The sequence below is a fragment of the Salmo trutta genome, chromosome 20, assembly GCF_901001165.1.
Source record: "Salmo trutta chromosome 20, fSalTru1.1, whole genome shotgun sequence".
Taxonomy (NCBI): Eukaryota; Metazoa; Chordata; class Actinopteri; order Salmoniformes; family Salmonidae; genus Salmo; species Salmo trutta.
The window spans coordinates 22,461,006-22,533,094 of record NC_042976.1 but is presented as its reverse complement, the minus strand read 5'-3'; the positions used below and the strand labels follow the sequence as shown (position 1 = coordinate 22,533,094).

Here is a 72,089-nt window from a genome sequence, read left to right as displayed (position 1 = left end):
TGTGTGTGTGTGTGTGTGTGTGTGTGTGTGTGTGTGTATATGTGTGAGCCTTATAAATAAGACAAATGATCTGTCTTCCAAGGCGGAAAAGCGGTATCATCCCGCCGCACACACACACACACACTGTGCGACCTGAAATTACCATACAAACCTGAAATTACCATCTGAAATGTAAGCTGTGATTGTTAGTATTTCTAGGAGAGGATCCGGCTTCTGCTGGGACATAAATACATTAAGATGAATCAGCGAATGAAACGATCAGTTACTGAATGAATCATTCTAGATGTGACTTCCTGCTGTGTTGCTGTTCCTCCACACTCATATGCTTTCTTCTTTTGTTATTCTCCTCTTCCGTTTTATTCTGCCCTTGTGGAACATATTTGTTGTTGTCTAATTGGAACATTTGGAGGAGGCAGCTCAAATAGGAGAGAGATGACTCATAGCAGGAGGGAACAGGATTGTGTGTATGTGTGTGTGTGTGCGTGCTCATGTCACTGATGTCCTCTACGACTTTCAGCTTCTTCCTTCCTCTGGTGCCGACACACACACCAGCAGTCTAGTGATTCTGAATTAGGCATTTGGTATTGTTGATGGCAGAGGGGAGATGGTCGTTAATTACAGAGGGGAAAGGTAATGACTGTGTGTCTGAGGGCAGGGTAATGGCGGCTGCCAATACTCTGGTATGAGAGCCACACAGGACTCAGGAGACAAACTATGATGAATAGCTAACTAACATCTCTCAATATGCTAACGTCAGTGAGAGATCTCACTGTGCGAGTGTGTGTATACAGTGCCTTCGGAAAGTATTCAGAGCCCTTGACTTTTTACATATCTTGGTACTTTACAGCCTTATTCTAAAATGGATTAAATAAAAAGAAATCCTCATAAATCTACACACAATACCCCATAATGACAAAGTGAAACAGGTTTGTATTAATGTTTGCAAATCTATTAAAAATAAAAAACAAAAATACCTTATTTATTCAGACTCTTTGCTATGAGACTCGAAATTGAGCTCAGGTGCATCCTGTTTACATTGATCATCCTTGAGATGTTTCTACAACTTGATTGGAGTCCACCTGTGGTAAATTCAATTGATTGGACATGACTTGGAAAGGCACACACTTGTCTACGTAAGGTCCCACAGTTGACAGTGCATGTCAGAGCAAAAACCAAGACATGAGGTCGAAGGAATTGTCTGTAGAGCTCCGAGACAGGATTGTGTCGAGGCACAGATCTGGGGCAGGGTACCAAGAACAAGAACACAGTCGCCTCCATCATTCTTTGGAACAACTAAGACTCTTCCTAGAGCTGGCCGAAGGAGCAATCAAGGGAGAAGGGTCTTGGTCAGGGAGGTGACCAAGAACCAGATGATTACTCTGACAGAGCAGCACTCCACCAATCAGGCCTTCATGGTAGAGTGGCCAGACCGAAGCCACTCCTCAGTAAAAGGCACATGACAGACCACTTTGAGTTTGCCAAAAGGCACCTAATAACTCTCAGACCATGAGAAACAAGATTCTCTGGTCTGATGAAACCAAGATTGAACTATTTTGGCCTGAATGCCAAGTGTCACATCTGGAGGAAACCTGGCACCATCCCCACGGTGAAGCATAGTGGTGGCAGCATCATGCTGTGGGGATGTTTTTCAGTGGCAGGGACTGGGAGACTAGTCAGGATCGAGGCAAAGATGAATGGAGAAAAGTACAGAGAGATCCTTGATGAGAACCTGCTCCAGACTGCTCAGGACCTCAGACTGGGGCAAAGGTTCACCTTCCAACAGGACAACAACCATAAGCACACAGTCAAGACAACACAGGAGAGGCTTCAGGACAAGTCTCTGAATGTCCTTGAGTGGCCCAGCCAGAGCCCGGACTTGAACCCGATCTAACATCTGTTGAGAGACCTGAAAAAAGCTGTGCAGCCACGCTCCCCATCCACCCTGACAGAGCTTGAGAGGATCTGCAGAGAAGAATGGGAGAAACTCCCCAAATATCGGTGTGCCTAGCTTGTAGCGTCATACTCAAGAAGACGCGATGCTGTAATCGCTACAAAATGTGTTTCAACAAAGTAGTAAGTAAAGGGTCTGAATACTTATGTAAATGTGATATTTCAGTTTTTTATTTATCAATTATTTATCAAATCTGTTTTTGCTTTGTCATTATGGGATATTGTGTGTAGATTGATGAGGGGAAAAAAACATTGAATCAATTTTAGAATAAGGCTGTAAAACTCTCAGTAGGGTCCTAGGAGGGTGTGTGTGGTGCAGCTGAAGGTGCCAGAGTTGCTGAAACGTTACAGAAATGTAAAGATAATTTCCAATTGAGCCGACATACAAATGTAGGATCTTAATTTGATCACTCTTTAGTTGCTGAGAATTTTCCTGCACATCAGGAAATGCAAACGTGTTGTTTATTCAAGGTTTAAAAAGGCTTCCAAAATGTCAGAATTGATTTGCCCTAATGAAAAATGTATCAACCCCTACAGAAAATGGCCATTAATTATAATCCACATAATCATTCACATTTCCTGGTGCTGCAGGATTCTTTTCCTGCTGTTGCAAACTGTCTCACATTAAGATCCTACATCTGTATACAGCATTTACCATGAATGCAGTCTCCGCTAACGCGGGAACATTGACTTTAAATTTCAATCACGCTGTAACGTTGAACTTCCTCAATACGGATTGAATAGATGTCTCTCATGGTGAACATCAGACATTCTTACACACACACACACACACACACACACACACACACACCAGTAAAGAGCAGGCTCAACAGTGGAGTGGCACAATGAAATGTTTATTGAGGTTTTGGGTGGTAGAAAAGGAGGAGAACATCACAACCACATAACAATACTCTTCATATTGACAAACACTGACCTCCATATTCACACTAACCATAATCTCCATATGACACAGTCTTCATAGTGAACAGAAGTCTTTCTCCTGCAGGTATAAAGGCTAGATGTCTTCATATTGCTCAAACAGCAGACCACCCCCGTTTATCGAAGGTTTTTACATAAATATGACAATAACAAGACAAGACAGTTCAGTTTTACTACAGCTACATTACATGGAAATTCAGTCGAATTCTACATTTGAGGGAGTTCAGGCACAGCAAAGCAAGAGATACATTTTCAACCAAAATATATTTTGCACATTTTAAATCAATATGATCTATATCTTGTCTATTCTCCTGTAGCCCCCTCTGTATGTCGACAGTCTGGAATTCAATCAAACACGTCATGGTGATGTTCATACAAACTACTGCAAACACACACTTCTTATTTTGAAATCTGGAATCATCTACATGAACCTGTGATGGGAGTCTCACAGCTGGGAATAAAGTTATGTTTTCAGAAACCAAAACCATTCTGTGATTAATTTGACCATGGACTGTAGAGCTACTGTGTAGGCTAGATACTGCAATGTGTGTTTGATTGAGTGGAGCCCAGTGTGTTTTCCCATCTGACTGGGACAGAACCATTTAATACAAACACTAAGGGTGTATTATATGGGCTGTGTACAAAATGGCACCCTATTGCAAAGTACTGTTGGCCCAATGAGGTATGTGGACCCTATACAGCAGATAACCTTAGTTTAGTCCAAACTAACCTGACCCTACCCAGAATAATCAACCCAATCCACATGCAGTCTGACAGCTACACACTCACACAGCTCTCTGGAAGACATGAACCTTGTGTTCAGTAGGGGGATTCCGACCGAGCTAAGCGCACGTAAATGGAATCTTATTCTCTTGTTATGCACTTTTCTCTTCACGATTATTCTGACCTTGAATTTAAGCATGAAAATATCATGCTGTTCACCCGCTATTCCTTTGGGGTGGAGATCAAAGAAATAAAAGTGGGGCGGAGGTGAGTCTACAGATACGCCGTATTCTTGACTTAATTCCCTCATAATTCCACCACCTTTACGAGTGATGAAACGACGATTAAGGTCAAGAAACTACTTTATTTTTTCCAATCGAAATAGCGCCATTCTACATGCACTGTATTTCAAAAATGTTAGGTAAATATAAATGACAATTGTTTTAGATCTATTTTACCTTATGATTGCTGAAAACAAATGTGAAACCAGTACTACAGTATGGCAGCAAACTGAAGCATATCAACATATCACTTTTTCCACAGTGCAGTTTATGAAATGCTGGCCATATAACTTACAAGGATGACATTTGGAGACCCAAACTATAGGCTTCTGTAGCCATGTGCAAATGAACGTATAGCGCCAAACCTACTGTCATAGGGGTCGTTGAATGGAGACCAAGGCGCAGCCTGTATAGTGCTCATTCTTTGTCTTTAATGAAAACACTTCAACAACAAAACAACAAAAATGACCAACAACAGTCCCGTCAGGTACTCTAGACTAAAAGGAAACAACTACCCACAAAACCCCAAAGGAAAAAAGGCTGACTAAGTATGGCTTCCAATCAGAGACAACGAAAGACACCTGCCTCTGATTGGAAACCATACCCGGCCAAAACATGGAAAACAACACATAGAAATAGACATCTAGAACAATCCCACCTAGAAACAGAAAACCCCAAAACCACCTGCCACGCCCTGACCACTCTACTATGGCAAATTACCTCTTACACTGGTCAGGACGTGACACCTACCAAGTTGATTTATGATGTCTAGAGTTTGAATTATATGGTCAGACTTTTCACTGTGTTTTTTTACGATTTGTTTCATGTTAAATATTAGCCACTATCGGTAGCCACTGTCAGTTATACCCACATACATGTATAACTTTCACTTGTGTTCGTTTCCTTACATTTTGCATCATTCCATGACATCGTTAGTTTACCTTTCTTTACTCTGTCACGTTTGTGTGGTTGTTCCTGACCAATATTTCATGAATTGAACAATTAAATATATGGCAACGTTCAGGATAAATCAAAAAATAGATTTAATGAGTAAAGGCTCTCCAAATGTTATTTTATTATTCATAAATACTTTCCTAACCCTAAATAATAGACAAGAGTATTTCTTTTATTTACCAATTGGTGCTGAAAAGGAGACGAATGCATTTAGGCCTAGATGGCTTTCTTCTATTGATCCCTAATATACTGAACCAATCTCTCCAAATATTCTAGTGAGTACAGTGGGGGGGATTTGATCCCCTGCTGATTTTGTACGTTTGCCCATTTACAAAGAAATGATCAGTCTATAATTTTAATGGTAGGTTTATTTGAACAGTGAGAGACAGAATAACAACAAAAATATCCCGAAAAACGCATGTCAAAAATGTTATAAAATGATTTGCATTTCAATGAGGGAAATAAGTATTTGACCCCTCTGCAAAACATGACTTAGTACTTGGTGTCAAATCCCTTGTTGGCAATCACAGAGGTCAGACGTTTCTTGTAGTTGGCCACCAGGTTTGCACACATCTCAGGAGGGATTTTGTCCCACTCCTCTTTGCAGATCTTCTCCAAGTCATTATGGTTTCGAGGCTGACGTTTGGCAACTCGAACCTTCAGCTCCCTCCACAGATTTTCTATGGGATTAAGGTCTGGAGACTGGCTAGGCCACTCCAGGACCTTCATGTGCTTCTTCTTGAGCCACTCCTTTGTTGCCTTGGCCGTGTGTTTTGGGTCATTGTCATGCTGGAATGCCCATCCATGACCCATTTTTAATGCCCTGGCTGAGGGAAGGAGGTTCTCACCCAAGATTTGACGGTACATGGCCCCGTCCATCGTCTCTTTGATGCGGTGAAGTTGTCCTGTCCCTTTAGCAGAAAAACACCCCCAAAGCATAATATTTCCACCTCCATGTTTGACGGTGGAGATGGTGTTCTTGGGGTCATAGGCAGCATTCCTCCTCCTCCAAACACGGCGAGTTGAGTTGATGCCAAAGAGCTCCATTTTGGTCTTATCTGACCACAACACTTTCACCAGTTGTCCTCTGAGTCATTCAGATGTTCATTGGCAAACTTCAGACGGGCATGTATATGTGCTTTCTTGAGCAGGGGGAACTTGCGGGGCTACAGGATTTCAGTCCTTCACGGCGTAGTGTGTTACCAATTGTTTTCTTGGTGACTATGGTCCCAACTGCCTTGAGATCATTGACAAGATCCTCCCGTGTAGTTCTGGGCTGATTCCTCACCGTTCTCATGATCATTGCAACTCCACGGGGTGAGATCTTGCATGGAGCCCCAGGCCGAGGGAGATTGACAGTTCTTTTGTGTTTCTTCCATCTGCGAATAATCGCACCAAATGTTGTGACCTTCTCACCAAGCTGCTTGGCGATGGTCTTGTAGCCCATTCCAGCCTTGTGTAGGTCTACAATCTTGTCCCTGACATCCTTGGATAGCTCTTTGGTCTTGGCCATGGTGGAGAGTTTGGAATCTGATTGATTGATTGCTTCTGTGGACAGGTGTCTTTTTTACAGGTAACAAGCTGCGGTTAGGAGCACTCCCTTTAAGAGTGTGCTCCTAATCTCAGCTCGTTACCTGTATAAAAGACACCTAGGAGCCAGAAATCTTTCTGATTGAGAGGGGGTCAAATACTTATTTCCCTCATTAAAATGCAAATCAATTTATAACATTTTTGACATGCGTTTTTCTGGATTTTTTTGTTGTTATTCTGTCTCTCACTGTTCAAATAAACCTACCATTAAAATTATAAACCGATCATTTCTTTGTCAGTGGGCAAACGTACAAAATCAGCAGGGGATCAAATACTTTTTTCCCCCACTGTATATTGAGAAAAAAACACATTTAAAATAATGTCTTTTGATAAATGTACTGAAAACCCTATGAAAACACCACGAGAAATTCTGTGGGCCAGCAATTGTTTTTCAACAGTTTAATTATATTTATTCATCGTGTGCAAGGGAACCACGCCTGCAAAGCCCGTTACACACCTTCATAAGGTAAGTCTGAAAGGCGTGCGTAAGAAAGGCGTACACTTCCTATGTTGGAATCAGCCCCTAGGAGACTGGGAGGGTAAACTAAAGGGAGGTTATACACAGAGTCTGTAGTCTTCCCCCTGTCCTGATATACTAGTCTCTGTGGGAATGTGTGTGTCATATAAAGGAAGCTAGTTTGATATAAGCCTGTAAATCAGAGCACTGTTGGTAGATAAATCACAGTGGGTATGGTTTGGCCATGAACAGGGGCATACTGGCTGGTCTGTTTTTAGCACATTGGGCTAACTTGGAATTTTTTGGGCAAAAAGATCATTATCTGGCTAATAATGGGGTCCTCAATTAATAAAATGGGCCATTGTGTTTGAAATGCCAGGGCCGATTTCTGGTCCCAGTCCGCCCCTGGCCATGAGAGTGTGAGTTGATTGTTTCGATAAGTCTGTGCTTGGATGCACAGGTGGTTATGTTTGTGTGTGTGCGTCTGTTTGTCTGTCTTCATTTTGCTTAATTTCCACTGGGAAATCTACCATCTACATGCACTGGGAGCAAGGGAAAACGAGGTAGCAGCAGCGAGAGAAGATGAAACACCACAGAGGAAGAATCTCTCACTCTCTGTCTCTCTCTCCCTCTCTCACCTCCACATTCATCAGTATTGGTTTCAGTTGTACAGCCTTTTTATTGATGCATACCAGTGGCTGATTCAGGTATAGGCGACGTGGGTAGCCGCCCGGGGCGGCATCTTGCCGAGGGATGGCACGGGGCACCCTTTTTCAGAATGGTGACATTTGAGCTATCGGTTTTCTATCGCTCATTTGCATGTCACGTCAATGATATCATGTCACCGTGTGGGACTGTGGGTCAATTAACCTTGTCGGAGTGGCCGCCCTGATTCTAGTTTGTGAGCCAGGCAGGCTACTGCCTGGTAAGGTCTCCCATTCAGAAGTACGAGATGGAGAGGGGGGTGGGGGTAGGTTGACCTCAGGTCTCCCCACTGGAAGCCTGACGTAGGGGTAGCGGGGAATCTATCAAATAGAGCACCTCTAACTCTGTACAGTACTAATGCAATCAGTAAAATCAGTCACACTACGAAATGATACCAAATAAACCACCATAAATAACCATAGTTTCACAGACATATGGTTGCATTTTTTGTGTAAAATCGTTAAGAATAATACAGTTTAGTCTTGACTCTTGGTTAAAACCTCTTTGGGACAGGGGTCAGTATTTTCACGTTCGGATGAAAAGCGTGCCCAGAGTAGACTGCCTGCTACTTGGGCCCAGAGTCAAATATTTGCATATTATTAGTAGATTTGGATAGAAAACACTCTGAAGTTTCTGAAACTGTTTGAATGATGTCTGTGAGTATAACAGAACTCATATGGCAGGCATATGGCAGACCTGAGAAAAATCCAACCAGGAAGTGGGAAATCTGAGGCTTGTAGTTTTTCAAGTGATTGCCTATCCAAACTACAATGTCTGTGGGGTCATTCTGCACTTCCTAAGGCTTCCACTAGATGTCAACAGTCTTTAGAACCTTGTTTCATGCTTCTACTGTGACTGGGGAGAGAATAAGAGCTGACTCAACAAGTGGACTGCCTGAGGCCAATGAGTTGTTTACTGCACAGTCACGCAGGTGTGCCGTTCCTTCTTTTTCCTTTGTAATGAATACGCTATTGTCCAGTTGGAATATTATCGAAGATTTATGATAAAAAGACCCTAAGGATTGATTGTAAACATCGTTTGACATGTTTCTACGAACAGTAATGGAACTTTTTGACTTTCGTCTAGGGTTTTGCGCTCGCGCATTGTGCCTTTGGAATAGTGATCTGAATGCGTGAACAAAACGGTATTTGGACATAAATATGGAGTTTATTGAACAAAACAAACATTTCTTGTGGGAGTCCTGGGAGTGCATTCCGACGAAGATCAGCAAAGGTAAGTGAAGATTTATAATACTATTTCTGAGTTTTGTTGAATCCAGAACTTGGCGGGTAACTGTATAGCTTGCTTTGATGGCTGAGCTCTGTACTCAGAATATTGAACAATGTGCTTTCGCCGTAAAGCTGTTTTGAAATCTGTCACAGCGGTTGCATTAAGGAGAAGTGTATCTATAATTCTTTCAATAACTGTTGTAAATTTTATCAACGTTTATGATGAGTATTTTTGTAAATTGATGTGCTCATTCACCGGTGGTTTTGGAGGCAAAACATTTTCTGAACATCACGTGCCAATGTAAAATGGGGTTTTTGGGTATAAATATGAACTTTATCAAACAAAACGTGTAACATTGAGTCCTGGGAGTGTCATCTGATGAAGATCGTCAAAGGTTAGTGATTAATTTTAGCTGTATTTCTGGTTTTTGTGACGCCTCTCCTTGCTTGGAAAATGGCTGTGTGGTTTTTCTTGTCAAGGTGATGTCCTAACATAATCTAATGCTATGCTTTCGCCGTAAAGCCTTTTTGAAATTGGACAATGTGGTTGGATTAATGAGAAGTTTATCTTTAAAATGGTGTAAAATAGTTGATTGTTTGAGAAATTTGAATTATAAGATTTTTGTTGTTTTGTATTTCGCGCCCTGCTATTCCATTGGCTGTTGGCGAGGTGTCCCGCTAGCGGAACGGGGTTCCGCTTGCGGAACGTCTGTCCTCAACAGGTTGTGTTGGGGGATGGGTAATGTATTGATGCTCGAGTGCCAAATCAACACAAATTTGTTTCTATTTGTCTTTGTTACTTCTTTTTGATATTTATGAGTCTTATTTTTGTATATATTTTTATATTTATATAGTTTTAAATGTTATGATTATTTATTTGTGTTGTTCCAAATGTCTGAATAAAAATTACAGTTAGTGCAGAATTGTGCTTTTTTGAGGGAGGGGGGCTGAAGGGGGGGTTCGCCCAGAGAGCCATACAAGCTAGAACCGCCACTGATGCATACAAACCAATGACTGTAAGAAACACACAAACAGCGCACACTGAAAGACACACACACACACACACACACACACACATACTGTGCCCAGAAACACACACAGCAACATGATGTATTGAGAGAGGTGATATGTATGTAGTGATAAAACATCACTCACCTCTAACAGTAACAAAGACGGACAAACACCATGAAACAGTGTGTGACTCACAGCACAGCAGGTGGGACACAATCTAAAAGCATTAATTCTCTCAGATGGTGTCTGCTCCCTGGGGAAGTAACCCACAGCGTTGGGGAGAATTCCACACAATAACTTTTGCTTGCTTTCACAAGAACTGAAAATATCAGTTTCAGGCTGTGATTTACTGATGTTATTGCCATGCTGGCTTGTTCCTTGGTCCTGGACCATCCAGTCAGGCAGGGATCAGGATATGTTTCACAGACACAGGATGCTCCTGGATGCTACTGACAAAATCACTCACACACAATGATTACTGATATGGACACATACACACACTGATGACACTTGTTTATGATTAAATCAAGTTTTCCCATGGAGGGAAGGTTCTGATCTGATCTGTGTACCAACTGGCATAAGGTTGCGGTGCTACAGACACTCATAGCAGCACTATAAACACTCATAACACAGTGTGTGTGGGTTCACAGTGCCAGAGGGAGAAGGTTGCTTCCTTTTCATCAGCCCATTCATCTGAAGAGTATGCAACAGGGCTTACCGCTTCACTAACCAATCACAGTCCAGCCTTGGTCATCAATCTTTATCCAATCACAGTCTGGCGGTGAGGAGATTGTGAAAACAAAGATAACGGCAGGATGACAGATTAAGTGTTGGGTCTCAGCCATACAGTGTTGGGGTCAGGGTCATGGAGTAAGAGCTCAGGGGTTAGAAGTCAGGGGTCATGGTTGGTGCTGCTCCTGCAAGCTCACTAGTCTGCAGCTGGAGTCCTAGAGGCTGAGCTGGAGCCTGGGGTTGTAGGTGTTTGGTGATGACATCTCTGTGCGTCCGTTGCTCCTGTAGCCCCCTCTCTCCCCTTCCAGAGATGGAGACAGAGCAGTGTAGATGACCATAGATGCTCCCTGGGATGGGCTCTGTGGACACAACAAACACTGTCAGAATGTTACACACACACACACACTCACACACACACACACACACACACACACACACACACACACACACACACACACACACACACACACACACACACACACACACACACACAGAGGCTGTTATACAAACACACACAACCAGCAGCACTTCACTGGCATAAAGACAGAGCTAGATATGCAAACTCACACAAAAAGCCTGCAGTTTTCCTACATCAACATTACTTTTTATCCTAGTTCTACAGTGTGTGTGTGTGTGTGTTAATGTGATAGTGCTGAGAAGCCTGTGATTAATGTCACATTTGTAGTTGCAGGGCAGAGGCTTCCCAAAGGTCATTTACTGAGGCAACTGCCTATAGTGATTACACTCTCTCTCACACACACACACACACACACACACACACACACACACACACACACACACACACACACACACACACACACACACACACACGGCTGCCTCCTTCCATCCCATCCTCCAGACATTAAGTGTCTGCAAGCCAAGTAATAATGTAAAATATGCAACACATTCTAAAATAAACCCACTAAAATAAACAACCACAGCTTAGTAAGCAAACCATCAAATGTTTTACAACTACATTTTCAGATGAAACACGTGTGTGTGTGTGTGTGTGTGTGTGTGTGTGTGTGTGTGTGTGTTTGAGAGTCATGGGACAATGATTTATGCATTCAGAATTGTCTCTCTTAAGCTTCACAAGTTCTCTCTCTCCGTCTAGCTTTGCCTATATACTGACTTAGTGAAATGCCACAGGACACATTTTAAGACACTTATTCTGTAATTAGCTTCTTGAATAAATCATTCAGATTTCTTCTGAAAACTTTGACAGTAGTGTCAGTGATGCTCAAGTTAGTTTGGGGAATCATCACTTGTCTTCCCTTTATTTAGATACTGGATTAGTAGTGTGTGTACCCTAAAGAGCAGACGTGTGATGGCTGTCTGTGCAAGACGAGTGGGGGGAAGAGGTGGCGGTAGAGCGACCGGTCGACCATCCCAGGGTCCACTGCACATGAGCTCACTGGGAACCCTCTTCTATTCAGCCTCTGTTGCAGGTGGGACAAAAATAAGAGCAGCGCCAGCTTGGGACGAATAATAATGTCTAAAGAGAGAAAGATGTTGAGAAAAGTGGGAGTGGGGAGAAATACGGAGAGGTGGAGTGTGTTTATGTGTGTGTGCGCGTGCGTGTGTGCGCATATGAGTGTCATGTGCAGCAGTAGGCCCCACCTCTTGAAGGTCTGGATGAATTGCCTGACTGACAGCAAAGACGCCAAATCCAACTGCTCAAACTCCACTGAGTACACAAAACACACACACAGCAGTCACTTAAATACACTACACAGTACATACACATATTTATTTATTTATTAGAAATGTTGCAGGATGAAATCTCTTGAGATGCACCATCTAATTTTCAACAGTATATTCAAAACGAATAGATTGTCCTTTGGGCAGATCATCTGAGCGCACACATAAACATGCGTGCACACTCACACACCCTTACAAAAAAAAACATGTCAAATAGTGGTTTTCACATGTCGAGCTTAAATTTCACGTGAAACCATATTTTTCACATGTATTACATTTTGAGTTCACACATTAACACCACCATTTCACATATAAGGAGAATAACATGTTTTCACCTCACATGTAAACTGAACTTGCAATTCCACATGTGAAAGTGAGATTACCACATGTAAAAGTTTCACATATGATACTGCAAATTAGATTTTTACATGTGAACTTGCAATTCCACAAGTGAAAGTGAAAATCACATTTGCAGTATCATATGTAAGAAAACTCCACATTTACTCCAATGTTTGTAAACAAAGTAATGTACAACAACAAAAAACTTTATAGCCTAAAAACATGATAAAACTATAATTTTGATATCATGGATTGTCAGTCCTTGCATCCATAGCGTAGTCTATGGATTTGAGAGTGGTTGCATTTCTACAGCCTCATCCCTCAGCTGTTTACAGAACTGTAAACAGGATTGCTGCTTTAAACACCTTTAATAGAGTCATAGTGTTATTATATGGTGCAATCCTCTAGCGTGAGTTCCTTTAATAGAGTCATAGTGTTATTATATGGTGCAATCCTCTAGCGTGAGTTCCTTTAATAGAGTCATAGTGTTATTATATGGTGCAATCCTCTAGCGTGAGTTCCTTTAATAGAGTCATAGTGTTATTATATGGTGCAATCCTCTAGCGTGAGTTCCTTTAATAGAGTCATAGTGATATTATATGGTGCAATCCTCTAGCGTGAGTTCCTTTAATAGAGTCATAGTGATATTATATGGTACAATCCTCTAGCGTGAGTTCCTTTAATAGAGTCATAGTGATATTATATGGTGCAATCCTCTAGCGTGAGTTCCTTTAATAGAATCATAGTGATATTATATGGTACAATCCTCTAGCGTGAGTTCCTTTAATAGAGTCATAGTGTTATTATATGGTACAATCCTCTAGCGTGAGTTCCTTTAATAGAGTCATAGTGATATTATATGGTACAATCCTCTAGCGTGAGTTCCTTTAATAGAGTCATAGTGATATTATATGGTACAATCCTCTAGCGTGAGTTCCTTTAATAGAGTCATAGTGTTATTATATGGTGCAATCCTCTAGCGTGAGTTCCTTTAACAGAGTCATAGTGATATTATATGGTGCAATCCTCTAGCGTGAGTTCCTTTAATAGAGTCATAGTGTTATTATATGGTGCAATCCTCTAGCGTGAGTTCCTTTAATAGAGTCATAGTGTTATTATATGGTGCAATCCTCTAGCGTGAGTTCCTTTAATAGAGTCATAGTGATATTATATGGTGCAATCCTCTAGCGTGAGTTCCTTTAATAGAGTCATAGTGATATTATATGGTGCAATCCTCTAGTGTGAGTTCCTTTAATAGAGTCATAGTGATATTATATGGTGCAATCCTCTAGCGTGAGTTCCTTTAATAGAGTCATGGTGTTATTATATGGTACAATCCTCTAGCGTGAGTTCCTTTAATAGAGTCATGGTGTTATTATATGGTACAATCCTCTAGCGTGAGTTCCTTTAATAGAGTCATAGTGATATTATATGGTACAATCCTCTAGCGTGAGTTCCTTTAATAGAGTCATAGTGATATTATATGGTACAATCCTCTAGCGTGAGTTCCTTTAATAGAGTCATAGTGTTATTATATGGTACAATCCTCTAGCGTGAGTTCCTTTAATAGAGTCATAGTGATATTATATGGTACAATCCTCTAGCGTGAGTTCCTTTAATAGAGTCATAGTGATATTATATGGTACAATCCTCTAGCGTGAGTTCCTTTAATAGAGTCATAGTGTTATTATATGGTACAATCCTCTAGCGTGAGTTACTTTAAGCGAGTCATAGTGATATTATATGGTGCAATCCTCTAGCGTGAGTTACTTTTGTGCCATTAATATCAAGCAAAACAACTGAAGTCAGGAACAACATTCTTAGTATTGCAAACAAAAATAATGATATTAAAAGCAAAACATAAACCCAAAAGTAATGATAAGAAAACATTACAAGGAAATCATTTTTAAATGCGAGAGCCAATTACAGTGGCAAGAAAAAGTATGTAAACCCTTTGGAAATACCTGGATTTCTGCATAAATTGGTCATAAAATTTGATCTGATCTTCGTCTAGGTCACAACAATAGAGAAAACAGTCTGCTTCATCTAATAACACAAACAATTATACGTTTTCATGTCTTTATTGAACACAACGTGTAAACATTCACAGTGCACGGTGGGAAAAATATGTGAACCCTTGGATTTAATAACTGGTTGACCCTCCTTTGGTAGCAATAACCTCAACCAAATGTTTTCTGAAGTTGCGGATCAGACCTACACAACGGTCAGGAGGAATTTTGGACCATCCCTCTTTACAAAACTGTTTCAGTTCAGCAATATTCTTTGGATGTCTGGTGTGATCTGCTCTCTTGAGGTCATGCCACATCATCTCAATCGGGTTGAGGTCAGGACTCTGACTGGGCCACTCCAGAAGGTGTATTTTCTTCTGTTCAAGCCATTCTGTTGTTGATTTACCTCTGTTTTGGGTCGTTGTCCTGTTGCATCACCCAGCTTCTGATGAGCTTCAATTGCCGGACAAATAGCCTAACATTCTCCTTCAAAATGTCTTGATAAACTTGGGAATTCAGTTTTCCGTCGATGATAGCAAGCTGTCCAGGCCCTGAGGCAGCAAAGCAGCCCCAAACCACGATGTTCACTCCACCATACTTTACAGTTGGGATGAGGTTTTGATGTTGGTGTGCTGTGCCTTTTTTTCTCCACACATAGTGTTGTGTGATCCTTCCAAACAACTCAACTGTAGTTTCATCTGTCCACAGAATATTTTGCCAATAGTGCTGTGGAACATCCAGGTGCACTTTTGCAAACTTCAGACGTGCAGCAATGTTTTTTAGAACAGCAGTGGCTTCTTCTGTGGTGTCCTCCCATGAACACCATTCTTGTTTAGTGTTTTATGTATTGTAGACTCGTCAACAGAGATGTTAGCATCTTCCAGAGATTTCTGTAAGTCTTTAGCTGACAGTTTAGGATTCTTCTTAACCTCATTGAGCATTCTGCACTGTGCTCTTGCAGTCATCTTTGCAGGACGGCCACTCCTAGAGAGAGTAGCAACAGTGCTGAACTTTCTCCATTTACAGACAATTTGTCTTACCGTGGACTGATGAACATCAAGGCTTTTAGAGATACTTTTGTAAACCTTTCCAGCTTTATGCAAGTCAACAATTCTTAATCTTAGGTCTTCTGAGATCTCTTTTGTTCGAGGCATGGTTCACATCAGGCAATGCTTCTTGTGAATAGCAAACTCAAATTTTGTGAGTGGTTTTTATAGGGCAAGGCAGCTCTAACCAACATCTCCAATCTCGTCTTATTGATTGGACTCAAAGTTAGCTGACTCCTAACTCCAATTAGCTTTTGGAGAAATCATTAGCCTAGGGGTTCACATACTTTTCCCAACCTACACTGTGAATGTTTAAATGATGTATTCAATATAGACAAGAAAAATACAATCCTTTGTGTGTTATTAGTTTAAGCACACTATGTTTGTCTATTGTTGTGACTTATAGATAAAGATCAGATCAAATTTGATGACCAATTTATGCAGAAATCCAGGTAATTCCAAAGGGTTCACATACTTTTTCTTGCCACTGTAATTGTAAATGGATGCAAAAAAATATTTTTATAATTCAATTATATAAAACACCTCTCTTTTTCCTGCAATTTCCCCCATCTATGGTTATGTTGCCCTGGCCTTTCATTTCTCTGCCTTTTTACCAGTTGCAAGTTTTGCCACATAAATTCCATCAACATAACACCCTGCATCCCACTAATGGTTTTCATCTGAAGCTAGGCAAGGTTGTGAGGGAAAAACACATGAAAAATGTACATGTGAAACTTCACTAGTGAATATTTTGCTTTTTCACTACATGATTTTTTCATGTTTTTTTGTAAGGGAGGGTGCACACACACACACACACACACACTCACCAGGAGCGAGAGGACGTTTGGTGAGAAGCTCTTGCCTCACATGATAATAAACCTTCTGTCAGATTGTCATTCAGAAACACGCACGCGCATGCAAGTGCATACACTCCTCCCTACCCCCACCTCATCGCCCCATCGGCACATTGCCATTCGGAGGACAGAGCTAAATGCTGCTCACCTCCCCCCACTTCCTCCCCCTCCCAACTCACCCCATCAATCAGAGCACTGTCACGCTGCCCCCCTCCCCCCCATTCCCTAACACCCCTCAACGCCTGCCTCTTAGTCTTAACGAAGAGAAATCGATCCTGCAACAGTCCCAGTCTGGAAATATACTTCAATGAAGCCCTCTCTACCTCTAACTGACGTGACGCACTAGAGCAGAGGGTCATTCTGTCTTATAACTAGGGAATGATTTCTACCTTTGTAAAGGTGTGTTCACTCTCCAGCCAATCAGTAATATCCAGAGCCAAGAAGACACAAAACCAAACAGGGTTGTGTGGACTGTGACCTTTGGCCTCTCTGTTCTCCTCAAACGAATCCTCTTCACAGCAGACACACCCTCCCGCTCATGCTGTCCAGCTAGAGAGAGAGAAGAGGGAAGGGGAAGAGAGAATACTGATGTATTTAAACTCCTAATTAAACACACCCAGTAAACACTCAGAGAGAGAGAGAGAGAGACACACACACACACAAACATGCACCTGAACTACGTTAGGAATAATACATTCACACTGGTAGGCCTATAGAGTACAGTATGTTGTGTTACTGTAGGCTTACCTATGATAACGTGTGCCCCCAGGCTGGCCATGTGTCTTGCGGTCTCAAAGCAGATTCCGCTGATGCCTCCCGTCACTATACCAACTCTGCCATGTTGTCTGGGCAGCTCTAGAGAAAGGAAATAAACAAAAGTACAAATGGAATGGAACAATAAACATGGTGCAAATCTTAGTGTGTTTTTACATGTAGTCCACTTTAAAATAACTGATCTCAGTCCTCTCTAAAGAGAACTCTGGGGTAAAAAAAGCTAAATAATTCAGTTATCTTTGTATTCACACTGCCCTTGCCTTTGAATGAGGACTCAACTCTTTTGCCAGATCATTTCCCCTTTTTTGTGGTCCGAGTCCTCTTTGCATTCACATTGCAAAGATCCAAGATCTTTTTCCAACATTCACAAAATTTACTCTGGGTTTTTACAATATGCAGGACAAGCCATTCCATCAGATCGTGTTATCGGACAGCTAGATAACTACTTACAGTTGAAGTCGGAGGTTTACATACACTTAGGTTGGAGTCATTAAAACTTGTTTTTCAACCACTCCATAAATTTCTTGTTAACAAACTATAGTTTTGGCAAGTCAGTTACTTTGTGCATGACTGTAACGATCGTCTGGAAGAGGGGACCAAGATGCAGCGTGGTAAGTGGTCATAATGATTTTTAATGAGATACTTCAAAAACAAACAGGGAAAACGAAAGCCAACAGTTCTGCCAGGTGAACACACACAAGACAGAAAACAAAGAAATACAAAAACATAGAAAAATGAACATAGAACGCCCACCCAATGTAACACCCTAGCCTAACCAAAATAAAGAACAAAAACCCCTCTCTATGGCCAGGGCGTTACAATGACACAAGTCATTTTTCCAACAATTGTTTACAGACAGATTATTTCACTTATAATTCACTGTATCACAATTCCAGTGGGTCAGAAGTTTACATACGCTAAATTGACTGTGCCTTTGAACAGCTTGGAAAATTCCAGAAAAAGATGTCATGGCTTTAGAAGCTTCTGATAGGCTAATTGACATCATTTGAATCAATTGGAGGTGTAACTGTGGATGTATTTCAAGGCCTACCTTCAAACTCAGTGCCTCTTTGCTTGACAACATGGGAAAATCAAAAGAAATCAGCCAAGACCTCAGAAAATAATTGGAGACCTCCACAAGTCTGGTTCGTCCTTGGGAGCAATTTCCAAATGCCTGAAGGTACCACGTTCATCTGTACAAACAATAGTACGCAATTATAAACACCATGGGACCACGCAGCCGTCATACCTCTCAGGAAGGAGATGCATTCTGTGTCCTAGAGATTAACGTACTTTGGTGCGAAAAGTGCAAATCAATCCCAGAACAACAGCAAAGGACCTTGTGAAGATACTGGAGAAAACAGGTACAAAAGTATCTATATCCAGAGTAAAATGAGTCCTATATCGACACAACCTGGAAGGCCAATCAGTAAGGATGTTAAAGCTTGGTCGCAAATGGGTCTTCCAAATGGACAGTGACCCCAAGCATACTTCCAAAGTTGTGGCAAAATGGCTTAAGGATAACAAAGTCAAAGTATTGGAGTGGCCATCACAAAGCCCTGACCTCAATCCCATAGATAATTTGTGGGCAGAACTGAAAAAACATGTGCGGGAAAGAAGCCACTGCTCCAAAACAACTATATAAAAGCCAGACTACGGTTTGCATCTGCACATGAGGACAAAGATCGTACTGTTTGTCCATAATGACCATCGTTATTTTAGGAGGAAAAAGGAGGATGCTTGCAAGCCGAAGAATACCATCCCAACATGGGTGGCAGCATCATGTTGTGGGGGTGCTTTGCTGCAGGAGGGACTGGTGCACTTCACAAAATAGATGGCATCATGAGGAAGGAAAATGATGTGGATGGAAAATGATGTGGATATATTGAAGCAACATCTCCAGATATCAGTCAGGAAGTTAAAGCTTGGTCGCAAATGGGTCTTCCAAATGGACAATGACCCCAAGCATACTTCCAAAGTTGTGGCAAAATGGCTTAAGGATAACAAAGTCAAGGTATTGGAGTGGCCATCACAAAGCCCTGACCTCAATCCCATAGAAAATGTGTGGGCAGAACTGAAAAAACATGTGCGAGCAAGGAGGCCTACAAACCTGACTCAGTTACACCAGCTCTGTCAGGAGGAATGGGCCAAAATTCACCCAACTTATTGTGGGAAGCTTGTGGAAGGCTACCCGAAGCATTTGACCCAGGTTAAACAAGTATGTAAACTTCTGACCGACTGGGAATGTGATGAAAGAAATAAAAGCTGAAATAAATAATTCTCTACTATTATTCTGACATTTCACATTCTTAAAATAAAGTGGTGATCCTAACTGACCTAAGACAGGGAATTTTTACTAGGATTAAATGTCAGGAATTGTGAAAAACTGAGTTTAAATGTATTTGGCTAAGGTGTATGTAAACTTCCGACTTCAACTGTACATTTTGGAAGTTAATAGATTACAATTACTGTCTTTTAACTAAATGCAATCAGAAGATACTATTAACATGTCAATATTATTGGTAACAGAATAAATAGCAGAAGAATAACTGCAGATTAAATAATGCTGTAATTGAAAATTGTACACCCAATCTAGGCTACTGCCCCTAGAATATAATTGAGTTAGATTAGATTTTGTACCCTATGTTGTGATTCTCACCAAATATGTTGTCTTCTCACACTATTCAAACCCCACCATCAATAAACAGCTTATGAAGCTCTATTAGCCAATAGATCACATATTGAAAACAAATAATCTGAACTGAAAACTCCACACATATTTTGGAATTTCTGTCCATCCTTGACAATTGCTAATCAATATCCAAAAACAGCACACGTTTTTTTCCACGAACCTGCACATGATCTTCTTCTCTCATTTGTGGCACCAATGTGAGGGGTTATGGCAGGGGAAATGGTGTTGCAGTAGTCTAGTGTGTGGTGAGGGAATAAACAGGGGAGCTTTGTGTTCACATTACCCTAAAAAAGGGAACCGGACCGCGGAATTCAAGAGAACCGAACTCAGACCACCTCTCGAGATGGTGTGTTTGTGTGTGTGTGTGTGTGTGTGTGTGTGTGTGTGTGTGTGTGTGTGTGTGTGTGTGTGTGTGTGTGTGTGTGTGTGTGTGTGTGTGTGTGTGTGTGTGTGTGCATGCTCAGTAGTAGAATTGGGACAAAATAATTAGAGTGAACCGTGAATTATTCTACAGAATATAATTCTATGGTTGGGACAGTAGTTTACAACATGATTGACATGATAGTTTAGTATGTGTGTGACAGGCCTTAACTCACAGGCTTAACAATTCCCTTTACACAGGGTGCACAATGTTCAGGCTTTAGTTTCAACCCATCTCTAGCAAAATCTTGTCCACATGAATAGGGGCTGTGCAAGTAGTGCGCAGTTTGAACCCATTTCAATATGCTTTGCGTTGTAGTCACGACAGACATATATATACAGTACTAATCAAAAGTTTGGACACACCTACTCATTCCAAGGTTTTTCTTTATTTTTACTATTTTCTACATTGTAAAATAATAGTGAAGACATCAAAACTATGAAATAGCACATATGGAATCATATAGTAACCATAAAAGTGTTAAACAAATCAAAATATATTTTATATCTGAGATTCTTCAAAGTAGCCACCATGACATATTTGCACACTCCTGGAATTCTCTCAACCAGCTTCTTGAGGTAGTCACTTGGAATGCATTTCAATTAACAAGTGTGCCTTGTTAAAAGTTAATCTGTGTAATTTCTTTCCTTCTTAGTTCATTTGAGCCAATCAGTTGTGTTGTGACAAGGTAGGGTTGGTATCCAGAAGATAGCCCTATTTGGTAAAAGACCGAGTCCATATTATGGCAAGAACAGCTCAAATAAGCAAAGAGAAACGACAGTCCATCATTACTTTAAGACAAGAAGGTCAGTCAATCCGGATGATTTCAAGAACAGTCGCAAAAACCGTCAAGCGCTATGATGAAACTGGCTCTCATGAGGACCGCCACATGAAAGGAAGAGTTACCTCTGCTGCAGAAGATAGGTTCATTTGAGTTACCAGCCACAGAAATTGCAGCCCAAATAAATGCTTCACAGAGTTCAAGTAACAGACACATCTCAACATCAACTGTTCAGAGGAGACTGCGTGAATCAGGCCTTCATGGTCAAATTGCTGCAAAGAAACCACTACTAAAGGACACCAATAAGAAGAAGAGACTTGCTTGGGTCAAGAAACATGAGCAATGGACATTAGACCGGTGGAAATCTGTCTTTTGTCAGATGAGTCCAAATGTGAGATTTTTGGTTCCAACTGCCGTGTCTTTGTGAGACGCAGAGTAGGTGAACGGATGCTCTCCGCATTTGTGGTTCCCACCGTGAAGCATGGAGGAGGAGGTGTGATGGTGTGGGGGTGCTTTGCTGGTGACACTGATTTATTTAGAATTCAAGGCACACTTAACCAGCATGGCTACCACAGCATTCTGCAGCGTTACACCATCTCATCTTGTTGGCTGTCATCAAGGCAAAGGGTGGCTACCTTGAAGAATATAAAATCAAAAATATATTTTGATTTATTTAACACTTTTTTGGTTACTACATGATTCCATATGTGTTATTTCATAGTTTTGATGTCTTCACTATTATTCTCCAATTTAGAAAAAATAAAGAAAACCCCTTGAATGAGTAGGTGTGTCCAAATGTTTTACTGGTACTGTATAGTTAAGCAAACTTTTCTATGCATGTTGTTAACCAGCACCTCAAGTACAAGATCCTAAGTAACAGTTGGTTGCAGTTCCCTGTGCAACATTAATATGAATAACATCACTTCCTGATATGGCAACTGCTCAGCATCTGACCGTAAGGCGCTACAGAAGGTACGGCCCAGTACATCAATGGGGCCAAGCTTCCTGCCATCCAGTCCTACATACTAGGTGGTGTCAGAGGAAGGCCCAAAAAATTGTTAAAGACTCCAGTCACCCAAGTCATAGACTGTTGAACAATTCATCAAATTGCCACCCGGACTATTTGCATTGACACCCCTCCCATTTGTTTTTACAGTGCCGCTACTCACTGTTTATTATCTAACCATAGTCACTTTACCCCTACCTACTGTACATGTAAAATTACCTCAACTAACCTGTACCCCCACACAATGATTTGGTACTGGTACCCCCTGTATATAGCCTCATTATTGTTATTTGATTACATTTTTTTTATGTTTTAGTTTAGTTTCTTTTGCAAATATTTTCTTAACTCTATTTTATTAAAACTGCATTGTTGGTTAAGGGCTCGTATGTAAGCATTTCACAGTAAGGTCTACCTGTTGTATTTGGCGCATGTGACAAATAACATGTTATTTGATCAATATTGCTACATGTTCTCATTTTTTATTTTTTATTTTTACAAGAAAGGCAGACTCTACCTAACTTTGGCTTTTAGTCCATGTCTGCAATAAACTGGAATTTGAACTGAACGGTTGTTTAATGTCTCTGACTGTCCATTACATTATTTAAAAACATTTTTTACCTTCACACAAAGTCTTTCAGGTGTATAGGTCTTCGGGTGGCCCAATCAGGCCTTGTGTGAGGAGTGTTGATTACATCAGGAGGTGTTTGACCTGTGACGTTTGGATCTTATTGTTGAGGTGCAGCGTTCACCTCTAGGTTGTGTTCCGCACCCTGCTGGGCATCAGCTGGTGCTCTGTTTACTGGCTCTGTGCCAGGCTCCTCAACAGTGAGGAATTCCTCTATTTCTCTGCTCTTCCTCAGGTGTTTCCTGTTCCTCCTGAAGACTTGTCCCTGTCCTGTCTTCACCTCGTAGGACCTTTGCTCAACAGGTCTGACTACTGTGGCCCTCTGCCACCACTGTTTCTGTCCTGTGAGTGGCTGAACTCTCACCCTGTCATCTTGTTGCAGCACTGTTAGATCCTTAGCAGAAGTGTTGTAGTACTTTGCCTGTCTCTGCTGTCTTTCTTTGAACTTCTCCTGCTGACAGTTTGTCATCACCGGTCTCAGTAGATTTTCACTCATTACCAGAAGTGTCTTTGTATCTCCCCATGAGCGCCATTACAGGGCTGCTGTATGTTCCTTGTGATGGGTATTTCTGTGATCCAACATGGCCAGGTATGGGTCAGTACCTGCTCTCTTTCCTTTTGCCAATAGTCTTTTGGATGTTTTCACAGCCAATTCCACTTTCTCATTACTTTGCAGGTGTTCTGGAGATTATGTTTTGTGTTTAAAGTCGCAAGCCTTGCTGAAAGAGTACCGGGGGCCATTGTCTGAGTAAAGGATGTCAGGTATCCCATAGCGTGCAAAGTGTGTTTTCGCTTTTGGAATGACCTTTTTCGACTGTGCGTTCTCCAAATGGTCCACTTCCCAGAAGTTTGAGAGGTATTCAACTGTGACCATGTAGTCTCTGTCGTTGAAGTGGAAAAGGGACGCTTTGGTGCTTCTTGTGGCCTCAGCATCTCTTTCTGCTGCTTCACACCCCATGCAGTGCAGGTGCTACATTGTTCCATTCATGCCTGGCCAGTAGACACACTTGCAAGCTCTTCTCAGACATCCCTCAATTCCTGTGTGAGGAATGGATTCTCTGCATTATCTCTCACCTGAGGGCAGCAGGCACAACGACTCGCTCACCTCTGAAGATAACATTTTGCACACTCGGCTCATCTCTGTTGTGAAAATACGTGGCTACTTCAAAGGGTATATGTTCTTTCACTTCAGGCCACCACTGCAGGATCAACATTTTCAGTGTCTGGAGCTCCTGGTCCAGATCAGTGTCTCTCTGAATGGCCTTTAGTCTCTCGGAGACACAGGCAGGTCGGGCAGCACCACTTGTCTTCCAGGAACGTATCGGAGACTGACCTTGTAGTTTTGGAGTCTCATGATCATGTGTTGTAGTCTTTTTAGTGTGTTGAGGAGAGGCTTTGTCATGATGCTCTCTGGAGGCTTGTGATCTGACTGCACTTCCACAGCTCGTCCATATGTGAATTGGTGGAACCTCTTCATGCCAAACACCACTGCAAACAGCTCCTTCTCTATCTGTGCATACCTCTTTTCAGTCTCTGTCAGGGCTCTGCTGGCATATGCTATTGGTTGTCCTCCCTGCATCAAGGCTGCTCCTAACCCACTTTCTGAAGCATCACATTGTAGTACAAGCTGTTCTGTTGGGTTGTAGCATTTCAGCACAGGGGTCTGTGCAATGGCATCCCTGATTTTCTTGAAAGCCAGCTCATGTCTCTCTGACCACTCCCACAGTGAGTCCTTGTGTGTTAGCTGTCGCAGTGGCTCGCAGAGCTCCGTGGCGTGGCTGCAGAACTTAGCTAGGTAGTTTACCATGCCCAGGAAGCACTGCACCCCCTGCACATCTGTAGGCCTAGGAATCTGTCTGATGGCTGTCACTTTTCCTGGGTCCACTTTCAACCCCTCTGATGTTAGCAGGTGGCCAATATAGGGCACTTCCTTCAGCCGGAGCTGCAGCTTCTCCGGATTCAGCTTGATATTGAGCTCAAAAAAATAAAGGGAACACTTAAACAACACAATGTAACTCCAAGTCAATCACACTTCTGTGAAATCAAATTGTCCACTTAGGAAGCAACACTGATTGACAATACATTTCACATGCTGTTGTGCAAATGGAATAGACAACAGGTGGAAATTATAGGCAATTAGCAAGACACCCAGAATAAAGGAGTGGTTCTGCAGGTGGGGACCACAGACCACTTCTCAGTTCCTATGCTTTCTGGCTGATGTTTTGGTCACTTTTGAATGCTGGCGGTGCTTTCACTCTAGTGGCAGCATGAGACGGAGTCTACAACCCACACAAGTGGCTCAGGTAGTGCAGCTCATCCAGGATGGCACATCAATGCAAGCTGTGGCAAGAAGGTTTGCTGTGTCTGTCAGCGTAGTGTCCAGAGCATGGAGGCGCTACCAGGAGACAGGCCAGTACATCAGGAGATGTGGAGGAGGCCGTAGGAGGGCAACAACCCAGCAGCAGGACTGCTACCTCCGCCTTTATGCAAGGAGGAGCAGGAGAAGCACTGCCAGAGCCCTGCAAAATGACCTCCAGCAGGCCACAAATGTGCATGTGTCTGCTCAAATGGTCAGAAACAGACTCCATGAGGGTGGTATGAGGGCCCGACGTCCACAGGTGGGGGTTGTGCTTACAGCCCAACACCGTGCAGGACGTTTGGCATTTGCCAGAGAACACCAAGATTGGCAAATTCGCCACTGGCGCTCTGTGCTCTTCACAGATGAAAGCAGGTTCACACTGAGCATGTGACAGACGTGACAGAGTCTGGAGACGCCGTGGAGAACGTTCTGCTGCCTGCAACATCCTCCAGCATGACCGGTTCGGCGGTGGGTCAGTCATGGTGTGGGGTGGCATTTCTTTGGGGGGCCGCACAGCCCTCCATGTGCTCGCCAGAGGTAGCCTGACTGCCATTAGGTAGCGAGATGAGATCCTCAGACCCCTTGTGAGACCATATGCTGGTGCAGTTGGCCCTGGGTTCCTCCTAATGCAAGACAATGCTAGACCTCATGTGGCTGGAGTGTGTCAGCAGTTCCTGCAAGAGGAAGGCATTGATGCTATGGACTGGCCCGCCCGTTCCCCAGACCTGAATCCAATTGAGCACATCTGGGACATCATGTCTCGCTCCATCCACCAACGCCACGTTGCACCACAGACTGTCCAGGAGTTGGCAGATGCTTTAGTCCAGGTCTGGGAGGAGATCCCTCCAGGAGACCATCCGCCACCTCATCAGGAGCATGCCCAGGCGTTGTAGGGAGGTCATACAGGCACGTGGAGGCCACACACACTACTGAGCCTCATTTTGACTTGTTTTAAGGACATTACATCAAAGTTGGATCAGCCTGTTGTGTGGTTTTCCACTTTAATTTTGAATGTGACTCCAAATCCAGACCTCCATGGGTTGATAAATTGGATTTACATTGATTATTTTTGTGTGATTTTGTTGTCAGCACATTCAACTACGTAAAGAAAAAAGTATTTAATAAGATTATTTCTTTTATTCAGATCTAGGATGTGTTGTTTAAACCTCTACGGGCCACGGTGGCAGTATTGAGAATTTTGAAAAAAATGCGTGCCCATTTTTAACTGCCTCCTACACCAACTCAGAAGCTAGGATATGCATATTATTAACACATTCGGATAGAAAACACTCTGAATTTTCTAAAACAGTTTGAATGGTGTCTGTAAGTATAACAAAACTCATATTGCAGGCAAAAACCTGAGAAAAATAGATTTAAAAAAATGAGAATTTTGTGGCTGTACTATTTAGTGTCATTGTTTATTAGATACCATAGTGAGAAAGGATTCAGTTCGCAACTCCTACGGATTCCACTAGATGTCAGCGATCTTTATAAAGTTGTTTGAAGCTTCCATGATTAACAGGGAGCAAATAAGAATGCATTGAAGTTGACGTCCGTGGGATGTCGTCACTTCCATTATGGCCTGCACCTGCGCAATCATGAGACACGGGACATTTTTCAAAAACGTTTTTCTAGACACAGGTGAGGTCGGGTTGAAACATTACTGATGTTTCACGTTAAAAATGGCTCTAAAGATTGATGCTAAACAACGTTTGACATGTTTGAACAAACATAAATAGATTATTTTTGTAACTTTTTTAACTTTTTGCCGTGACTTCACACACCCCCCCGTGCTACTTTTTAGTAGCCACCGAAGCGCTAACAACATGGAACAACTTGGAGTTCTTTGGACATCAATTATGAACTTTGTCAAAAGAAACCACAATTTGTTGTGGACCTGGAATTCCTGGAACTGCCAATGGATGAAGATAATCAAAGGTAATGGATTATTGACAATAGTATTATTGATATTACATGGTTACAAGATGATGCTAAGCTAATTAGGCTAGCTTATTGTTCTTAGCACAGCACCTGGTTTATTGCAACTTGTGATTTCCCAGTAAAGTTATTTTGAAATCTGGCAAGACAGTATCATTTACGAAATGTTAAACTATAATTATTTGAATGACAATATTATAATTTACCAATGTTTTCGAATAGTAATTTTGAAAATTGTAACGTTGTTCACCGGAAGCATTTCAGAGAAGAAAAAAATCAGAATTTCACAGCTACTGTAAAATGCGGTTTTTGGATATAAATATGAACTTGATGGAACAAAAAATGCATGTATTGTATAACATAATGTCCTAGGAGTGTCATCTGATGGAGATTGTCAAAGGTTGGTGCATAATTTTAGCTGGTTTCTGCTTTTGGTGACGCCTGACCTTGAATTGAAAATGGATGTTTGTACTTTTGTGGCTATGTACTGTCCTAACATAATCTAACTTTATGCTTTTGCCGTAAAGCCTCTTTGAAAATCGGACAATGTGGTTAGATTAAGGAGATGTTTATCTTTTAAATGGTGTAAAATAGTTGATTGTTTGAGAAATTGAAATTATTAGATTTTTGATGTTTTGAATTTCCAGCCTTGCTAGCAATCCCGTCTCAGGGTTCATTGCTAACCCGTGGCCTCAACAGGTTTTAAGTGTTCCCTTTATTTTTTTGAGCAGTATATTATTGTTGGATCTGATTTTAACAGCTAAAATTTCAATGGTAATAATAAATAGATATGCCGATAGTGGACAACACTGTTTTACTCCTCTTGACAGTTTAAAACTTCATGAGAAGTAGCTATTATTTACTATTTTACACCTGGGGTTACTATACATAACTTTAACCCATTTTATAACAGATTCTCCAACATTGAAATATTCCAGGCATTCATATATATTCTACATTGTAGAATAATAGTGAATAACTTAAAACTACGAAATAACACATAAGGAATCATGTAGTAAGCAAAAAAGTGTTAAATAAATCTAAATATATTTTAGATTTTAGATTCTTCAATGTAGCTACCGTTTCCCTTGATGAAAGCTTTGCATTCCATGAGCGCAGCAGTTATTTTTCAACTCGAAAACAATGAGACCAATCAGTCCTCCATGACAACAAAATCATAAACAACGGAGTAAGGCTGGCTAATAAGTCCTTAATTTTGGGGTCATGCTCAGGTAAAACAATTTGGCTAATCTATACTTCCATATTTCCAAGTCCTATTCTTGAAGATCAAGGGGTGTAACATTTATTGAAACGACTGGAATTCTGATAGACTTTGGCTTTTAATGTAAAGATATCATTTAATTGTATTATTATACGTAGTAGAAAGCGATGGGTTAGAAGAAACCTACATAACCAACTCATAAAGTAAAATGTAACATCCATATATGGCCACTATGTCTTTCTAATTTAAAAGTCACGGAATGTAATCAGATTACGTTACTGAGTTTGGGTAATCCAAAAGTTTACAATTTTATACAGGTAACTTGTAACTAATGGATTACATTTAGAAAGTAACATACCCAACCCTTCTCCACTGGTATGCCATTCAGCCCTGGAGTTTTCCCGGACTTAAAGGCTTTAATTGCACCAAGAAGTTCCTCCTATTTAAGACTTAACCTGCGTGTGTGTATTTTATTTTATTTATTAGGATCCCCATTAGCGAAAATAGACATTATAGACAAAGACTTTACAATTTACATACATTGAGAAAGAGAGAGAGTGTGAGTGAGTGAATGAGTGAGTGAGCTTCTAGGTTGAGGGTCAGTGAGGTGGCCCACACCTCTGTATTGGAAATCGCATCTCACGCATGACTGTGGGATTATTTAGGATGATGGGACAGTATTGTGACAGCTTTGCGGGCGTGTACACACACACTATCGCATACACACACTACCGTATACACACATGCACACATGAATACATACACAACCACATTCTCACATAATCACACAAATGAACACGAAAAACACACATCCCTTCGGATTGGGATTGTTGTTCAGCAATGTGTACTAATAAGATCATAGACAGACTTATCACAGTGTTGCTGTGTGTGTGTGTGTGTGGGTGTGTGTGTGTGTGTGTGTGTGTGTGTGTGTGTGTGTGTGTGTGTGTGTGTGTGTGTGTGTGTGTGTGTGTGTGTGTGTGTGTGTGTGTGTGTGTGCGCAACATGTTGCATAACTCAAAGATAAGTACAGTGGACATGAAGCATGACAGAACTCGAGGGTATGTGTGCTATCCAGCACAGAAAATACATTCAGTTTAGCCCAGGACTAAGAACTTCCAATGGCTAATGGAGCCTCGAAGCCCAGGGCTAAGGGAGGTTTGAAAGTGGAATAACCCCAACCTTAGCCCAGGGCTTAGCCGGACCTGCTCCAGATTAGGGTTAGTAGTACCGACTTTTAGATTTTTTTCCCCGGAAATCACCTAAGACAGCCAGTGTGGCCCTGGGGTTTGGTCTAGTGGTTACTGCCAACGCCTTTGGTGTATGTACATCAATATGATCGAGTGTTGGATTGAATCCCCGTCCCACCGCTATTCCCACACAACCTTCTCTTTCTATTACCTGGCTGTTTCTACTCTCTTCATCATAAAACATTTAAAAATGTGGGCTTCAGGGAACACGTGTGAGCCGACCTTTAACCCTGGTTTAGTGTTAATCCTTGGGTTAACAAATGCCTGTGTGCAAGGAGGGTAAACTAGCCATGGGACAGTTTTAGCCTGGGTTAAAGAGATTGATAAGGAGGTACCGTCTGTAAGGAAGGAGAAAGGAAGGAGAAAGAGCGGGTGGGGTTAGAGGGAGAGGAAGGAATATCTACCTCAATGACCTCTTACCCCTGCCATCGACTTGTTACTAGTACCCAGTGTATATAGCCAAGTTATTGTGTATTCCTTGTGTATTCCTTGTGTTATTATTTTTTATATTATTTAACATGTTTTCTCTCTGCGTTGTTGGGAAGGGCCCATAACTAAGCATTTTACTGTTATTCTACACCTGTTGTTTATGAAGTGTGTGACAAATACAACTTCATTTGATTTGAAGGGAGTAAAGAAGGAGATTGAGTGACAGAAGGAGAGAGGGGGAGGGAAGGAGAGGATAATAACAGGTCACATCACAGGGACCTTGAGCTCATAGCACAGACAAAGAGGAAACCGTGGGGGGCCACTTTATACTGACATCTCAAAAAATACTATGAGTCACATACAGTACAAGACTCTGGCTTTACCACTGAATGTTTGATAATAATAACTACAGAGTACGAGTATGATGACACAGACGGTTTGTGTGTGTGTTTGTGTGTGTGTGTGTCTAGACGATCTATAGTTGACCATGATAGGTTGACCGGCCTGACTCCTAGAGAAGCGACTTCAGTCCCTCGTAGCCCAGTCAGAACACTGTCTATGTGGAAGTTCATCTGTACAAAATGATGGAGCCTGTTCCATGTTGGCTTGATGAACGATGTTTTTTTGGTGTAAAAATATTTCATATTTCACCGACTGTCTCACATACCATAACCTAGTTGTAGTGTTAGTAATCTAAAGACATCTGTTCCCTATACTGTCATCTTCCTGTGTGACACGAACACTTAGTCTCGGCCCATGTGATCTCCACACACACAAGGATGGACCGCTTCACTGACCCTCAACCTAGAAATACACTATCTAACATACACACACGCGCGCACATGCACACGCACATCCACACACACAGAGAAAGGCGGCTGTATGTTCTGTCCTTGATGTGTCCTTCAGCCCCTCATGTTGCTATTCTGGATGGTTTATCTGTTTCTTCCAGGCAGGATAGAAGCCGTTATTCTGCCAGTCAGTTTATACAGGTTCAGCTGGATCAGAACACTGTCGATCTATTTATACTTTATTTAAGTCGGCCTATTATTTAAGATATAATACAATTAAACATTTCAAGGGTGTGTGAGGAATTTTCTATAGACATGTTGATTTATCTTGAGCATTGAATGTCCCCAAGAACACAGTGGCCTCCATCATTCTTAAATGGAAGATGTTCAGAACCACCAAGACTCCTCCTAGAGCTGGCCACCCAGCAGCAATCAGGGGAGATTTATTTAACTGTTATTTTACCAGGTAAGTTGACTGAGAAAACATTCTCATTTACAGCAATGACCTGGGGAATAGTTTCAGGGAAGAATGAGCCAATTGTAAACTGGGGATGATTAGATGACTGTGATGGTATGAAGGCCAGATTAGGAATTTAGCCAGGACACCAGGGTTAACACCCCTACTCTTACGATAAGTGCAATGGGATCTTTAATGACCTCAGAGAGTCGGGACACCCGTTTAATGTCCCATCTGAAAGACAGCACCCTACACAGGGCATCGGGATATTTTTTTAGACCAGAGGAAAGAGTGCCTCCTCCTGGCCCTCCAACACCACTTACAGCAGCATCTGGTCTCCCATCCAGGGACCAACCCTGCTTAGCTTCAGAAGCAAGCCAGCAGTGGGATGCAGGGTAGTATGCTGCTAGCTAAATGGACCTTGGTCAGGGAGGTGACCAAGAACCTGATGGTCACCCTGACAGAGCTCTAGAGTTCCTCTGTGGAGGTGAAAGCAACTTCCAGAAGGACAACCATCTCTGCAGCACTCCAACAATCAGGCCTTTATGGTAGTGGCCAGATGGAAGCCACTCCTCAGTAAAAAGCACATGACAGCCCCCTTGGAGTTAGCCAATAGGCACCTAAAGACTCTCAGACCATGAGAAACAAGATTCTCTAGTCTGATGAAACTGACTGGGGCAAAGGTTCACCTTCCAACAGGACAACAACCCTAAGCACACAGACAAGACAACACAGGAGTGGCTTCAGGACAAGTCTCTGAATGTCCTCAAGTGGCCCAGCCAGAGCCCAGACTTGAACGCCATCGAACAGCTCTGGAGAGACCTGAAAATAGATGTGCAGCAAAGCTCCCCATCCAATCTGACAGAGTTTGAGAGGATCTGCAGAGAAGAATGGGAGAAACTCCCCAAATACAGGTGTGCCAAGATTGTAGCATCATACCCAAGAAGACTAGGATGCTGTAATCACTGCCAAAGGTGCTTCTCACACACATGCACTCAGACACACACACTGCCAAGTGGTCGACATGCCTAAAGGTGTATTATGTATTGAATACAACCACGCAACATTGACTCAGCATGGCTATGATGATTAGAGGAATAAATGGCATGCTCATTGCTATTCTTGTAACAAATGTATTTGGGTGCAGGGTTGTAAAGGCATATGATAGAAGAGATTAATCCCACACTGAAAGACAGATTTTTTTATTGGGCAGCAGCAGTCAAAAACGAACGCGTTTGTCAGCGTCAGGGTATAGAGTACTAGCGACAAACATCAAATGATTAATGCACGACACAAGAAAAGCTCATGTAAGAAATTGGATTCAATAGGGTGAAGAACAATCTTGTATTTTAACTCTTCTTGTTTGATCGCGTTAGGCGGCAGGTAGCCTAGTAGTTAAAAGCGTTGAGACAGTAACCGAAAGGTCACTGGTTCTAAACACTGAGCCGACTAGGTGAATGTTGCTCTGAATAAGTGCGTCTGCTAAATGTAAAAATGTTCGATGTTAATGCCAATGTCAGATCATATAGGACTATGCAGCTCATATGCTCAACCCAGGTATGCACGGGCGAACACACACACACACACACACACACACACACACACACACAGCGATGATACATTGGTATCGCCACAGCCCAAACTTGCCCACTGGGACAGCGCCGGTTCCCGCGTGGTGTCATTGCCTGTCCTCGTGCGCTCATCTGGTATTCTAGCCGCTACCTCTCCGCTCAAACTGGAGAAGATAACAGAACATTCCTGTCGGGGGACATTGTGTCACTTTAGGCTCTGTGGCCAGCCCACACACTGTTACTGTTATTTTGGGGCATTACAGGCGAATAAGACCCCAATTAGGACACATTTATGCTCCTCGTTTTGTATTGTGAATGGCCAAAAAAAAAATATAATTCCCAACTGACCTTCTTGCCAGGTTTCTATCTCCAAAAAGAGATTTTTAGCCTCAAGACATATCTGGTAAATAAGATTATACATACATTTCATAACGGACTGGAACCAGGAGGCGCAACCGGGAACCTATGCGCGGGACTGTCTGTTTCTGTTTCACTTGTTCTGACACTACAGAGCCACACACATACACACAAACACCGGAACGTGAAGCAGAGGAGACGTGCTGACTTACCAGGGTGACCCTCTTTCAGACGGGTCTCTCTCCACCGTTAGCTTATTCGGTGGTGTTCCCGGTGTTAATCAGATCAGATGCCGTGGTCGCAGTCCACGTCTCTACAGATGTACCAGAGGATCACATAGAGGATGAGGAGGATGGCGAAGATGAACAGAGCTACTAGAATAGCCTTGTTCACTGGAGAGAGAAACGACTGCATGACAGAGCTCATCGGCAGACAGTGTGTGAGAGCACAGTGTGTGTGTGTGTGTGTGTAGGTTTTTGTGTGTGTGTTTCCACGCTAAGTGTCAATAACACACTTCTCTGCTCTCTGCCAGCATTAACTGTTGAGGATGGATGTGCGGAATCCTCACACAATTATTCACACAGTCACCTAAACACCCACACACCCACACACACAAGCAAACAGCTCAGGCTTCCCAATTCCTGAGAGCAGAACTCCAGAAATCCACCAGAAGTCCGCTCTGTTACATAGTCGTTATGACTCCGCTGTCTCTGTCTATTAAACAAAACGGTATCTCCATGTATGAAATTCACAGTCAACAATACTGATGAATCCAACAATGAACTTAGTGATGGATAAAGACTAAATAATACATCTAAAATCAACCAGAACACATTTGAATCGGAGGATCTCCAAGTTGCGAGCTGTTGCTGCTTGCTGCGCTCCGTTAGCGAGTCGCGAAGGAAACCGGTTGATTAGTATTCCTATCCTCTCCGTGAGGCGTGCATGTGGTGAACTCGGTTAAAAGTGCCCGAGGGCGACCAGCAGGCAGCACACGCTGTGAGGGGCTTGGTAATAATGATAATAATAACACGGTCCTGTCTTGACTCGAGGCAATAGAAATCTCTGTGGCTATACATTCGCTCTGTGAGTAGCTAGTAACATAATAGGGTTGTATGTTTATCATATTGTATTATAACAGATCGCACAGCTAGGAGCCTTTTTTTCATGCTAGCAACAACATTCGTTCAGTTGAACATTATTAAGCTTTATTTCAGAGCGCTATGTTATTCATTAGTATAGGCCTATATTTATAGATGTATTTTTCGGTCATCAACATTAGCCTATTGATTTCTTTGGAACAATTCGGATAAGCTGATAGCCTAATGGTTAGGCTACCATCGATAATGATCTAAATAGGATTTCTTATTTGGTATAAACAGATTAAAATGAAAAGCCATACAAATAAAACAATGATCAGCATGGTGCCTGTTTAGGGTTCGTGGAGCATAGACATTCATCAGAATGTGACTCTTCTTAATGACCTATATTATAAGAGCGGCGTGCACCAATTCAGCGTTCATTAATCTCAGTACCTTTATGAACCACTAGATGGCGACAACAGGCTGCTGTCTCCATATAGTGGCCTCTCCAAGTTGCGCTAGTCTCACTACCATAGAGGTAGTACTACCCCTTTTGGGGGCCCTAAGCAAGATTTGGCGAAGAGAAAAGGTTTCTGTTTTAACCTCTACGGGCCACGGTGGCAGTATTGAGAATTTTGAAAAAAATACGTGCCCATTTTTAACTGCCTCCTACACCAACTCAGAAGCTAGGATATGCATATTATTAACACATTCGGATAGAAAACACTCTGAATTTTCTAAAACAGTTTGAATGGTGTCTGTAAGTATAACAAAACTCATATTGCAGGCAAAAACCTGAGAAAAATAGATTTTAAAAAATGAGAATTTTGTTGCTGTACTATTTAGTGTCATTGTTTATTAGATACCATAGTGAGAAAGGATTCAGTTCGCAACTCCTACGGATTCCACTAGATGTCAGCGATCTTTATAAAGTTGTTTGAAGCTTTCATGATTAACAGGGAGCAAATAAGAATGCATTGAAGTTGACGTCCGTGGGATGTCGTCACTTCCATTATGGCCTGCACCTGCGCAATCATGAGACACGGGACATTTTTCAAAAACGTTTTTCTAGACACAGGTGAGGTCGGGTTGAAACATTACTGATGTTTCACGTTAAAAAAGGCTCTAAAGATTGATGCTTAACATAGTTTGACATGTTTGAACAAACATAAATAGATTATTTTTGTAACTTTTTTAACTTTTTGCCGTGACTTCACACACCCCCCCCGCGCTACTTTTTAGTAGCCACCGAAGCGCTAACAACATGGAACAACTTGGAGTTCTTTGGACATCAATTATGAACTTTGTCAAAAGAAACCACATTTGTTGTGGACCTGGAATTCCTGGAACTGCCAATGGATGAAGATAATCAAAGGTAAGGGATTATTGACAATAGTATTATTGATATTACATGGTTACAAGATGATGCTAAGCTAATTAGGCTAGCTTATTGTTCTTAGCACAGCACCTGGTTTATTGCAACTTGTGATTTCCCAGTAAAGTTATTTTGAAATCTGGCAAGACAGTATCATTTACGAAATGTTAAACTATAATTATTTGAATGACAATATTATAATTTACCAATGTTTTCGAATAGTAATTTTGAAAATTGTAACGTTGTTCACCGGAAGCATTTCAGAGAAGAAAAAAATCAGAATTTCACAGCTACTGTAAAATGCGGTTTTTGGATATAAATATGAACTTGATGGAACAAAAAATGCATGTATTGTATAACATAATGTCCTAGGAGTGTCATCTGATGGAGATTGTCAAAGGTTGGTGCATAATTTTAGCTGGTTTCTGCTTTTGGTGACGCCTGACCTTGAATTGAAAATGGATGTTTGTACTTTTGTGGCTATGTACTGTCCTAACATAATCTAACTTTATGCTTTTGCTGTAAAGCCTCTTTGAAAATCGGACAATGTGGTTAGATTAAGGAGATGTTTATCTTTTAAATGGTGTAAAATAGTTGATTGTTTGAGAAATTGAAATTATTAGATTTTTGATGTTTTGAATTTCCAGCCTTGCTAGCAATCCCGTCTCAGGGTTCATTGCTAACCCGTGGCCTCAACAGGTTTTAAGTGTTCCCTTTATTTTTTTGAGCAGTATATTATTGTTGGATCTGATTTTAACAGCTAAAATTTCAATGGTAATAATAAATAGATATGCCGATAGTGGACAACACTGTTTTACTCCTCTTGACAGTTTAAAACTTCATGAGAAGTAGCTATTATTTACTATTTTACACCTGGGGTTACTATACATAACTTTAACCCATTTTATAACAGATTCTCCAACATTGAAATATTCCAGGCATTCATATATATTCTACATTGTAGAATAATAGTGAATAACTTAAAACTACGAAATAACACATAAGGAATCATGTAGTAAGCAAAAAAGTGTTAAATAAATCTAAATATATTTTAGATTTTAGATTCTTCAATGTAGCTACCGTTTCCCTTGATGAAAGCTTTGCATTCCATGAGCGCAGCAGTTATTTTTCAACTCGAAAACAATGAGACCAATCAGTCCTCCATGACAACAAAATCATAAACAACGGAGTAAGGCTGGCTAATAAGTCCTTAATTTTGGGGTCATGCTCAGGTAAAACAATTTGGCTAATCTATACTTCCATATTTCCAAGTCCTATTCTTGAAGATCAAGGGGTGTAACATTTATTGAAACGACTGGAATTCTGATAGACTTTGGCTTTTAATGTAAAGATATCATTTAATTGTATTATTATACGTAGTAGAAAGCGATGGGTTAGAAGAAACCTACATAACCAACTCATAAAGTAAAATGTAACATCCATATATGGCCACTATGTCTTTCTAATTTAAAAGTCACGGAATGTAATCAGATTACGTTACTGAGTTTGGGTAATCCAAAAGTTTACAATTTTATACAGGTAACTTGTAACTAATGGATTACATTTAGAAAGTAACGTGTGTGTGTGTGTGTGTGTGTGTGTGTGTGCACGTTTTCTGCAATTCTACACATTTAGCCATGGGCCGGAGATCCTTTTTCAATTGTATAAAAAAAATGATGCAATTCTACTCATTTTGCCATGGGGCAGAGAGATATTTTTGCAGTTCTACAAATTTTGCCACGGGGCGGAGAGAACATTTAGACATTTTCTAAAACATTTCATGCAATTCTACTAATTTTGCCATGGGGCAGAGAGAAAATGTAGCAGTTTTAAAGCTAATTTCCTGCAATGCTACACATTTTACCATGGCTTATGCTATGTTAATGTTATCTGAGTGGGAGTAACTAACAAAATTAATGGGGGCCCCCTGGAGGTCAGGGTCCATGGGCACATCCCCTGCGTGCTCGGTCGGCATTCGTCCATCATAATTACAAGTTTAGATAACTGGCTAGACTAATTTACCAATCTAAAAACTGTTAGCTGACATGGCTAATTGAGTGCATGAGAGCATCAGCTGTTCTGGACGACTGGGTGATCACGCTCTCCGCAGCCGATGTGAGTAAGATCTTTAAACAGGTCAACATTCACAAGACCGCAGGGCCAGACGGATTACCAGGACGTGTACTCCGAGCATGCGCTGACCAACTGGCAAGTGTCTTCACTGACATTTTCAACTTCTCCCTGTCTGAGTCTGTAATACCAACATGTTTCAAGCAGACCACCATAGTCCCTGTGCCCAAGAACACTAAGGTAACCTGCCTAAATTACTACACCTGTAGCCATGAAGTGCTTTGAAAGGCTGGTCATGACTCACATCAACACCATTATCCCAGAATCCCTAGACCCACTCCAATTTGCATACCACCCCAACAGATCCACAGATGATGCAATCTCAATTGCACTCCACACTGCCCTTTCCCACCTGGACAAAAGGAACACCTATGTGAGAATGTTATTCATTGACTACAGCTCAGTGTTCAACACCATAGTGCCCTCAAAGCTCATCACCAAGCTAAGGACCCTGGGACTAAACACCTCCCTCTGCAACTGGATCCTGGACTTCCTGATGGGCCGCCCCCAGGTGCTAAGGGTAGGTAGCAACACATCCACCTTGCTGATCCTCAACACGGGGGCCCCTCAGGGGTGCGTGCTCAGTCCCCTCCTGTACTCCCTGTTCACTCATGACTGCACGGCCAGACACATCTCCAACACCATCATTAAGTTTGCCGATGACACAACAGTGGTAGGCCTGATCACCAATAACAACGAGACAGCATATAGGGAGGAGGTCAGAGACCTGGCCCTGTGGTGCCAGGACAACAACCTCTCCCTCAATGTGATCAAGACTAAGGAGATGATTGTGGACTACAGGAAAAGGAGGACCGAGCACGCCCCCATTCTCATCAACGGGTTGTAGTGGAGCAGGTTGAGAGCTTCAAGTTCCTTGGTGTCCACATCACCAACAAACTAACATGGTCCATGCACACCAAGACAGTCGTGAAGAGGGCACAACACAACCTATTCCCCCTGAGGAGACTGAAAAGATTTGTCATGGGTCCTCAGATCCTCAAAAGGTTCTACAGCTGCACCACTGAGAGCATCCTGACTGGTTGCATCACTGCCTGGTATGGAAACTGCTCAGCCTCCGACCACAAGGCACTTCAGAAGGTAGTGCGTATGGACCAGTACATCACTGGGGCAAATCTTCACTGGGGCAAATCTTCCTGCCATCCAGGACCTCTATACCAGGCGGTGTCAGAGGAAGGCCCTAAAAAGTGTCAAAGACTCCAGCCACTCTAGTCATAGACTGTTCTCTCTACTACCGCACGGCAAGTGGTAGCGCCAAGTCTATGTCCAAAAGGCTTCTAAACAGCTTCTACCCCCAAGCCATAAGACTTCTGAACATCTAATCAAATGGCTACCCAGACTATTTGCATTGCCCCCCCCCCCCCCACCCCACCCTATTTTATTCTGCTGCTAATCTCTGTTATTATCTATGCATAAGTCACTTTAATAACTCTACCTACATGTATATATTACCTCAATTACTTCGACTAATCGGTGCCCCCGCACATTGACTCTGTACCAGTACCCCCTGTATATAGCCTCGCTATTGTTATTTTACTGCTGCTCTTAATTGTTTGTTACTTTTATTTCTTATTTTTGTAGGTATTTTTCTTAAAACTGCATTGTTGGTTAAGGGCTTGTAAGCATTGTTGGTTAAGGGCTTGTAAGCATTGTTGGTTAAGGGCTTGTAAATAAGCATTTCACTGTAAGGTTGTATTCGGCGCATGTGACAAATACAATTTGATTTGATTCGATGTAATCTGTTACTCCCCAACCCTGCCACTCAACTATCAGTTACTCTGTCTGGGGTGTGGCTGGGACAAAGACACACCCCCTAAAGTTGGGTCCATGTACAGACAAAATAATACATGAGAAGATTGGAGCTGCAGCAGAGGAGAAGGCAACATGAGAATATAGCCATCGCACATCATACCACATCATACACATAGCTAGTATACATTACCAGAAACATCATCACCATCATCATTACTACTTTTATTATTTTATTCTCACTATTCAATAGAGAAGTTTAAAACTCCAGTTTTGTAATTCAGAACACTGTTCCCATGATGTCATACCTGTGGATTCTCCTGCTGGGCAGTTTGGTGATTGGAGCCAAGACACAAGGTAAGCACTTTTACATCCACTAATGTACTTTGGTAAGCATTTTTACAACTAGTTTTATGGTGCTTTATGTTTCTGTTTCTACTTGAGAGGTTAGTTAAAGGCCCAATGCAGCCATTTTTATCTCAATATCAAATCATTTCTGGGTAACAATTAGTACCTTACTGTGATTGTTTTCAATTAAAATTGTCTAAAATTGTTTCTTAGCAATGAGCAATTTCTCAAGCAAGAATTTAGCTAGGACTGTCTGAGAGTGGTCTGAGTGGGGAGGGGGAAACTGAAAACTAGCTGTTATAGGCAGAGGTTTGGAACTCTCTTTATTGGTGGTCTATTTTAACTCATTTACTGCCTGGTGGTGTCACCAGGCACGCCAAAACGCCATCCCACCAAAACAGGTCGAAATTTCAGCCAATCTTTTAAAAAAGCTCTTAGGGGAGAGTGGGGTAAGTTGAGCCACCCTTGTTTCTAGGAGGCCATACACAAAATTGATCATTTGACAAAATATTTAGGACGAGGTCCATATGGAAAAAGTGGCAAGCAATTTAGCTCCAAAAAAAGATTTTCACCAGGTCAAATGAATTTATTGTGTTGGAGGTTTCATGATGCTTGTTTCTAAAACAAAGTAGATCATTTTAAGATTGTTCGATACATCAGTTGGGTCTATAAGCTTCAATATAAGATCCTAAACCTAGCATGAAAATGCATCCTTGTAGCTGTGTTGTCTAAAATAGTCAAAATGTTTGCCTTTGGTGTAAGTTGAGCCGATGGCCATGGCGTAAAATGAGCCAATGGATGAGCCAATGACAAGTTGAGCAAATTAAAGTATTTTCTTCCCAGGCATAATGCAAGGCATTATCTCTGGGATATGAGGTGACAACAGGGTCTGGCCTATGTTAAAGTGTTTAAAAAAGTTTTGTGTTTTTTAGGTGTAATCCTGTGTTAAAATATGATTAAAATGATTAAGAGGCAAAAAAGCTATTGTGATGGTGTTGAATTGTGTTTGGTTAATATAGATAAACATGGTTTTAAAAAGGTAGTGGTAATATTGTATTCAGTACAGAAATGTGTAGGTGGCTTAACTTACCCTGTCCCGCGGCTCAACAAGTTGTGCCTAGAGACCACTTTTTTTTGGACAAGCTATGTTTTAAATACTGTAATGTTTACATGAATTCTAGCAGTGGTGGGAAAAGTACCCAATTATCATACTTGAGTAAAAGTATAGATACCTTTAATTGAAAGTTACTCAAGTAAAAGTGAAAGTCACCCAGTAAAATACTACTTGAGTAAAAGTCTAAAAGTATTTGGTTTTATATATACTTAAGTATCAAAAGTAAAAGTATAAATCATTTCAAATTCCTTATATTTCTTGTTTTTCAAATATACAGATAGCCAGGGGAGCACTCCAACAATCAGATATCATTTACAAACTATGCATTTGTGTTTAGTGAGTCTGCCAGATCAGAGGCAGTAGGGATGACCATGTGTTCTCTTGCGTGAATTGGACCATTTTCCTGTCCTGCTAAGCATTCAACATGTAATGAGTACTTATGGGTGTCAGGTAAAATGTATGGAGCAAAAACTACCAAATTTTCTTTGGGAATGTAGTGAAGTAAAAGTAAAAGTTGTCAAAAATATAAATAGTAAAGTAAAGTACAAATACCCCCAAAACACTACTTATGTAGTACTATAAAGTATTTTTACTTAAGTACTTTAGACCACGGAATTCTAATTATATGTTGATATCTTTGTTAGAAAGAATACTATATTTCCCTTGACGAAGTGATGCTGAATGTGGCTTAACTGCCTTGTTCAGGGGTAGAACAACAGATTTTTACCTTGTCAGCACAGGAATTTGATCTAGCAACCTTTTGGTTACTGGCCCAACACTCTAACCACTAGGCTACCTGCCTCCTCAAACTTAGCCTACTCTCCTCTACACTAAAAGGGCGTTATCATCATGTTCACAATTTCACAGTATTATTCCAACCTCATAGTGTGGAAATATACACTGAGTGTACAAAATATTAGGAACACCTGGTCATTCCATGACATAGACTGACCAGGTGAATACAGGTGAAAGCCATGATCCCTTAAGGATGTCACTTGATTAAATCCACTTCAAATCAGTGTAGATGAAGGGGAGGAGACACGTTAAAGAAGGATTTTTAAGCCTTGAGACAATTGAGACATGGATTGTGTATGTTTGCCATTCAGAGGGTGAATGGGCAAGACAAAATATTTAGGTGCCTTTGAACGGGGTATGGTAATATGTGCCAGGCGCATCGGTTTGTGTCAAGAACTGCAACGCAGCTGGGTTATCATGCTCAACAGTTTCCCGTGTGTATCAAGAATGGTCCACCACCCAAAAGACATCCAGCCAACTTGACACAACTGTGGGAAGCATTGGAGTCAACATGGGCTAGCATCCCTGTCGAACACTTTCGACACCTTATAGAGTCCATGCCTTGAAAAATTGAGGCTGTTCTGAGGGCAAAAGGGGGTGCAACCCAATATTAGGAAGGTGTTCCTAAGGTTTTGTACACTCAGTGTATATAAAACACAGGAAAATCACGTTTTGGAATTCACTGGGTCTTTAAGTACAAACCTTTCACACCTGCCACTTCTAGTACATACTGTCTGTCTATCTGTACCTGAGGCTGAAATGCAGAATAAAAAAAAAAAAGTTTATAAACCTGCTCTAATTTATCATTATATACACACTTGGCTGTGTGTCAGATATCATCATGTATTTATGTAAAATGTTATTTACCAAGATATGATGCTGTTGTGTAGATGTGTTCTACTGTATATATATAGTCCTATAGGTTGTGGCCTACTGCATGTGTCTATTCTATAGCGTGTGGACACTGGTAGAAATGTGTTTAATAAAACATTTTGTGACAACTGCTGATGTAAAAAGGGCTTTATAAAATACATATGATTGAGTCTCTTAAGGGTGTGTCCCACTGGACATGTTATGTGGGGTGTGGACCATGTGAAGTTTTACTGTCTAGCTGTGTCCATGCTCTGTTTCTTTCTTTCTTTCTTTCTTTCTTTCTTTCTTTCTTTCTTTCTTTCTTTCTTTCTTTCTTTCTTTCTTTCTTTCTTTCTTTCTTTCTACTCCTATACTGTCTGTCTGTCTCCTCTCTTTCTTTCGCTTTCTCACTTCCCCCGCTCTCTTTTTTTTCTCTTTCTCACCAGCAGGCCTTTGTGTTTTCCTCTGAACAGCCTCAAGTCCACAACTAGCAGGGACACAGGCATCTGGCTTGAAGAATGATTAACTAATACCAGTATTGGTCACAATCTGTTGATATATGAGTTATTAGTCTCACCTGGCTTTAGTCATGTTGGTGAATGTTGTGATACATTATTATTAATATTATTCTTGGCTGCCACACCCACCCTTTGGTAGACTCTGGCTGGGATCTGAAGCCAGTTCATTAAAGGTTCAATGCAGCCATTTTATCTCAATATCAATGTTACGACCTCCGCCGAAGTTGGTTCCTCTCCTTGTTCGGGCGGCGTTCAGCGGTCGACGTCACCGGTCTTTTAGCCATCGCCGATCCACCTTTCATTTTCTATTTATTTTGTCTTGTTTTCCCGCACACCTGGTTTAATTTCCCTCATTACTTGACGTGTATAATACCCTCTGTTCCCCCCATGTCTGTGTGTGGAATTGTTAGTTGTAAGTGTTTGTGCACTTCAGACTGGTTTGGCGACGGGTTATTTCAACCCATATTTCGCTGTTCTGGGTGCAGTTTGTGTTGCCTCATTAAAGTGCTCCGGTTGTTACCCATTTCTGCTCTCCTGCGCCTGACTTCCCTGCAGCCAGTTACGCACTGCTTACAATCAAATCATTTCTGGGTAACAATTAAGTACCTTACTGTGATTGTTTTCAATTAAAATGGAGAAAAAAATTGAAATTTCTCAAGCAATAAGTTTGCTTGGACTGACTGGGAGTGGTCTGAGTGGGGAGAGGAAAACTGTTATTGGCAGAGAGGTTTGGAACTATCTTTCTTATCAGTCTATTAACACATTTACTCCATTGTGATGTCACCATCGAAGGCCAAAATCCATCCCACCAAAACAGGCAAAAAATTTCAGGCGGTCTTTTCAAACAGCACTTACACTAAAAGAGCATTATCATAATTTTCACAATTTCACAGGCAAATTTACAGTCAATGATGAGACTGCTCATTTCCAAATGACAGAGGCAAATGCAGCACATTGCAATGCTTGGAGTTCTACCTCCAGTTACTGCAGATGGATTGAGCACTGCGCTCAACAATGCCTGCCGAAGCTGGTAAATAGCAAATTAACAAATACATTTTTTAAATGTAAATGTTAAGACACAATCACTAAAAGTAACTCATCAAGGAGATGAAGTAAAACTCATAGGCCTATGTTTATATTATTAAACCAAATAATTTTTATGGTTATTCTTATTTCCCTGGACTTACTTTAATTGTGTAAATTTGAATATAGGAAATTACATATACTCAATAATATTGTGTCTAAATTGTTGCCTTTTTAAAGTAGATTCAACACATCATTTTTTACAGTGTACTGAGAACGTGTCAACTAATGGACAATTGTGTTGTTTCCCGCCATTTGTTCATTTTGCTACATCCCATCCCCTTCTTTGATCATCAGCTGATTATCAGCTGTTGTCAAACACACATGGATGTGAAAATACTATTATTTTCCTCAATATTGTGCAGCGAATCCTACTAGATAAAAGGGTGAAATGAGTATGACATCTTGGCATTTAAAGCATACTCAATCTTTTAAATGTCTCATACTGTACAACTTTTCGTTTTTACATACCAAAAATGGCTTCTATTTAGAATGCAGGTATGGGTATTCCTACATAGACATGTCCTACATTCCTACATGTCTTCATGTAAAGACAGGAGCAGCAGTAACTATTCTAGATCAGTGGTTCCGTAGAATTTTCTAGATCAGTAGTTCTGTAAACCACCTGGATTCTACTGTGAACCTCCAGAAAATCTAAACAACTGGTACATATGAAACGGCACGCTATTCCCCACAGTGCATTATCCTGTTGTCCATTGTGCTCTGTCTGGCCAAAACTAGTGTTATTCTACAGGGCCAGCTGAAACAGGGAGAAACAACAACAGGGGTCTACGCCGCCACGCAATAGTAATACCTGAGAACACATTGTTCTAACTCAGGGTTTCCCAAACTTGGTCCTGGGGCCCCCCCTGGGTGCACGTTTTGGTTTTTACCCAAGGACTACACAGCTGATTCAAATGACCAACTCATCATCAAGCTTTGATTATTATAATCAGCTGTGTAGTGCTAGGGCAACAAAATAAAACTGCATCCTGGGGGCCCCCATGCAGGACCGAGTTTGGGAACCCCTGTTCTAACTCACCTGAACATTACCTGTCAACCACCTCACGCATTGGCAAGGTTACCCACACAATTACTCATTAACTCTCATAGCTTATTGTACAGTATGGATTTTATACAAGCTCTAAAAGTCTCATGTCAGAATTGGACGTTCATCCATGTTTCTCAAATGTCCAATTTTGAAGTTGTTTCAAACAAAGTGTTTAAGGTTAAGTTTAGGCATTAACTCAGAATTCTTAAGGTTAGGCATTAACTCTGAATGGTTAAGTGTTAAGGTTTGGGGTAAGCTTAAAACCAAAAAATATAAAAAATTACTTTCTGTCGCTGAATTCAAACATGCAACCTTTGGAGGCAGATGCAAAACTGAAACCTACTTGAAGGTAATAGTTACTTCTACTGGCCGGTTTCCATGCCATCGCCCGACATCCTCAGATATGAATAGATGTCGAATACTGACTTGTGTCACAGGTGAACTGCCCGAGATTGCTTGAATCTGCGCTGCGTGTGTAAAATGGAGCCCATGTTGTGTATTCTCTTTAGGTTCCTATGGCAATGACAAGTTACAGTATATTACAGTCTGTTACAGTATATTACAGTCTGTTACAGTATATTACAGTCTGTTACAGTATATTATAGTCTGTTACAGTATATTACAGTCTGTTACAGTATATTATAGTCTGTTACAGTATATTACAGTCTGTTACTGAATGTCAGAGTCAGAACTGCCCATGTAGTTAAACTCCTTGAGTTGTAGTTTGCCCTGCTTTTATTACAGCATCGTGTAGGGGAGGGTCTGCTCTCTCTCTCTCTCTCTCATCTCTCATTGACTCTGTGTGTTTGTGTGGATGTGTGTGTGTGTGTGTGGGGGGTAACTCTGCCAATATCATCCATCCTCCCGTAGTTCCTAATATAGAAGGGAGGCTGTCTATTTAACACACACATGGAATATAGGGGGGAGGCTGTCTATTTAACACACACATGGAATATAGGGGGGAGGCTGTCTAGTTAACACACACACACGGAATATAGGAGGGAGGCTGTCTATTTATTTATTGCCTTACCTCCCTTATCTTACCTCATTTGCACACACTGTATATAGACTTTTTCTACTGTATTATTGACTGTATGTTTGTTTATTCCATGTGTAACTCTGTGTTGTTGTATGTGTCGAACTGCTTTGCTTTATCTTGGCCAGGTCGCAGTTGTAAATGAGAACTTGTTCTCAACTTGCTTACCTGGTTAAATAAAGGTGAACAAATATATATATATTTAGCACACACACACACACACACACACACACACACACACACACACACAGATGGAATATAGGGGGGAGGGCTGTCTATTTAACACACAAATGGAAAATATGGGGGAGGCTGTCTATTTAACACAAACATGGAATATAGGGGGGAGGCTGTCTATTTAACACACAGATGGAATATAGGGGGGAGGCTGTCTATTTAACACACAGATGGAATATAGGGGGGAGGCTGTCTATTTAACACACAGATGGAATATAGGGGGGAGGCTGTCTATTTAACACACACACACACACACACTGAATATACGAGGGAGGCTGTCTATTTAACACAAACATGGAATATAGGGGGGAGGCTGTCTATTTAACACACAGATGGAATATAGGGGGGAGGCTGTCTATTTAACACACACGCACACACACACGGAATATAGGAGGGAGGCTGTCTATTTAACACAAACATGGAATACAGGGGGGAGGCTGTCTATTTAACACACAGATGGAATATAGGGGGGAGGCTGTCTATTTAACACAAACATGGAATACGGGGGGAGGCTGTCTATTTAACACACAGATGGAATATAGGGGGGAGGCTGTGTATTTAACACAAAAATGGAATATAGGGGGGAGGCTGTCTATTTAACACAAACATGGAATACAGGGGGGAGGCTGTCTATTTAACACACACATGGAATATAGGGGGGAGGATGTCTATTTAACACACACACACACACACACACACACACACACACACAAGTCATACAGCTAAGAAAAGCTCATATGAGAGAACAGCAACACGCTGTATAATTGTATGTGCAGTATGTTTAAGTTGCAGTAGTCTTCAGGAACAATAGTCTTAATGAACAGTAGTCTTAAGGAACAGTAGTCTTAATGAACAGTAGTCTTAAGGAACAGTATGTATTGGGTACAGTAGTCTTAAGGAACAGCAGGCTTAAGGAACAGTAGTCTTAAAGAACAGTAGTCTTAATGAACAGTAGTCTTAAGGAACAGTATGAATTAGTTACAGTAGTCTTAAGGAACAGTATGAATTAGGTACAGTAGTCTTAAGGAACAGTATGAATTAGGTACAGTAGTCTTAAGGAACAGTATGTATTAGGTACAGTAGTCTTAATGAACAGCAGTCTTAAGGAACAGTAGTCTTAAGGAACAGCATGTATTAGATACAGTAGTCTTAAGAACAGTATGTATTAGGTACAGTAGTCTTAAGGTATAGTATGAATTAGGTACTGTAGTCTTAAGGAACAGTAGTCTTAATGAACAGTAGTCTTAAGGAACAGTATGAATTAGGTACAGTAGTCTCAAGGTACAGTATTAATTAGGTACAGTAGGCTTAAGGAACAGTATGAATTAGGAACAGTAGTCTTAAGGTACAGTAGTCTTAAGGAACAGTAGTCTTAAGGTACAGTAATCTTAAGGAACAGTATGAATTAGGTACAGTAGTCTTAAGGAACAGTATGAATTAGGAACAGTAGTCTTAAGGAACAGTATGAATTAGGTACAGTAGTCTTAAGGAACAGTATGTATTAGGTACAGTAGTCTTAAGGAATAGTATGTATTAGGTACAGTAGTCTTAAGGAACAGTATGAATTAGGTACAGTAGTCTTAAGGTTCAGTATGAATTAGGTACAGTAGCCTTAAGGAACAGTAGTCTTAATGAAAAGTAGTCTTAAGGAACAGTATGAATTAGGTACAGTAGTCTGAAGGTACAGTATGAATTAGGTACAGTAGTCTTAATGAACAGTAGTCTTAAGGAACAGTAGTCTTCAGGTACTGTAGTCTTAAGGTACAGTATGAATTAGGTACAGTAGTCTTAAGGAACAGTAGTCTTAATGAACAGTAGTCTTAAGGAACAGTATGAATTAGGTACAGTAGTCTGAAGGTACAGTATGAATTAGGTACAGTAGTCTTAAGGAACAGTAGTCTTAAGGAACAGCCTGTATTAGGTACAGTAGTCTTAAGGTACAGTATGAATTAGGTACAGTAGTCTTAAGGAACAGTAGTCTTAAGGAACAGTAGTCTTAATGAACAGTAGTCTTAAGGAACAGTATGAATTAGGTACAGTAGTCTTAAGGTACAGTATGAATTAGGTACAGTAGTCTTAAGGAACAGTATGAATTAGGAACAGTAGTCTTAAGGAGCAGTATGTATTAGGTACAGTAGTCTTAAGGAACAGTATGTATTAGGTACAGTAGTCTTAATGAACAGTAGTCTTAAGAAACAGTATGTATTAGGCACAGTAGTCTTAAGGTACAGTATGTATTAGGTACAGTAGTCTTAAGGAACAGTATGTATTAGGTACAGTAGAATTAATGAACAGTAGTCTTAAGGAACAGTATGTATTAGGTACAGTAGTCTTAAGGTACAGTATGTATTAGGTATAGTAGTCTTAAGGAACAGATGTCTTAATGAACAGTAGTCTTAAGGAACAGTAGTCTTACGGAACAGTATGTATTAGGTACAGTAGTCTTAAGAACAGTATGTATTAAGTACAGTAGTCTTAAGGAACAGTATGAATTAGGTACAGTAGTCTTAAGGAACAGATGTCTTAATGAACAGTATGAATTAGGTACAGTAGTCTTAAGGAACAGTATGAATTTGGTGCAGTAGTCTTAAGGTACAGTATGAATTAGGTACAGTAGACTTAAGGAACAGTAGTCTTAAGGAACAGCATGTATTAGGTACAGTAGTCTTAAGGTACAGTATGAATTAGGTACAGTAGTCTTAAGGAACAGTAGTCTTAAGGAACAGTAGCCTTAATGAACAGTAGTCTTAAGGAACAGCATGAATTAGGTACATTATTCTTAAGGTACAATATGAATTAGGTACAGTAGCCTTAAGGAACAGTAGTCTTAAGGAACAGCATGTATTAGGTACAGTAGTCTTAAGGAACAGTAGTCTTAATGAACAGTAGTCTTAAGGTACAGTATGAATTAGGTACAGTAGTCTTAAGGAACAGTAGTCTTAATGAACAGTAGTCTTAAGGAACAGTATGAATTAGGTACAGTAGTCTTAAGGTACAGTATGAATTAGGTACAGTAGTCTTAAGGAACAGTATGAATTAGGAACAGTAGTCTTAAGGAACAGTATGTATTAGGTACAGTAGTCTTAAGGAACAGTATGTATTAGGTACAGTAGTCTTAATGAACAGTAGTCTTAAGAAACAGTATGTATTAGGTACAGTAGTCTTAAGGAACAGTAGTCTTAAGGAACAGTAGTCTTAAGGAACAGTATGAATTAGGTACAGTAGTCTTAAGGAATAGTATGAATTAGGTACAGTAGTCTTAAGGAACAGTATGAATTAGGTACAGTAGTCTTAAGGAACAGTATGAATTAGGTACAGTAGTCTTAAGGAACAGTAGTCTTAATGAAAAGTAGTCTTAAGGAACAGTATGAATTAGGTACAGTAGTCTGAAGGTACAGTATGAATTAGGTACAGTAGTCTTAATGAACAGTAGTCTTAAGGAACAGTAGTCTTAAGGTACTGTAGTCTTAAGGTACAGTATGAATTAGGTACAGTAGTCTTAAGGAACAGTAGTCTTAATGAACAGTAGTCTTAAGGAACAGTATGAATTAGGTACAGTAGTCTGAAGGTACAGTATGAATTAGGTACAGTAGTCTTAAGGAATAGTATGAATTAGGAACAGTAGTCTTAAGGAACAGTATGAATTAGGTACAGTAGTCTTAAGGTACAGTATGAATTAGGTACAGTAGTCTTAAGGAACAGTATGAATTAGGAACAGTAGTCTTAAGGAACAGTATGTATTAGGTACAGTAGTCTTAAGGAACAGTATGTATTAGGAACAGTAGTCTTAAGGAACAGTATGAATTAGGTACAGTAGTCTTAAGGAATAGTATGAATTAGGTACAGTAGTCTTAAGGAACAGTATGAATTAGGTACAGTAGTCTTAAGGAACAGTATGAATTAGGTACAGTAGTCTTAAGGAACAGTAGTCTTAATGAAAAGTAGTCTTAAGGAACAGTATGAATTAGGTACAGTAGTCTGAAGGTACAGTATGAATTAGGTACAGTAGTCTTAATGAACAGTAGTCTTAAGGAACAGTAGTCTTAAGGTACTGTAGTCTTAAGGTACAGTATGAATTAGGTACAGTAGTCTTAAGGAACAGTAGTCTTAATGAACAGTAGTCTTAAGGAACAGTATGAATTAGGTACAGTAGTCTGAAGGTACAGTATGAATTAGGTACAGTAGTCTTAAGGAATAGTATGAATTAGGAACAGTAGTCTTAAGGAACAGTATGAATTAGGTACAGTAGTCTTAAGGTACAGTATGAATTAGGTACAGTAGTCTTAAGGAACAGTATGAATTAGGAACAGTAGTCTTAAGGAACAGTATGTATTAGGTACAGTAGTCTTAAGGAACAGTATGTATTAGGTACAGTAGTCTTAATGAACAGTAGTCTTAAGAAACAGTATGTATTAGGTACAGTAGTCTTAAGGAACAGTAGTCTTAAGGAACAGTAGTCTTAAGGAACAGTATGAATTAGGTACAGTAGTCTTAAGGAATAGTATGAATTAGGTACAGTAGTCTTAAGGAACAGTATGAATTAGGTACAGTAGTCTTAAGGAACAGTATGAATTAGGTACAGTAGTCTTAAGGAACAGTATGAATTAGGTACAGTAGTCTTAAGGAACAGTAGTCTTAATGAAAAGTAGTCTTAAGGAACAGTATGAATTAGGTACAGTAGTCTGAAGGTACAGTATGAATTAGGTACAGTAGTCTTAATGAACAGTATGAATTAGGAACAGTAGTCTTAAGGTACTGTAGTCTTAAGGTACAGTATGAATTAGGTACAGTAGTCTTAAGGAACAGTAGTCTTAATGAACAGTAGTCTTAAGGAACAGTATGAATTAGGTACAGTAGTCTTAAGGACCAGTAGTCTTAAGGAACAGCATGTATTAGGTACAGTAGTCTTAAGGTACAGTATGAATTAGGTACAATAGTCTTAAGGAACAGTAGTCTTAATGAACAGTAGTCTTAAGGAACAGTATGAATTAGGTACAGTAGTCTTAAGGTACAGTATGAATTAGGTACAGTAGTCTTAAGGAACAGTATGAATTAGGAACAGTAGTCTTAAGGAACAGTATGTATTAGGTACAGTAGTCTTAAGGAACAGTATGTATTAGGTACAGTAGTGTTAATGAACAGTAGTCTTAAGAAACAGTATGTATTAGGTACAGTAGTCTTCAGGAACAGTAGTCTTAAGGAACAGTATGTATTAGGTACAGTAGAATTAATGAACAGTAGTCTTAAGGAACAGTATGTATTAGGTACAGTAGTGTTAAGGTACATTATGTATTAGGTATAGTAGTCTTAAGGAACAGATGTCTTAATGAACAGTAGTCTTAAGGAACAGTAGTCTTACGGAACAGTATGTATTAAGTACAGTAGTCTTAAGGAACAGATGTCTTAATGAACAGTATGAATTAGGTACAGTAGTCTTAAGGAACAGTATGAATTTGGTACAGTAGTCTTAAGGTACAGTATGAATTAGGTACAGTAGCCTTAAGGAACAGTAGTCTTAAGGAATAGCATGTATTAGGTACAGTAGTCTTAAGGTACAGTATGAATTAGGTACAGTAGTCTTAAGGAACAGTATGAATTTGGTACAGTAGTCTTAAGGTACAGTATGAATTAGGTACAGTAGCCTTAAGGAACAGTAGTCTTAAGGAACAGCATGTATTAGGTACAGTAGTCTTAAGGTACAGTATGAATTAGGTACAGTAGTCTTAAGGAACAGATGTCTTAATGAACAGTATGAATTAGGTACAGTAGTCTTAAGGAACAGTATGAATTTGGTACAGTAGTCTTAAGGTACAGTATGAATTAGGTACAGTAGCCTTAAGGAACAGTAGTCTTAAGGAACAGCATGTATTAGGTACAGTAGTCTTAAGGTACAGTATGAATTAGGTACAGTAGTCTTAAGGAACAGTAGTCTTAAGGAACAGTAGCCTTAATGAACAGTAGTCTTAAGGAACAGCATGAATTAGGTACAGTATTCTTAAGGTACAATATGAATTAGGTACAGTAGCCTTAAGGAACAGTAGTCTTAAATAACAGTAGTCTTAAGGAACAGTCGTCTTAATGAACAGTAGTCTTAAGGAACAGTATGAATTAGGTACAGTAGTCTTAAGGTACAGTATGAATTAGGTACAGTAGTCTTAAGGAACAGTAGTCTTAATGAACAGTAGTCTTAATGAACAGTAGTCTTAATGAACAGTAGTCTTAAGGTACAGTATGAATTAGGTACAGTAGTCTTAAGGAACAGTAGTCTTAAGGAACAGTATGAATTAGGTACAGTAGTCTTAAGGTACAGTATGAATTAGGTACAGTAGTCTTAAGGAACAGTATTAATTAGGAACAGTAGTCTTAAGGAACAGTATGTATTAGGTACAGTAGTCTTAAGGAACAGTATGTATTAGGTACAGTAGTCTTAATGAACAGTAGTCTTAAGAAACAGTATGTATTAGGTACAGTAGTCTTAAGGAACAGTAGTCTTAAGGAACAGTAATCTTAAGGAACAGTATGTATTAGGTACAGTAGTCTTAAGGAACAGTATGTATTAGGTACAGTAGAATTAATGAACAGTAGTCTTAAGGAACAGTATGTATTAGGTACAGTAGTCTTAAGGTACAGTATGTATTAGGTATAGTAGTCTTAATGAACAGTAGTCTTAAGGAACAGTAGTCTTAAGGAACAGTAGTCTTAAGGAACAGTAATCTTAAGGAACAGTAATCTTAAGTCCCTGTCTCTCTTTTCCTGACGAAACTCCCACATACGGTACAGTACACACATATTATGACATGCCTGCCTTGGTCATTGTTGATGGATTGTGTTTCAGGACTATTGATTCTGTTCTTTAGAACAGGGATGGGCAACTCCAGTCTCTGAGGGCCATAGAGTGTGTAGACTTTTGTTCCAACCCAGCTCAAACACCTCATTCAAGTGGTCAGCTATTCAGTGTGGCCCATTAAATCAGAAGGTGGATCAGGAGTAGGGCTGAAACAAAAGCCTGCACGCACTGTGCCCCACTAGGGCCAGCTGGCCATGCCTGGTTGAGAGAAAGAAGAGGGTTGGAGTGAGAAGGTAGTCTGCTGTTTCACCTCTACACTCTCTGGCACAATGCTGCACCTTACTTACAATAGGGGAATGTCACTGCCCCCTATGACTGCAACACACACACACACACACACACACACACACACACACTAGAGTAGTCCTGCCATCTGAAAGTCGACGTCTGCCTGAATATTTATTGATGATGTTATAAAATGTGATGTGGGACACCATACCTGCTGCCTGCTAAAGGAAAAATATGTTCCTCTCTCCAGAAGACCCTGCTGCTGAGCCAGAAACAAAGGAAGCAGAGGCAGCAGCAGCAGAGCCCGAGGCAGAAGCAGAGGAAGTAGCCGCAGAGAAGGCCCCAGCAGCTGAGGAGGCTCCGACAGAAGAAGTGGAGGAGGCTGCAGAAGAGGAGGAGGCTGCAAGTTCTGAGGTGGCTCCGACTACAGACCAAGAGGCTGCAGCTGCAGAAGGGGAGGCTCCGGCTACAAAGGATGAGGCTGCAGCTGCAGAAGGAGAGGCTCCGACTACAGACCAAGAGGCTGCAGCTGCAGAAGGAGAGGCTCCGGCTACAAAGGATGAGGCTGCAGCTGCAGAAGGAGAGGCTCCGACAGAGGACACAGAAGTAGTAGAAGAACCAGCAGTGGAAGTAGAGGTGGCCCCTGAAGCTGAGCCAGAACCAGGTGAGCCACACACACACATACACCCACGCACGTACACACGCACGCACGCACGCACACACACACACACAGTTGTTAATGGTTATTGTTGTGTTTCGAAGCGGAGGCGGCAGAACCAGAAGCAGAGGAACCTGCTGTAGAAGAGGAAGCTGCAGGTCAGACACCCCATATAACTACAGTACATTCATGGCCTTTGCATGTCTGTTAAGTGTATGTGACCCGTTTCCATTCATTTAGCTGTATGGTGGTGTTGTGAATCTAGAATGGAGGGGCTGGAGGTTCAGGTGAAGTCGGTGTTCCCACAGGACAATGTAGAAATTCAATTATAGACAAAATGTATGTTGGAATGCAAGGCCAAAGTGTCCTGAAAGAAGTCTTAAACTGTTGAACTCAAACTGTCACGGTTGTCGTCGGTGAAGGAGGACCAAAACGCAGCAGGCATGCGGTTGTTCATTTTGAACATTTATTAAACTCCAAAATGAACATACAAAAATAACAAAAAAACGAAACCACGAACAACAAAACAGTCTGGCAAAGCCTAAGGCTCAACACAGAACAATCACCCACAAATAACAAACACAAACACACCCTAATATATGGGACTCTCAATCAAAGGCGGATAGACAACACCTGCCTTCAACTGAGAGTCCCAACCCCAATCAACACAACATAGAAACACACTCACCAGACTACACATAGAAATACATAAACATAGACCCTCAACCAAAAATCCGGAAATACTAAATCAAACACCCTTTAAACAAACACACCACCCTGAACCACATTAAACAAATACCCTCTGCCACGTCCTGACCAAACTACAATACTAATTAACCCTTATACTGGCCAGGACGTGGATATATCCAAATATATTGATACTGTGATTCTGCCAGTGTGTAGGCCTCAATGCACTCTCCTCTAACAGTGTAAATTCAAATTAATTGATATTAGTTTTCTCCTTCAAAACACACATGCTGGCGTACAAACTCACACCCACACACCCATCCCTCTCTGTGTAGTTCTTACTTTATTATGAAATGGGTGTTTAATGCCTAGATTCACTCCGGACCGTGGAAGATCGACTTCATGGCTCACTTCACATTTAAAGATCATTTACGATTGAGCCGGCATAATGAGCTCAGCCGCCCCCACATTCCCATGTTCACAGAGACTGCATGCACGGAAAACGCTGCAATGCAGTCGAACATGGGAACATAGCCTTTAAAGGGCGGCTGAACTCACCGTTTTTGCCTGGGCTTGCTCCTAGGTTTGCTGCTGCTCATTAAAAAAAAAGTGATTTGCTTCATGGGGTGTGGTTCGATGTGGGTGTGCTATGATCGCTATATCATACCCTGGAAGTTATTGTTGTTTGTCCCTCTTGAATCCCCGTAGCAACAACATAGCCACAACCACTTCAGCCTCAAAACAGTTTATTAATTGAAGATACCTTTGTATATATAGTGTATGTGGACACCCCTTAAAATGAGTAGATTCAGCTATTTCAGTCACACCCGTTGCTGACAGGTGTATCTGGAGTGGTGTAAAGCTCGTCGCTATTGAACTCTGGAGCAGTGGAAACGCATTTTCTGGAGTGATGAATCACGCTTCACCATCTGGCAGTCCGACAGATGAATCTGGGTTTGGCGGATGCCAGGAGCACGCTACCTGTCTGAATGCATAGTGACAACTGTAAAGTTTGATGGAGGAGGAATAATGGTCCATACAGAAGTGGTTTGTTGAGATCAGTGTGAAAGAACTTGACTGGCCTGCACAGAGCCCTGATCTCAAACCCATCGAACACCTTTGGGATGTTTTGGAACGCCGACTGCGAGACCTAATCGCCCAACCTCACTAACGCTCTTGTGGCTGAATGGAAGCAAGTCCCCTGCAGCAATATCCAGTGGAAAGCTTTCCCAGAAGAGTGGAGACTGTTATAGCAGCAAAGGGGGACCAACTCTATATTAATGCCCATGATTTTGGAATGAGATGTTCGACGAGCAGGGGTCCACATACTTTTGGTCATGTAGTGTAAATCAATAAACCTGTAATACATTTTGACGTTTCTGTCGAGGAGGTCTTAGTCGTGAAATTTGACATTGTGCTAAGCTGTTTTGTGCAGTATTTCTGAAGTAACATTTTTTGCATGAAAACGAGTCAATGCAGACAATATCGAGTCAGCTGCTGTGGTGCTAAGCTAAATCACCATTGCTTAGAAACATGCTGTTAGTACGGACTGATTTCTGAGAATAGGTCTACAACTTCATCAGCAAGCTGTTAAACTATCCTTAATAAAGGACAAGCTACACACTGTTTATCAGTGCCCAAAATCAACAGCTAGCTAAGTTCCATTTTTGTCAATGAAGCTATCTAGTAGCTAGCAGGCACATTGAGCAGGCAGGCTACGTTAGCTAAATCAGCTTGTGTGCTTCGGTGCTGTTTTGTTTTTACAACTTTCTCACTATCTATTACCATCTAGTTGGCAGTGTTTCATAGGGAATCATGCTACAGAACAGGTTGTGATTGGACACAAGACACTCCCAAATGGGTTTTGAATTTTGGAATATTGACAATTGGCATTTGGGATGCAAGTGTACACTGTCTAAATTCTCATTTAGCCCAAAAGAGTGGCAGATTCGAGTGATCACTGTCACATCAGCAAGTGGCCACTCGATAAAGGGCTTACGGGCCAAGTGTCCTTTCAACATAACAATGGCAACGTATTTTCTTATGTAAACAAGTCTGAGGCGCTGCATAATAGACAGGTCTGTCTCGATGTCTGTAGGTTCTGCTATTATTAGATAGAGTGCAATCAGCGCAGCTGTTTCTCTGTGCATGACAATTCTCCCTAGGCGTTACCATCCCCGTGTTAGTGGGCATCATTAAAATCAAAACCCAACCCTCAAATATCCAATGTATCTCGGAACATAACAGATTCCCTAAATCTCGTAAATCTCAGTTTTGGAAGATACTGACTTTATGACCAGAATCATGCTATTTACACTTTGTGTAAATATAGGATGTTTTCAACCAGTTAAGTTGTTTTTTGAGTTCAGCTGCCCTTTAGAAGGTGTATAGCCGAAAAGGGGCGATCAGATTATATCCCAGCCTAAATCCCAGTTTAGATCTGTTGTCTGTGAGTGATAAGTGTGATGGGTTAAAATAGTATTACTGTAATAAGTATCACATTGTTTTAATGGAACTTTGCCAATGATGTCCTCTCAGTATAGTCATGGTATCTGATAAAGGTCTGTTTGTTTTTCAGAGTCGGAAGCGGCGCCTGCACCAGAAGACGGAGGTAAAACACAACGTCAACACATTCACACCCCTCCTACCTGTAAACCCCATCACCTCTCACCTGCACACATCTACAGTTAGACATTGACATCTGAGTGGTGTTCATTAGGCCCAAAACACAAAACACTTGAAATGGAAAAATGGAAATATATAGCTCAGGTAGTACCTGCACTGTTTTCAAAGCGTTTTCCCCGGTATGCTGAACAAACAACTCTGCCTCTCAGACAGTCATCAATCAACCTGCATGCGCTGCTTATATTTATCTGTGTTTATGTTTGTTTCTGTGTGTCTGTTTCCATTGCAGGTGAACTAGATCTGTCTGAAGCTGTTGAACCAGGTAAGGATGGTTTACTTACTGTGGTACTGTCAATACCAAAAATATCAGTATTTCCCTCTGCATTTATAAGACTGCAGATTTCTGATGAGACAGTAAAGATGGTTTACTATAGAACTAGTAGAAAAAAACAGTTACTGTGTTTGAGAAGCTCTGTTATCAGACTTTAGTGAGGTGGCATTTATTAATGTTAGGTAATCCAGCTCACCTTCCACTGCTGCAGTTACAGCTAGGCCTACAACATTGGAGTCACAGATACCACTAGTCTGTGCAGTCTGTAGTGCTACTGTAGTCCTCTATGTGTTTAGCTTGGCCATTAAAGCAGCAGTCCTATCTGTACTGACATCCATTCCAGGGCAGTCCTCTATGTTCTCATCCTCAAGGGACTTTCCACCTATTCTCTCCAGTTCTGGATGCTGTTCTTTACCATAACGACTGCCACAGCCTGGTTCTGTCAACAATCAGCATAGATTCACCCGCAGAGGTGTGACCATGCCCCAGAGTAGGGTACAGCTGTAGGGTACTCCCGTTACTCCAATGTAATTAGCCTAGCTTTAGCGTCATCCTAAGCAAACTATTGACACGAGTTTTCAGCAGCCTCACATATCGTTATTAACATAATTGGCTGTTACATCAAATGATTTGCATGATACTTATTCTGCCTCTCAAATTTTTTAACCGGCCTGCTAACAGGTAAAGCTGTCGTATTATACTTTTGTCACTGTTTGTTAACTCCTAGATTTTTGGCTGGTTAGCTGACGTTAGCTGGCTGGCTAGCGAGAGAAGTTATTCTCGATCTAATTTGCTAGTCTTAGACATGTCACGTAACTACTTCAAGTCTTTGCCTGCCCTTGGAACGGTCTAGGTATATAGAAAAGGTGATTCTTTTTGGCTTGCCTATATGTCCTTTCAACTTGCCGGAGACCAGCTGAAGAGACAACCCTACCAAATGGCTCAAAATAGCTTATGGCAATATCTACATCTACTTGGTGGAATCTCCAGGTTTGCATAAATATCCAAATGCAGAAGAATATTATAGCTGTTATTTGGGCGGATACAACTCACTAGTCCTTACTATAAGCTAACTTGCAAACTTTAGTTGGACTAACTTGCAAAGCTAGTTGGATGCAAACAAGTGTTAGCGATTTACCAGTGATGAAGTGCTTTGAATACACATAAATGTATCGAGTAACCGGATCAATTAATCACATTTATTTTTAAAGCCCTTTTTTACATCAGCCGATGTCACAAAGTGCTATACAGAAACCCAGCCTAAAACCCCAAACAGCAAGCAATGTAGATGCAGAAGCACGGTGACTAGGATCACACAGCTTTCTATCATCAACATGGCGTAATAGCCTGAAACCATGAGGTTCATATAACCTGGCACTTGGACAGTTGATGAAACTTAATTTGGTGGTCTTTTCTCCTACTATTGCTCAAATAAAACGGTACCCAACAGCTTTTCGCATCTTAAAAGCAGGGTTAGTTAGCTAATTGAAGAAAGTAAATTTCAATAGGCTCTTTGGCTGATAATCATGACGTACATTCCATGCGACAGTCTGTTCATGCTAACATTTTTACGTTTAGAATGAAAGTGTTTTTAGGTATAATGTAGTTTGTTGATTAAGACGACATCAAAGTATTTAAAAAATGACCAACCAAACTTGATACATATGAATTAACTAAGCAGGGTTTATTAAAAATAGACATTTACAAACAAATAGATGAACATGTTTCAGTATAATACAATACGCTATAAAAAAAGATATACATTTATCAATAATGGCTGTAGATGCCAAAAAGGCTTTCGACCGTCTTGAATGGCCTTTTCTATGAAAAACTTAGTAAGCTTTCAACTTACCAGCTGAAATACTCATTTAATAAATATATAATATAAATATCCAAGACAGGGATGTCCTCTCTCCCCCCTCCTGTTTGCACTGGCAATTGAACTGCTGGCAGAAAGAATTAGACAGGACCCAAACATAACAGGTATCAGTATTGGTAAACATGAATATAAACTCAATTGATTTGCGGATGATCTCCTGATATACAGTACCTGACCGATATTGAAAACTCAATGCCCCCTTGCAAAAAATATTTTCAGAATAATCTAAAATCTCAGGATATAAAACTAACGTGGAAAATGTTATAATGGCAAAATAATAACTCACGGCGCAAGTCCTAATCCAGGCACTTGTCCTCTACCTTCTGGTCTACTGCAACTCACTGTTGGCTGGGCTCCCCGCTTGTGCCATTAAACCCCTGCAACTTATCCAGAATGCAGCAATCTGCCTCATTTTCAACCTTCCCAAGTTCTCTCATGTCACCCCGCGCCTCCGCACACTCAACTGGCTTCCAGTCGAAGCTCGCATCCTCTACAAGACTATGGTGCTTACCTACGGAACAGCAAGAGGAACTGCCCCTCCCTACCTTCAGGCTATGCTCAAAACTCTACACCTCAACCCGAGCACTCCGTTCTGCCACCTCAGGTCTCTTGGCCCACCCACCCCTACAGGAGAGCAGCTCCCGCTCGGCCTAATCTAAGCACTTCTCTGTCCTGGCACCTGGCAATGGTGGAACCAGCTTCCCCCTGAAGCTAGGACAGCATATCTTCCAAACAGTATCTTAATCCTCCTCCTCACCTCGACCCCCCCCCCCCAAAAAAATAAAAAATATGCCGAACCAGCATTTGCACATGATAGCTACTTTATTGAGGAAAAATGTACTTTTTATGCCTGTGATATGTGGTTGTCCCACCTAGCTATCTGAAGATGAATGCCATAACTGTAAGTAACTCTGGATAAGAGCATCTTCTACATGACTCAAATGTAAAAAGTAAAGATCTACACAGCAATCCTTTAAGTGGACCACAAAAAATATGAAATACTTAAGATGTTTAAGAAGTGACAACAGACAACACATACAGATAACTTTATCCCATTACTCAACAATATGAAAGCAGATCTATTTAAACAGAACAATCTTCCCATAAATCTTACAGGTAGAATAAACCTCTACAGAATGGCATGATTTCCAAAGTTTTTATATTTATACTTGGTAATACCATTTACCTCACCAAAGACATTCTTTAAAAAAGTATACTCTGCCATAACATACTTTATATGAGCAAATAAAACTCAGAATAAAAAGGAACATTTTACATCTTCCTAAGTCAGAGGGTAGTTTTAACCGCTTAGATTTGAAATTGTATCAACTCACCACCCAGGGCTTGTACTTGAAACACATTGTTAAATACACTAAAGAGGAACAATTGGTATATATTGAAGATACGCATGCTCACCCCCATAATCTTTTCACGTGTCTATTTTCAAAGGATAAAAGCTAAGAACATTAACAACTTCATAGTTAAGAACACTATAACAATATGTAAGAAAATGAAATGGATTCTACAAGAACCACTATCACTCCCAAAAAATAAAACCCTATGGAACAATCCTTGGATAGCTTTTCAGAATTCACAGATAAATTGGTCCATATGGAAAACTAAAGGCATATAAATCAGAAATGACTTGATAGGACATGCATTTATAGGAAATAGATTTATTTCCATGACAGAATTAAAAATCAATTTTGGACTGGCCAATATAGATATACAAACTTTGCAGAGAGCCTATCCATCTGACTACATCTTAGAAAGAAATATAAACTATTGGAACCAAGACATAAAAAGAACTGATATTGGCACAAGATGGAGGGAATGATGGAACATATCTAACAAAATTACAGGTAAAGAAAATGTACACTTAATCCAGTATAAACTAATGTATAGAATGTATTATACAAGATACAAAAGTCACAAATTCTACAGCACAACGACAGAGTCATGTATAAGTATAAAACGAACAATAACTCAATAATCAATGCCTTCTGGGAATGATATAAAGTTATCGGCAGAGTTAGAAAGTTGGCTGATATAAGTATTACAATGTAAATGTGCTTTAAATCTGTCTGCTTATTTCAAGACATCATATGTGACTCACCACCTGGATTTGGTATTATGTAGCAACATTTGAAATTGTGTTTTTTACATTGTATAAAAGTAGAGACTCAGAGCTACAAAATGGTATATCATATGCTGCATTTGAGGAACAATGGGAAAGTAATTCTGCTTTGAAAGTTGATAAACTTGTAAACTCACTTTTGAGAAAATGGCCTTTGAATATTTTGGTATCTAGTGAAGAGCTCTTCTTTGTCTGCACCCATTCAGCATCGTTTACACCCTCTTAAGCTTAAGCCCACCCATCTCGTTTCGCTCTCGGAGCGTTCAGAGCGCACACTCGATGCTCTGGCCAATGATTTGTTTACCTGTGGATAACATGAAAACAGCCTAACCAGCCAGTCAGACAGAGAGTTATTCAGCCAGCCATGCTTTTTTGCCTAAGTTTACTGACACCGGCCATATTCAACGGGTGTGGTACCCTTTTGCTTAAGACATGTAGCTAGCTAGCTAGGTGAACAATGAACCTAGCTAGGTAAACTATGTGTAAGATCACACACATCATGTAACGTTAGCTAATGAGCCAGCCATCTAACTTTACTTAGTTAAACATCAATGAACATAATGCCAAATAATGTTGTTACTACTCTGCATGAATCTGCTGGGAGCTAACCAACCATGTTCAATGTTAGCTAGCTAACATTTGGCTCTAACTAGCAAAGCAAACGGCTCTGGGATACGAATAATAAGGTCATACACGTAACGTTAATTAGGAAGCCAGCCAGCTAAAGTTAGCTAACTAGCTAACAGTACACGTTAGCCTAAAATGAAAACCCCTTTTCAAAAATTTGAAACGTGTAATATCTGAAAATGTAGCTAGCTAGACTATCTTACCAATATACATCATCATGCATGATGGACGCGTCTCCCTGTCACGGATGCCATGCCACGGTTGCCCTTAGTTTGAAGATGTAATCCGGAGACAGGTGTTTTCACCATCTCTTTAGCTATCATATTCTAATTCCACTGATTTTAAAACTCAAGCCTCCAGAAAGTAGTGAGCAACACTTATGTAGCTCCACTACGCGATACATTTTTTTTTTTAGAAGCCGCGTTCGACAGGATTACCAACTCAAACTGACCAGCTCAAATAGACAGAAGCCTTCTATACCTTGTCAGCCCGGGGATTCAATCTAACAACCTTTCGCGATGGGTTGACTGATGCTCTTTTTGTCAATTGTCTTGAAAAAACATATACTAAAAACTGGACATCAACCAATTCTCCCTCATTAAGACAACCGAACAATCATATGCTTCATTATCTGAATATTGAAAGAGCGTGAGAGACAGAGAGAAACCAAATGGTGAAATTTGACGACGTGGCAGAGAGTAGTACAGGCACTGGAGATGGGGGCGAGAACAGGTGGGTCTGGGCAGGGGTGAGAGCAGGTGGGTCTGGGCAGGGGTGATGTTGCTGATGTTTGTGTTTGTCTGTATGTTGTTTTTTGTATGTGTATGTTTTGGTTTCTATTGTTTGAAAAAAAAATGTAAATAGAATCAACAACACATTTTTTTAAAGACTAACCAAGCATATCTAAAATGTTTAATTAGAATGATAAAAAAAAGAATATTGCCGTTGACGGATTATGAGTAAAGTAAGAACATTTCACATAATAGTAACGGAAGTACCCTACGGCTGTACCCTACGGTACGTTAAGCCATGCCTCGCGGCGAGTATCACTAAGGTGCGTGTCTCAGTATTCCACTCCGGATACGGTTGCTAAGGAAGTAGGAGAGAGAGAGAGAGATATATATATATATATATATATATATATATATATATATAGTTAAAACGGCTGAAGGACAACAGAGTCTCTGTTCTTCTTCCTGTCTCACCTCTCTTCAACCCTCCCTGACAACACCTGTCTCACCTCTCCTCCCTCTTTCCTTTACAGAAGCTGAGCCTGAAGCACAAGAGGAGAGCGAGCCCACAAAGAAGACACCCACGGGAGGGAAGAGCCGCAGAGGGGGCTCAGTTGGTTAGTATCTTATACTGGTGGTGGTGGCTACAGTACATACAGTATGCAATCAGCCAGGCTGGAAGAGTTAGCTACAACACATACAATATGCAACCAGGCAGGCTAGAAGAGTTAACTACAACACATACAATACGCAACCAGCTAAGCTAGAAGAGTTAGCTACAACACATACAATATAGAACCAGCCAGGCTAAAAGAGCTGGCTAAAGCACAGTATGGAACCAGGCAGGCTAGAAGAGCTGGCTAAAGCACAATATAGAACCAGGCAGGCTAGAAGAGCTGTCTAAAGCACAATATAGAACCAGGCAGGCTAGAAGAGCAGGCTAAAGCACAATATAGAACCAGGAAGGCTAGAAGAGCTGGCTGAAGCACAATATAGAACCAGGCAGGCTAGAAGAGCAGGCTAAAGCACAATATAGAACCAGGAAGGCTAGAAGAGCTGGCTGAAGCACAATATAGAACCAGGACGGCTAGAAGAGCTGGCTGAAGCACAATATAGAACCAGGCAGGCTAGAAGAGCTGGCTAAAGCACAATATAGAACCAGGCAGGCTAGAAGAGCTGGCTAAAACGCAATATAGAACCAGACACATGTCTGTTAACTAAAACTTGCTCCAGTCATTAATGGCTCATAGTCACTACTATCCATATGCAAATATAAATGTTAGTTAAGTTGGTGTGTGTGTTTGCATGTAGATCTGGTCCTCTCCGAACCGGTTAGAGCAGAAACTCTATAATAGTACTAGCCTAAGGGCATCAACTACATTACAGACACTCTTTCCCTCCCTCCCTTTCCAGCCCATACCGCAGAAGCAGAACGTAAGAGCCTTGCTTTCCTTAATGATATATTTAAGCAATAAGGCACAAGGGGGTGTGGTATATGGCCAATATACCACGGCTAAGGGCTGTTCTTATGCGCAACACGGAGTGCCTGGATACAGACCTTAGCCGTGGTATATTGGCCATATACCACAAACCCCAGACGTGCCTTATTGCTATTATAAACTAATTACCAACGTAGTTAGAGCAGTAAAAATAAATGTTTTGTCATTTATACCACAGCTGTCAGCCAATCAGCATTCAGGGCTCAAACCACCCAGTTTATAATGTGTGAATTATTGTGTGTATGTTAGTGTGTGTGTGTGTGTTTTATTTGTGTGTGTGTGTTATGTTCATAATTGTGTGTTTCTTTCTATTCTCTTCTGAACAGGCACAGCGGAAGCTCAAGGTAAGTCCTTCTCCCTCCCTCTGTCTTTTTTCTCTGTGTCCATCCTGTGGAATGGTTTTTAGTTTCCATACTGTGGAATGGTTTTTTAGTTTCCATACTTTGGAATGGTTTTTAGTTTCCATACTGTGGAATGGTTTTTAGTTTCCATTCTGTGGAATGGTTTTTAGTTTCCATACTGTGGAATGGTTTTTAGTTTCCATACTGTGGAATGGTTTTTAGTTTCCATCCTGTGGAATGGTTTTTAGTTTCCATCCTGTGGAATGGTTTTTAGTTTCCATCCTGTGGAATGGTTTTTAGTTTCTATCCTGTGGAATGGTTTTTAGTTTCTATCCTGTGGAATGGTTTTTAGTTTCCATTCTGTGGAATGGTTTTTAGTTTCTATCCTGTGGAATGGTTTCTAGTTTCCATCCTGTGGAATAGTTTTTAGTTTCCATCCTGTGGAATGGTTTTTGGTTTCCATCCTGTGGAATAGTTTTTAGTTTCCATCCTGTGGAATGGTTTTTAGTTTCCATCCTGTGGAATAGTTTTTAGTTTCCATCCTGTGGAATAGTTTTTAGTTTCCATCCTGTGGAATGGTTTTTAGTTTCCATACTGTGGAATGGTTTTTAGTTTCCATCCTGTGGAAAGGTTTTTAGTTTCTATCCTGTGGAATGGTTTTTAGTTAACATCCTGTGGAATGGTTTTTAGTTTCCATCCTGTGGAATAGTTTTTAGTTTCCATCCTGTGGAATGGTTTTTAGTTTCCATACTGTGGAATGGTTTTTAGTTTCCATCCTGTGGAATGGTTTTTAGTTTCTATCCTGTGGAATGGTTTTTAGTTTCCATACTGTGGAAGGGTTTTTAGTTTCCATACTGTGGAAGGGTTTTTAGTTTCCATACTGTGGAATGGTTTTTAGTTTCCATACTGTGGAATGGTTGTGGAATGGTTGTGGAATGGTGGAATGGTTTTTAGTTACCATACTGTGGAATGGTTTTTAGTTTCCATCCTGTGGAATGGTTTTTAGTTTCTATCCTGTGGAATGGTTTTTAGTTTCCATACTGTGGAAGGGTTTTTAGTTTCCATACTGTGGAAGGGTTTTTAGTTTCCATACTGTGGAATGGTTTTTAGTTTCCATACTGTGGAATGGTTGTGGAATGGTTGTGGAATGGTGGAATGGTTTTTAGTTACCATACTGTGGAATGGTTTTTAGTTTCCATCCTGTGGAATGGTTTTTAGTTTCCATCCTGTGGAATGGTTTTTAGTTTCCATCCTGTGGAATGGTTTTTAGTTTCCATCCTGTGGAATGGTTTTTAGTTTCCATACTGTGATAGCGGGGATCAGTGATGGGGGCCAAGTGTCTTACCTGTCCCTTCTTGTCTCAGAGGGTTCTCTCCTCCACATTCCATTTCCATCGTGTGTGTGTGTGTCTGCGTACATGTGTGTAGCCGTGTGTGTGTGCGCGTATGCGTATGTGCGTATGAGGACACGGTGTCCTCTCAGACACTACTGAGCACGTGCAGACGGTGTGCGTGGGGGGATGTGTAGTTTCTATAGTACCTGCCTAAACCGCCCACCTGCGAACGTTCCTCTCAAACATGACTGTCACCATGCAGTTTATTACTGATAGCTATAACTACAGCAAACAACAGAACTCAAATTTCAACTTGTGCTATACGCTCTTTCATCATTTTACTCCTATCTAATCTTACTATCTGTTTCTTTCTCTCTCTCTCTCTGTCTCTCTCTCTGTCTCTCTCTCTTTCTTTCTCTTTCTTTCTCTCTTTCTTTCTTGCTTTCTCTCTCTTTCTCTCTCTCTTTCTCTCGTTCTCTTTTAAACACGTTCAAAAGAAAAGAAACTCCCTCACACTGTACTCTCAAAATATCCCTTGTTTACTGTACTAACGTGGGACCTCTGACAGTGGTGGAAAGGCAGAAAAGTTAAGTGATAGCAAGTGAAGTGTGCGGGGGGTTCCATTCATTTAAACTATGGTTGTTATTTCTTGTGTGTAGTGACTCTGTTGTGATGGTATTCTGCTGTGTCGTATTGTCTTACTGTATGTGGGAAGAGTTCAATTGACGCAGTGACAGAGTTAAGAACTGGATGTGTTGACAGAGTTAGTAGCTGTACCTGCTGACAGTTGTGTGGAGGGTAGTGTACTGACTGTAATTATTGAATGTATGTTTCAGAATACTCTCTGGCATTAAAGACACGCATTATAATGCACACACATACAACCTCGCCACATTTCACAAGGAACGCCACTGCTCTGGACACAAGCAGAGCCCTGCAGTGTATGAACAGTATGTCTGGATGCAACATACTGCATGTCTGAATGAAACAGCATCACACTGCACTACCTGATATGAAAGAAATCTGCTGTGAAAATACTGTACAGAAGCACCTAATAGAACCATGCAACAAGCTGCATTAAAACAGTGTTATAACCAGTGTACTGTTGTCTCTATAGGGGCTAGCTCTGGCTCGGTTGTGAGCATTCTGTGTGCTATTGGCGTCGCGATCGTTGGAGCTGCCACCGGATACTTCGCCTATCAGAGGAAGAAGCTCTGTTTCAAGAACAGTGGAGGTGAGATACCATCAACTACATAATGTACAGTCTGTTAATGTAGCTACATTCACCCCTAGAGAGAGAGAGAGAGAGAGAGAGAAATGTATTTCCTGTCTCTCCATCAGGGGACGTAGTGAGTGCCCCTAAGGAGAAGGCTGAGACCCAGTCAGATCCCCAGGGTACGTAGTACGTAATGTCTTAATAAATCAAACAAGTCAAACACTAGTCTGCGGTGCGGTGTTGTGTTTGTCCGTGTTTGTTCGGTGTTGTGTTTGCCCGGTGTTGTGTTTGTCCGGTGTTGTGTTTGTCCGGTGTTGTGTTTGTCCGTGTTTGTCCGGTGTTGTGTTTGTCCGGTGTTGTGTTTGTCCGGTGTTGTGTTTGTCCGGTGTTGTGTTTGTTCGGTGTTGTGTTTGTCCGGTGTTGTGTTTGTCCGGTGTTGTGTTTGTCCGTGTTTGTCCGGTGTTGTGTTTGTCCGGTGTTGTGTTTGTCCGGTGTTGTGTTTGTCCGGTGTTAATCCAGCGTGTCCTTTTCTGGTTGCAGTACTCAGCAACTTGCTGACTAATTCATCCTAGATCATCTGAGATTCCACTGGAAAAGAACCAGGACCAGCGGCAGAGTTTCCCATAACGCACACACACACACACGCGCGCATACGCAAACACTCAAACACAGATTTGTCTCAATCTTTAGGCCTTGAACTGATATAGCTGTAAAACTGTGAGATAGTTGTGTCGGGTTATGAACCTTCAGCACCACGTTAGAGTGTGAGACCAATCAGTAGTATCTCTGTGTCTTCTAATGATCACATTTGTAATCTGTTTAAAGGGGTGACATTTTCTGTCCACTAAACCGCACCGAAACAATGTAAGCCTATTTCTCCTAATACTAGTACTGGGATGCACTGTACTGTAGCTCAGAACCTCATTCTATGTTGTCTATGAGAAGGCAAGGCAATTTATATGGATCTAACGTAAACAATGTGTATAGGCACAGCTCATGATTATTGGTTCCTAGGTTATTTTGGATAAAATGGCTCCTCTATTTGAAATGGAACCTTTGTTTGTTGTTGGTTTCTTTGCAATGATTTAGCCTGGTCCCATGTTGATTGTGCTGTAGCCAACTCTTTTAGCCTGGTCCCATAATGAATGTAGCCAACTCTTTTAGCCTGGTCCCATAATGAATGTAGCCAACTCTTTTAGCCTGGTCCCATAATGAATGTAGCCAACTCTTTTAGCCTGGTCCCATAATGAATGTAGCCAACTCTTTTAGCCTGGTCCCATAATGAATGTAGCCAACTCTTCTATCATTGTCAAGCCATACACATTTGGGGTAACAATTAAGGAACTCCGAGATGAGTTGGCTAAAGCAGCAACAGACTGGACCACCTGGCTAGTAGTGTTGTTCAGGAAGCTGTATGAGAGCTGGTAAGAGGAAGCTGTATGAGAGCTGGTAAGTGGAAGCTGTATGAGAGCTGGTAAGAGGAAGCTGTATGAGAGCTGGTAAGTGGAAGCTGTATGAGAGCTGGTTAAGAGGACAGAAGATGTCACCCCTGTTGTGTGTTTGCTTGGTATTTGGGGGGCTTGGAGACCTTTACTGGCGGGTTGTCTAAAATGTAACAATGAATGTGAACATTTATCAAATCAAATCAGAGTTTATTAGTTGCATGCAAAGGGTCGCAGATGTAATTGCAGGGTACAGTGAAATTTTTATGCTCCGAGCGCCAAAAATGCAGGTCAAAGAGTTCTGTTGAAATAGTCTGTGTTACAATATAATGCTGTACTGCTCTGTAAATGCCTTACATTAGATGGTTCACCTGGCAGGCCTGACCACGATTCTATCTCACTACTAGTGCCAGTCTGAAATGGCTCCCTGTTTCCTCTATAGTGGAATACTTTTGGAGCCCTGTTATGAAAAGAATAGGGTGCCATTTTGGACATAGTTCAAGGGGGGGGGGGAGTTCGAGGAGTACGGCCTGTGGGCCGTATCCGACACTTCAATCCGGCCCGTGAGACATACCCCCTTTTCTCCCCAATTTCGTGGTATTCAATTGGCAGTTACAGTCCTGTCCCATTGCTGAAACTCCTGTACGGACTCGGGAGAGGTGAAGGTCGAGAGCCATGCGTCATCTGAAACACGACCCAGCCAAGCCGCACTGCTTCTTGACACAATGCCCGCTTAACCCGGAAGCCAGCCGCACCAATGTGTCAGAGGAAACACCGTACACCTGGCGACCGTGTCAGCATGCATGTGCCTGGCCCGCCACAGTAGTTGCTAAAGCACGATGGGACAAGGAAATCTCGGCCTGCCAAACCCTCTCCTAACCCAGACGACGCTGGGCCAATTGTACACCGCCTCATGGGTCTCCCAGTCACGGCCAGCTGTGACACAGCCTGGGATCGAACCCGGGTCTGTAGTGATGCTTCAAGCACTGCAATGCAGTGCCGTAGACCGCTGTGCCACTTGGGAGGCCTCCGCAAATTTATTTTAAGAAACAATTGGTCCCCCAATTCTTGAATATCAAAATCCCGATGTGGCCCTCGAGCAAAAAAGTTTGCCCACCCCTGCTCTAGACTTAGGCAGGACTGTCACACACATCACCATGGAGACTGTCAGGGGTCTCCAACGCCCGTCCTGGAGAGCTACTGGGTGCACTGTGCTGTTAACGCAGGTCTGGAACAAAAGCCTGCATACCCAGCAGCTCTCCAAGATCAGAATTGGAGAACCCAGTGCCTGCTTCACACTATCGGGCTGACCCGAACAATACTGTGCTGGCCAGCATATTTTCTTTTCATATTGTCCTTTCTAACAAGGCTCCAGCAACTATGGTGGATGCGTAACCAGGCCAGCCCAGTACAGCTTCACAGTCGAAGACTAAAACTCCGGAGAAGCACTTTCTGATTAGCCTGGTCCCATGATCTGTGTGTCCTTTAGCCAATTAACTGCTCTGAATATCATTGTCTTGACAAGGCCTCTTTTGGAGAAGCACTTTCCCAATCTGGTCATGTTTTGAGTAATGATGATACAAGTTGGTATACAGAGTACTACGGTCTTCTATTTAAGGAATCTGTTTTTATCTTGTGTTTGAGAATTGTGTGATTTTAATCTTTTAGCACTTATTTGTTTTGCTTTGAATAATGTTGGAGACCTGAATAAAGGAGCTGTTAAGGGGGAACTATGTGTCATGTGCCTGTTGTGTGTGAAGGGTGTGGCAAAGTCTGGTTCAAACCCAGTCAGTAACATATGGATCAGTGCTATAAGAGACACAGCTGCCTGTATGAATCAGACATGACCAGGACAGCTTGATATGTCAGGTATTCATCATCAGAGGGCGGACACACAAACACACACACACGGTTGTAGTGATTGATAGTGACAGGCACATAAAGCAAGGCCTGGAGCGTCAGGTGCATTACTACAGGTATATGTGGGAACCTGCGCTGAATAACTTCTCACCTTACGGGTGGATATCATCATATCATCCAGAAGCATTCACCTGCTAATTAGATCAGGAAGTGCACACGGGCGTAAATGGTGTTTTGGAATATTTGATTGTAATTCAAACAGACAACAAACTTGTGATCATGGAACGCAAAAACAAATATGTTAGTTGGTGTCACGACAGACTAATAAACTTTAGTAGTTCAAGGCAAGACAGGTGTTGGTAATAAATATTGAAAATCGAGGCTATTGTATTACATTGGGCCAATTCATGAATGAATTAGAGCTGAAATGTCAGAATGCGTTGTTGGCTAGACTCACAGCCATCTTAATATAACTGCTCAAAAAAATAAAGGGAACACTTAAACAAAGCAATGTAACTCCAAGTCAATCACACTTCTGTGAAATCAAACTGTCCACTTAGGAAGCAACACTGATTGACAATAAATTTCACATGCTGTTGTGCAAATGGAATAGACAACAGGTGGAAATTATAGGCAATAAGCAAGACACCCCCAATAAAGGAGTGGTTCAGCAGGTGGTGACCACAGACCACTTCTCAGTTCCTATGCTTCCTGGCTGATGTTTTGGTCACTTTTGAATGCTGGCAGTGCTTTCACTCTAGTGGTAGCATGAGACGGAGTCTACAACCCACACAAGTGGCTCAGGTAGTGCAGCTCATCCAGGATGGCACATCAATGCGAGCTGTGGCAAGAAGGTTTGCTGTGTCTGTCAGCGTAGTGTCCAGAGCATGGAGGCGCTACCAGGAGACAGGCCAGTACATCAGGAGACGTGGAGGAGGCCGTAGGAGGGCAACAACCCAGCAGCAGGACCGCTACCTCCGCCTTTGTGCAAGGAGGAGCAGGAAGAGCACTGCCAGAGCCCTGCAAAATGACCTCCAGCAGGCCACAAATGTGCATGTGTCTGCTCAAAC

At 41.2% G+C, this 72,089-nt stretch overlaps 1 protein-coding gene and 1 long non-coding RNA gene across 4 annotated transcripts; one reads left to right on the top strand and one right to left on the bottom strand.

The window, feature by feature from the left end:
* Window positions 1-10,072: 10,072 nt before the first annotated feature.
* Window positions 10,073-33,676, bottom strand: LOC115155712 (uncharacterized). The gene is made up of 5 exons (XR_003868115.1): window positions 33,406-33,676; window positions 17,268-17,375; window positions 16,910-17,069; window positions 11,880-12,258; window positions 10,073-10,930 (listed from the first exon to the last, which is right to left on the bottom strand). It is a non-coding gene; the product is annotated as an uncharacterized LOC115155712 (long non-coding RNA).
* Window positions 33,677-39,669: 5,993 nt separating this feature from the next.
* LOC115155710 (serine-aspartate repeat-containing protein I) lies at window positions 39,670-69,787 on the top strand. 3 transcript variants are annotated; one of them, XM_029702610.1, is made up of 11 exons: window positions 39,670-39,904; window positions 53,904-54,112; window positions 54,197-54,317; window positions 54,416-54,469; window positions 57,577-57,609; window positions 57,913-57,945; window positions 63,862-63,945; window positions 65,154-65,171; window positions 67,619-67,735; window positions 67,843-67,896; window positions 68,258-69,787. In XM_029702610.1, exons 1-11 carry the CDS (start codon window positions 39,844-39,846, stop codon window positions 68,287-68,289), a joined length of 816 nt encoding a protein of 271 aa, XP_029558470.1. In that variant the 5' UTR covers window positions 39,670-39,843; the 3' UTR covers window positions 68,290-69,787. The 3 variants fall into 3 exon arrangements, with proteins under 3 accessions (XP_029558470.1, XP_029558468.1, XP_029558469.1); XM_029702608.1 differs by having other exon boundaries at window positions 53,904-54,317; XM_029702609.1 differs by lacking the exon at window positions 67,843-67,896 and having other exon boundaries at window positions 53,904-54,317.
* Window positions 69,788-72,089: the final 2,302 nt, after the last annotated feature.

Coding starts and splice junctions, on each gene's coding strand:
- LOC115155710 (XM_029702608.1), top strand. CDS start 39,844: ATGATGTCATACCTGTGGATTCTCCTGCTGGGCAGTTTGGTGATTGGA. Junction 39,905..53,903: donor GATTGGAGCCAAGACACAAG/GTAAGCACTTTT, acceptor TCCTCTCTCCAG/AAGACCCTGCTGCTGAGCCA. Junction 54,318..54,415: donor TGAAGCTGAGCCAGAACCAG/GTGAGCCACACA, acceptor TGTGTTTCGAAG/CGGAGGCGGCAGAACCAGAA.